Source organism: Conger conger, unplaced genomic scaffold (assembly GCF_963514075.1).
Source record: "Conger conger unplaced genomic scaffold, fConCon1.1 SCAFFOLD_99, whole genome shotgun sequence".
Classification (NCBI taxonomy): Eukaryota; Metazoa; Chordata; class Actinopteri; order Anguilliformes; family Congridae; genus Conger; species Conger conger.
Window position 1 is genome coordinate 1 of NW_026890449.1, and position 72,089 is coordinate 72,089.

The 72,089-nt window shown below is 43.5% G+C and overlaps 3 protein-coding genes across 3 annotated transcripts; all 3 read right to left on the reverse strand.

The window, feature by feature from the left end:
* Positions 1–8,216: 8,216 nt before the first annotated feature.
* LOC133120286 (immunoglobulin kappa light chain-like) lies at positions 8,217–12,059 on the reverse strand (the record flags this gene model as incomplete). The annotated part of the gene is made up of 4 exons (XM_061230276.1): positions 12,055–12,059; positions 10,396–10,403; positions 9,892–10,245; positions 8,217–8,570 (listed from the first exon to the last, which is right to left on the reverse strand). Coding segments are annotated over exons 1-4 (721 nt in total), but the record flags the coding sequence as incomplete, so codon positions are not given.
* A 5,208-nt stretch (positions 12,060–17,267) lies between these two features.
* On the reverse strand, positions 17,268–21,611 carry LOC133120282 (polymeric immunoglobulin receptor-like). Its single transcript, XM_061230272.1, has 3 exons — positions 21,575–21,611; positions 18,893–19,246; positions 17,268–17,647 (listed from the first exon to the last, which is right to left on the reverse strand). Exons 1-3 carry the CDS (start codon positions 21,609–21,611, stop codon positions 17,268–17,270), a joined length of 771 nt encoding a protein of 256 aa, XP_061086256.1.
* Positions 21,612–26,191: 4,580 nt separating this feature from the next.
* LOC133120283 (polymeric immunoglobulin receptor-like) lies at positions 26,192–30,644 on the reverse strand. The gene is made up of 3 exons (XM_061230273.1): positions 30,608–30,644; positions 27,817–28,170; positions 26,192–26,571 (listed from the first exon to the last, which is right to left on the reverse strand). The coding sequence occupies exons 1-3, from the start codon at positions 30,642–30,644 to the stop codon at positions 26,192–26,194; spliced, it is 771 nt and encodes a 256-aa protein (XP_061086257.1).
* Between the last annotated feature and the right edge of the window lie 41,445 nt (positions 30,645–72,089).

The following is a 72,089-nucleotide window of genomic DNA, read 5'->3' on the forward strand; positions in this document are numbered from 1 at the left end:
AAAGTATTTGGGGCAAATATCAATAACTCAACACCCAAAGAACAAAAGAAAACCCTTATACTTGGAATCATTCCCACTTCACTTCAATGTGTTATGTCTATACAGTTGTTACTCATATATTGCAATCATCTGAACCTCCTAAAGTTTTAAATCGATTCCATTGAGAATGATTAGGCAATGGAAACTTCCCCTCAGTCCCTACTGATATGTAACCCCTGCTTTCATATTCCACAGGATCATTTGTGTACCAACTTATCATAAAACTTCAGGGGGCCGGGATTCATTCAAGTAAAGTAACCTGGAAGATGACAGATTGACCTCCTTACTTCTTAATGAACATGCACCATCAAAACTTTAATAGATTTTACACACAAAATTGATTAATTTATAAGATTATGAAGATAATGAGTGTGGATGTTGGTTTAGCCTTTTACATAAAAGAGGGCACCACCTGCAGTTCCGTATGTGCCTGTGTGTGTGTGTGTGTGTGTGTGTGGGTGCGCGTGTGCGTACGTGTGTGTGTGCGTGTGTGTGACAGGACTACAGCGGTCTGACACAGATACGACTTCTGGGAGGAAAAAAAAAAAATGTGCAGAGACTGTGTGAGGAGAGTGAGAGGAGAGTGGTGGAAGCCATGTCAGGGTGCTGTCCTGACCATGAGTTTCTGTAAGGGCGAGGCAAGCAGACAGGTTTGTGAGTTCTGAAACCAAGAACGTCCTCTCTGGCAGGGAGCCAGCCAGTTATCTAAATTGGCTTCAGCCTGGTTCAGTAATAGTCCCTCATACAGCTGTCTCGGCTTGATGAGCAGGGTGCTGAAGCTTCCCCTGGTCCTGCAGGGTTTATTACATTGCATTACATTACATTACATTATTGGCATTTGGCAGATGCTCTTATCCAGAGGGATGTACAGTTTATTAGACTAAGCAGGAGACAATCTTCCCCTGGAGCAATGCACCCCTACAAATGTATCAATGGCACTGAATTTTCCTGCTGTGTAATGGGACAGTAGGAGTCAGCACAGCCTGTAGATGGACCGGAGAATATAGAATTCCCACAGAATATTGGATATTTGGATAAACCAATTTATCTACCATGAATAAATTCCATCCATCCATCATCTTAACCTGCTTATCCTGAACAGGGTCACTGGAGCCTAATACACTGGGCGAAAGGCAGGAATACACCCAGGACAGGCCGCCAGTCCATCGCAGGGCACACATACCATTCACTCACACACTCATACCCACGGGCAATTTAGACTCTCCAATCAGCTAGACCTGCATGTCTTTGGACTGAGGGGGGAAACCGGAGTACCCGGAGGAAACCACGCAAACACGGGGAGAACATGCAAACTCCACACAGAGAGGCCCCAGCCAACCGGGATTCGAACCCAGGACCTCCTTGCTGTGAAGCAGCAGTGCAACCCATTGCACCATCCGTGCCGCCCCTTAAATAAATTCCGCTGAAATAAATAAGTGCAGTACACAATATATTTACAAATCGTTCCTACATTTATAGTGCCTTTATTTACTACACTCATGGCCTTGCTCACAGCATAACTTTGTGCTCTTTTTGAAAGGACGTATAAGTTCAGAGGAATTATGAGCGCACATCCTGCCAAAACCCACAGATTCAGTAAATAGGTCTTGGCCTAAATTAAATGCAAGCCCCTGATTGGGTGAAACTTGCACATGTGTATTGCCGTAACCTTTTGCCTTGACCCAGATTTTTCACCATCAAATTTAGATTCTGACACAAGGTTTATAGCTGACGACAAAAATGTTCTTGGACAGGATGTTGAACCCAGAAGACCTACTTTGTGTAACAGCAAGTCATATTTTATTGCATTATTAGAGGCCCATATTTCTGAGCCAATTATACAAACAAAAAGATCACATATTATTTCATGAGTTACATATACTGGTAGAGTTACCAGAGAGGACTAGTGGAGTCACCATTGAGTACTAGATGATTTTCCAGGGAGTACTATAGGAGTTACCAGAGAAGACTAGAGGAGTTTCCAGAGTGGACTAGAGGTGTTACCAGTTAGTACTAGAGGAGTTACCAGGGAGTAATAGAAGTGTTACCAGGAAGTACAAGAGGAGTTACAAAAGGAGTTTGTAACTCCTAACAGTCCTTAACAGTTTTCAAATTGTCTGAGTTGGCTGAAATAAGAAATATTGGAGCAGACAGAGCTCAGAGCAACACAGTGTTTAATGAACAGGGAGACTGGCATTTTCCCAAACTCCAGTGTTCTTTATGTCAGCCTAGTCCCTGTGAAATTGACTGTTCAGTTAAGAACATTCTAATTACACAGTTCACAATTCAAAAGGGAAACATTTTCCGAACATAGCATAAGCAATAAACCAGAAATAACTTCAGCAATTCTACCCATAATGCAGTTTGCCCATGACAAAGCACCTGTGTCAACATCAAAGCCCTGAGGTTCTGACACTCGATGACATCACAATTACCCCATTAAGGGAACTTCCTTTTTTATCGAAATGGGCCCTGTCTCAAGTCAATGATCATCAATCAATGGTGATTGTATTTAAAGCAAATGGCAAAGTAGACTAAAAATGACATGGATGAACTGTCGTTAAACTGCCCATTTGATTGAACATTTTAGCTCTGTAGATTGTGGTGTGCTGTCCCATCAGTACCCATGCATCCCAGCATCCTGGGGGTGAAGGAAGGCCATGGACCACACCGGTGGCCCCACTCACAGGCAGGCTGGGAGATGCAGCTCATTGGAATTATGCCAGCTGATATCCATTGCCTTCATTGAGCCTTGAAGGGATAATTCACTTTGGTGTAAAACAAATAATTTTGTGAGCTCAGTCCATTTTATTTGCATTGACTGAACACTGGCAGCATGCCGTCTCTGCCAACCGTTAACAATGTCGCTCTATTGCCCGGCTTGTTTTAACATTTTTGAGATGTCGCTGAAATAAATATTTAAAAAGCACACAGTATCTATGGATGGACGATAAAAAAAGAATACCAAGCTCAAATAACGATGATGACGAAAATGCATCAGACATAAAAAAGAATAATAATAACATAATTGGTAGCCTCTTTTGTCGATCTATTACATTCTGTAGTTAGTACAATGATTAATGCGACCCCTCGAAAACAAGAGGATACCTCTCAAGGGGCTTATCCCGTTACAATAAATGTCCTGCATTTTGAGTGAATTGCGACATAAGGGAAATGCAGCGATAGCGATAACGGTCAGTAGGCACAGCTGATGTTCGTAGTGTTTAAGAAAGGGCCTTGTACTGGGCGACTTTTTCTCCAAATGGATGATGTTTTGTTTGAGGGTTTGTTTGTTGTGGCTGTTCTTTCAAAGTTCCGGGATTGTTGTATTTATGACTTCATTTCGGCTGGCCATCACGTGATTGTGGCCACACCCAGCGCTTCATCTCCAGGTCAATCAGGATGTAGGAAATGTGTTTGGTTTGTAGGAGTGTTTGGATGCTAACCTTACCATGGTTTACCAAAAATGCTCCAAAATGTGTACCTCTGTAAAATGTTCTACGCAAAAAGTCTTTTCAAGTTTGAGAGAAACACGTCAAATTGTGGTTTGAGCTGGGTAATTATCAACCTAATGGCCGAAGACTGCTTGTGGACACCACAATAATAATAATAATAATAATAATAATAATAATAATAATAATAATAATAGAAAAACTGCATGTAGTCAGTGATTATTTCAAAAGCACAAACAAAGCTTTGACTCCCTGAAGTACTGCAGGAAACAAGAATGAGAAAGTGAGGAGTGTGAGAGAGAGAGCAAAAGAGAAAGAGAGTGAGCAAGTGAGAGAGAGAGCGAAAGAGAGAGAGAGGGAGAGAGAGAGAGAGAGAGAGAGCAGGTAACATATCAAAGGGGGGCATGCTGTAGACCACAAAGGCAGAGCACATGAGTTTTGTTTTGAGTCAATGGCCCGAGAGTCAGACCAAACCACAGTGATAGCTCCCGCCCCAGCATTCTGCAAACCCCCCCCACCCCCATCGGACCTCAGATTGTGCTCACTAGGCTGCTTTCACATGGTAAGCGGTAACAAACAGGAAACAAAAACATTAGCAGCCTGCCCCCAACCCCCAGTAACCAATGGAACATAAATTACAAGAATAGTACTCTCTTTGCTGCTGTTTGCTGCTGTTTACACACACACACACACACACAGACACACACACATACACACACACACCAGCGCTTTGGATAAAGGCGCTATATAAATTCCAACCATTTACCATTTTACATTTACCTTTTACACACATACGTACACATAGACACATACACACATATACACACATACACACATATACAAATACACATACACACACACATAGACACACACACACACTTCCCCCTCACGCATGCACTCACTCCTGCACACCATAGCAGGCTGATATTAGATGTCAAAAATACAAGGCAACATCGAAAAAGTGTTATTACCACAGTGTAAAATACATAATCATACAATTTATTTACTAATATTTACAGAAAATGTGGTGATTCTTGAACATTTTTTATCTTAATATCATAATTTATCATCACAATAATACAGATGCAATTACATAACTTTCAAATAATATCATTACCATACTGTTCTGCCTCCCAGTGGCAACACTGTGAACTACTCACATTTGGGAAGAAGCTCACATGACATTCAGCGCATACAGAAAGGCAACAAATGTGTTTTAATTACAGGGTGTAATACTGACCTTTGGTCAGTGCGATTTATGCATTAAAAAAGGAAAATCCCATGATTTTGAGTCATTTACAGCCACATACACTCACTGAGCACTGTATTAGGAACACCTACTTATTTGTGTGATTATCTAAACAGCCAATTGTGTGGCAGTAGAGCAATGCATACAATCATGTAGATACAGGTCAGGAGCTTCAGTAAAATCAGTCACTTTCACCATCTGTTATGTTCCTGTGTTCTGTCCTGTGTTAGTTCATCTTTGTTTATCATCATTATTCTTGTAATTTATTATTTTTCATATTTCATATCTGGTGTTCTGTTTATAGTCATTCGTCTTTGCACTCGTCTTCCCCTGTGATGTCTGACTCTGAATGTTTACTCGCCCAGTCACTCCCTTGTCTGAGTGCCCCACTATTCGGGTGTTTAAGGTAGTTCAGTCTTCCTTCCAATCTTGTATTCTTTACTTCCTGCTTTCTCTCCATTTCATGTTTGTACATAGCACTAATATACTAATCCCAACTCACATAGAATTTGTACAGTACTAATTATACTAACACACTAATATGTTTGTCAAACTAACAAACTAGCATTCACTAGTTTTCGGTATTTGTAATTTAAATCACTTAACTAACTTACTAATGCATCTCCAGTTTCAATTCTGTTCTGTAACTTCGCCTCCCTTTTCTATCACTGATTACTTGCTTAGTTTCAGCGAAGTATTCGCACCTGTCTCTCTGTATCTCTGCATCTCCTGATTCTCTGCAATTGTCTACTCTCTAGTCTGGAGCCGTTTGTATTACATGTGTGTCTTTGTGAATCCAGTCCACGTTTTCATTTCCCCCTCATTATTGTCCTATTACCCTTTCATGTGTCTCACCTCATGTTTATTTGTTAGACCGCCCTCACTCCCATGGCCCGCCTAGTTTGTCTCATTCCCCTATGTATTTATACCTGTCCTTTTCAGTTGCACGCTGCTAGTTCGTCTTGTCCTGTCTTGAGCCCAAGCCCTGTATTCCTTCCCCCGGTTCTAGCCTCCTTGTTCCCGAGTCCTTGCCCTTGTTTTTTTCCCAGTATTTCCGGTTCCCCTGCCTGCTTCCCTGGACTCTTCTTTGCTTGTTGGATATTTGTACCTCTACCTTCTTGGACTGACCCCCTGGTTTTTGACCCTGGCCTGTTTTTTGACTCCGCTCTGTCTGCCCCTTTTGAAATTAAATCTGCCATTTTTCTGCACCACTGTCTGCTTTTGGTTCCTCTGTTCACCCCAGCACAACAACATCAGAATGGGGAAAAAATGTGACTTTGACAGTGGAATGATTGTTGGTGCCAGATAGGGTGCTTTGAGTATCTCAGGAACTGCTGATCTGGGAGTTTCACGCACAACAGTCTGTAGAGTTTGCAGAGAATGGTGCGACAAATAAAAAACATCCAGAGAGCAGTAGTTCTGCGGGCAGCAATGCCTTGTTAATGAGGAGTTTAGAGGAGAAGGGCCTGACTGGACAAAGCTGACCGGAAGGTGACAGTAACGCAAATAACCACACATTACAACAGTGGTATGCAGAAGAGCACACGATGCCTCAAACCTATAAGTGGATAGGCTACAGCAGCAGAAGACCGAATCAGTCTAAAAAAGCAGTCTCATAAATACCGAATAAAATGCTCACTGAGTGTATAAGCCAAAGCAAAAGAGAAAATGTTGAAGATTTTGATAGAAAGCTTCACTCATGGTCTTTAAATCTCACACCTGAATAAACCATTTCTCTCTCCACCTCCCTTTTATTCCTCCTCACTTTGGGTTTCTTGGTGGTGAAAGTCAAAGCAGCGTAATTCATCGCTTCATCTTGATGCTAAAAGGAAACATGAGACAACACATACGGTTACTCCTCATTCCGATGATCATTTTACCAGGATATTCAACACAGAAATTGCTTGAGTTTATTCAAAATATGAAATATAATATTTGTACCTGTTCGCCCGATAAAGACACTTGGTTATTTGATGCAGCCCCTGTTTGAGTAAAATTATTAATTAATTAATTTATGATTCATTTATTTAATTTATTTAACCAGGATAGGCTCATTGAGATTAAGAATCACTTTTTCAAGAGCGACCTGGCCAAAACAGGCAGCAGCAAGTCAAAAGTTACTGAAATATATGCTACAACAAATTACAATACATGTAACAACAAATTATGAATAAATATAAACAACTAGAGTCTGAAAATAATTGTTCAACTAATACAACTACTTTAATGATGTGGAATGAAATATGTAAGAAATATTTCCTCTTCTTTTTATTATTATTATTATTATTATTATTATTATTATTATTGCTATTATTGTAGGGGTGGCCTGTAGCATAGTAGTTAAGGTACATGTCCGGGACATGCAAGGTCGGTGGTTTGATCCCCAATGTAGCCACAATAAGATCTGCACAGCCATTGGGCCCTTGAGCAAGGCCCTTAACCCTCTCATAGCTCCAGGGGAGGATTGTCTCCTGCTTATTCTAATCAACTTTACGTCGCTCTGGATAAGAGCATCAGCCAAATGCTATTAATGTCATGCAATTATTATTTTAACTTATGTCATTTTATTAATGAGAATAAGAGCAGTTTGCTTTCATATAGAGCATCATATTCACCACAGTAGGGAGAAAAACTTTTTGGCGGTCAGAAAATTCTGCACTCTCTTCATACCTTTCTCTCAAGAGCTATTGTATTTTCACAATGAGGGACTGTCACATCACAGCTGTCTTACATATCAAGTGGCCATACTTTAGTTCATGCCAGCTGATCTATATTAATAAATTATCAGAAGCTGAAGTCATAAATTCAAGTGAGATTTGGCTTTTACATTACATGTGATACTGTATGACTAGATGTGCACATACCTACAGCACAAGTAGTGTGAGACAGTAATCTGTACTGATGGAGTAGCGTTACTTGTTGTTTAGCAGACCTGTACAGGAACTGCATATAAATATGACTGCATGCTATTCACAAAATGGCCTGACAATATTGTACTCAATTTTCTTCAACTATTTTACACAAACACACATACTGTATTTTCTAAATTCTCTCTTATTGAGTATTTGTAATATTGTCTATGCATCATACTTTTTGATGCAACACAAATTTCATTGTGTATAAGCTGTTAAATAATCCATATTACATGTACCACACATTGATACCTTGGTCTCTTACCTTTGCAGTTCTCACAGTTTTTTCTCCTGCTCAGAGCGAGGACAATATGTAGGATCACACTCAACGCCAAAGCTCCCGCCAAGCAATAAAGAAATGCTTCATTTCCTGACGCTTTAGAAGCAAAATTCTATTTTAGAATTCTTCACAAGTAGCATTAACCTTTCAAGATTGGAGATCACAAATACATGATTAGAATGTCCTTAAGTGAACATTGTAATGTACAGTAGATGCACAATAACTCCTTTGTCTTCAATGTCTTTTAAAAACAAAATTTCACAATGTGCCTGTTTTGTTCCTACCCTTAAAGTCCAGCTTGGTCCCATTCCCAAACAGGATCTCCCCACAGGTGGCCACAGCACAGTAGTAAGTCCCAGCATCAGAGAGGCTGAGGATCCTCTTGGGGAAGTTGTAGACACAGCTCTGTGTGGGAGACACAGTCCCAGAGCTCCTCTGGCACTCATCACTCCTGTGTCCATGGGTGTGAATGATTCCTGGAGGGGACTCTCCTGAGCCCGGTCTGAACCAGTGCACACTGTGTTCTCCTGCACAGGTCTCAGTGTGTACTGTACACTGCAGAGTCACAGAGTCTCCTGGCTGCACTGACTCAGACTCGGGCTGCTGCAGCACTACTGTCCTGCTCTGGGACTCTGGCCCTGTCAAAATTTAGCACTCATTACACTCAATACAGAATTGTCCTTTGGATTCCACTGTGTAACATGTGTTTACATAGAAATACAGTCTGTCTTTGTATTATTGTAGGTTATACAGAGAGCTGAAGATGACTCCACCGATTATAATATAAAGTGCAGCATGTTTTTGCACATATGTGTGATTCAGATCCAGTTTCATGTCTATAAGCAATGTTATGTTAAAACGATTATGGATTAACTACATGCATTTTACAATACTAGAAACTAAAACCATTGTATTCAATACATTTTAAAAATTATATTCAAATGAAGCAATTAATTTTGAATGCTTCAATGTTTCCCACTACAGTAAACATGGTTGATATCTCTAGAAAAGATGACAGGGACACATTGCACACACTGAAACTTAATAAGATAAACAAGAAAGAAATGCAATTTCTTCAATCAGTTTTGAATGCTATCTTTTTTATTCAAAAAATGTAAAAGCGATTACATTTTCTAAAACTTATTTGTAATATACAGCATGCAAACCATCATACATCATCATACAATGTACATCAGAAAATAAGAGTAATCAGTCAACTGATTCTATATTAGTCACAATAATTAATCCCACAAATCTTCAACATCTTCGTCACTAGGGCAATTTCAGTGAATGCATTTTGAGTGATTGATTTCATGGGCAAAGAAACAATGGGCTACAGCTGATGCACCAGCAAAGAACAATGTGGAGATCCAACAGGACCCGCCCGGACCCGGGTAGATTTTATATTTTTACTTTTTTATTTTTATGTTTTCATATTTTCTCATTGTGACGTGTCATGGATTCATAGCTGAATGATAGATGAGTGTTTGAATATTCCAAATCTGCGCTTATCTCATTTTCGACCAAAATCGAATCAAACACAGTGTTTTTAAGTATTCTGTAAAACTGAGAACTGCACAATGTTACCCCCTTGGTCTCACATTAATAACCACACATTACAACAGTGGTATGCAGAAGAGCGTCTCTGAACATACAACCTGTCAATCCTCTAAATGGACAGGCTGCACCAGCAGAAGACGTATTAAGTCTAAAAAAAGTCTAGTCAAGTGCTCACTGAGTATATACACGTAGCCTTTATGATGTACAGCAAATGGCAGCTCTGCTTTTGGCGAAAGCATCACCATAAACATTTCATACTGTAAATATATAATTTATGGCAAGGGACTTCAGAGTGTTTTTGTCAAATTAATTGAATCAATACTTAATGAATACTTAATGTAGAATTACAAATTACAATTTCGACAAGTTAAGCCATGAAAAAAAAAAATTCAAACTTACCCATCACCATTAAAGTAGTTCCTTCTCCAAAGCTGATCTCTTGGTAGTGAATAAAAGTACAGTAGTATGTCGCTGAATCTGATGGCTCTACATGTGAGACAGTCAAGTTAAAGCTTCCCTTTGCTGTCTTAGCTCTCAGACGTGTACTGTTTTTAAACTCATTCAAAAACTCAGCATCTGATTGATAGTTCAGCATCTTTGCGACAGGCTGAGGCTTCTGTCCAAGTGGTTGCTTCATCCAGCTGACTGTAGGCACTCCATCATCCTGATAGAAACACGGGAGAGTCACGGTGTCTCCAAGCTGAGCTGTCACCAAAGCCTTGGGCTGAACTACACTCTGCCCAAGCAGACCACCTGGAATCCAACAGAAAGCAATATTTCAACTTCACTGACAATGGGGGGGAAAAACAAAGCAGAAACACCCACCATTCTCTGTGTACTCTCTGTACACTACTTAAAATGATTGGAAAATGGTCAATAAGTCAGAAAAAAGTATACACTTACACAGTTTACTGAAAAACACAAGAATAACACAGAGGGCTGCCATCACTGTATCTGAGCTCTTCTGTCCTTGAGTCTCTCCTCTGGTTGAGACCCTGTTGTACCCTGCACTGTAAAACTCAAAGTGTACAGAGTAGGAGGACTTGAGCTGATCATTTTCCAGTAGGAGGTCACAAGTCAGGGGCAGATATTATTGGCTGTTCAAACAGGTAATGTATTGGGTGACAAAGTTCCGCACACGAACAGTGCAACAAGAGAAAACGTGATTTCCAGGTTTATTATGGGTATGCGTTATTTACATACTGGAGTCGTGTGCAAGTCTAAATTAGAGGAGGGGGAAATGTGTCTTTCACTGAACCAACAGCTCCACATCCACCAAAGCTGGGCTTCCTCAGACAGCTCATATGAGCCCTGATCAGACATAACCTGTGTGTATGTGTGTGTGTGTGTGTGTGTGTGTGTGTGTGTGTGTGTATATGTGTATGTATGTGTGTGTGTGTGCGTGTGTAAATATATGTGTGTGGGTGTAGTGTGTGTCCCTGTATGTGCATATGAGTATATGTGTGTGTGTGAAAGTTTGTGTGTGGATGTGTGGAGTTATGTGTGGATGTTTATGCATGTGTGTGTGTGTGTGTGTGTGCAAGTTTGTGCATGTGTGTATGTGTGTGTGTGCACATTTTTGTATATGTGCGTGTCTGTGGGTGTGTCTATGTGTGTGTGCACGTTTGTGCCTGTGTGTGTATAAGTGTGTGTGTGTGCACGTTTGTGAATGTGTGTGTGTTATGCAGCACTATGGACACGTGGCACAGATGAGGCAAGAGGTAGTGCAGTTGTAGTGGAAAAAAAACTTTTAATTTTACAACAAAGGTAAAATGTGGAAACAGTTGTGGTTGTGGTAGAAAGGTATACAGAGAGGTGTGCTGCATGCTGGAAGCAGAGCCAGCGTGCTGTCATGCCCATGAGTCTGTTAGGCTTCTCTGCCTGTGAGGGGGAGGCAAGTTCTGAAACTGAGTTCAAGAACTGCCTCTCTGGGAGGCAAACTGGTATTATCTCATACCTCTTTCACACTAAAGCAATGAATGAGGAACCTGTGTTTGCCATCGCTGTGAATGAGGAAACCAGCGTCATTTGACCTGGGAGCACAACCCTAGTCATGACCTGAGATTTATGTGGGTGCATAAGGCACATGACTGGGCTTTGGCATGAACGGGGGGACATGGGTTGGGCTTCTATAATCGGTAAAGTTAATTAGTTGAACTGATCCTCAATCTTCTCATGTTTAACTTGGGCAGAAATGATGTTCTGAAGCCTAAACATAATTTCTTCAGCAGTGACATGTACAGGTAAGATGAGTTCCAGTGCCCATGGGCCCTCCCAAACCAGTGGCCCCTGTCCCCATGGGCCCTCCCAAACCAGGGGCCCCAGTGCTTATGGCCCCTCCCAAACCAGGGGCCCCAGTGCTTATGGCCCCTCCCAAACCAGGGGCCCCGGTGCCCGCGGGCCCTCCCAAACCAGGGGCCCAGGTGGCGCTGCGCCTATATCACCTCCACTGGACATGTATGAAAGTATACTTTGGGCTCCTGGGTCTTGAGTAAATGGTAAGGAGCCCATTCTTTCCCAAGAACACAAGAGTTTAAATGGGACAAACGCATGTTTCGGTACCTCATGTGATCCCTGGGTTTTGTGTCTGAAAGTGGGCTGTCCCGGCTTGAGGAGCAGGGTGCTGAAGTTTCTCCTGGTCCTGCAGGCACTATCCGTGGTTCTGAATGTCCCTGCTGTGGAAAGGAAGAGGAGGAAGCCATATGTGTTGTTGGCACCTCCTTCATCAGATGCCTTTGAAAAACCTACTCATTTAAATAAAGAGTTTGATATGAAATATTGATTCTGTCTCACGGTTGATGGCCGAGGACAAAAAAGGCCTTGTAGAGCATGTTGGCCCTAGTAGACCTACTTTGCTGGAACAGGAAGTGAGGTTTTCCAGGGTATTTAATGTCACATCCTGCTGCAGTTGCCCAGGGGTGAATTTTCTTGCAGTTCTGAATAAGAGTAGATCAGAGTAATGTTGATGATCCTATTCACTATAAAGGATCATGCAGGATGTCATGAGTTTACTGGGAGAGGACTGCAGGTTCCTCTTTCCAAATTCTAAAAGACAAAACTAGGGCCTGGACAACCCTATTACAACCCTATTACAATTGAAATTACATTTTCACAATGGCCGCCATCATTGCGACTTCCTCTTTCATCTCGCTGGCCCTGTTTCAATGAAGCACCAGGTAGACACTAAAATAATAATCTTAATAACAGTCATTATAAAATCCATAAGGATGTCTAAGATTTACGATTGCAGTTGATTGCAGAGAGAGAGAGAGAGAGAGAGAGAGAGAGAGAGAGAGAGAGAGAGAGAGAGAGACAGAGAGAGAGAGAGAGAGAGAGAGAGAGAGAGAGATACATGCTAAGCCACAAAGGAGCAGAACAAGGGTTTTGTTTTGAGTCAATGGCCAGAGAGACCAAACCACGGAGCCAAACATTCTTCCAGCAAGCAGGTCTCAGGATGTTATAAAGTTAGAAACAGCCTATAATTAATACTGACAATGCACTGAAAATGGTTTTATTGTGATATTGAAAATGATATTCATCATTGCAAGCAGTATATCAGAAATCTGAAGGATGCACACAAGCTGAAAACATATGTCTAAAACAGCATAATCAGACCAAAATAGTGTCATTCAGAAAAGTTTTGCACTGCACACGTTTTAGAAGAAAACATGTGAATGATGATGAACACCGAATATTACAGTAAAAAGCCCTCTTTAATTATAGAGGGCAATACCAATCTTTTGTCACTAGAATTTAAGCACAATTTATGCAGTAACAGATTTTTCATTATTTGTATTTTGAAACGTTGTTTGTGCAGTGTTTTAAAGCCGCTCTTTTCTAGACAGTTGAAAAATGGAAAGGTGGTCTGAGGCATGGGGGGGGAGTGCCAGTGTGGTTTCAGTGCTGAGAGAGGGAGGTGTGAACACAGCTCTGTACTGCAGGTCAGTCTTCCTGTGTAGCTCTGGTCTGAGTAAAGCTGAATATATAAGGCTGGGGGTGGAAAATAAGTGAACCACCACCACAACAGAACAGTCTGAAACGGACAAACGCATTGCACTACTGATGAAAAAGAGAGCTGTGTGTAAAAGATTTCTGTCAGTTTCTATGAGCTTTTAAGAAACAAGTTAATTGTTGCCTACAAACTTACCCCAATGGCTGATACACTCTTTCTTGATAGCATAGTCTCTTATAACTGCTTGTGCTGGTGCTTGTTTGAAGTATTTTTGAAGCTGCTATGCTTCAATGTATCAAATTCAATCAAGAGTACACTTGATCTCAACACAGGCAGTGTATCAGCAATAGGTATCTCCATGTGACATTTATTGCCTGCTTTTTTTACTGTCACCATTTTTCTAGGGTGGCCTTTATTCAAAAAGTCCGATTTTCTCTCCAGATCATCCTAAAAACCACAAAAATGTACTGTGTATTTTTGGGAGATTTTCTGAAAATAATATGAATTTAGGTGAAGAGAAGACAGTCAGCAGAAGGACTGAGGAGGATGGGCTCCCCCTTCAGTCTGGATCCATCCAAGCAACCAGAATCAAGTTCCTTGGGATGAACTTCTGTCACCAGGGAGTTTTTTCTTGTCACTGGTGCCCTAAGCTTTTTTAAGAGTTTTTTGAATGTGTGAATTTAAACATTTTGTTGCAGTTTCTATGAGCTAGCTAGAAGCAGGATTTATTTTTAAAATGTGGCACACATCTGGAATCAAAGTTACCCCAATGGCAGACACCCTCTTTCACAATCTCGTATAGCACTGGTATAAGTTAACCTGGAGTGAAAGACCAGTTGGCTCAGCTGAGAACAGTATGTGCTTGTTTATTCAGTCTAATGAGTTTGACTCTGTGACATTTCTTTATGTGTTATAGTTCAATGTATGAAATGCAATCAAGAGTATGTTCAAAAACATGTAGAAATGTAATAACATTTAATTAACATGCAATTGAAATGTTTACCATCTTATTTATGTGTGATGGCCATTATACCAGTCTTATACCAGTAATTTTGCACATGTAGAATAAGAGTCAAAAGATGTTATAATCATGCTCAGCTCTCTAAGGTAAATACTTTACTAAAGTCCATTCTGGGTAAGGGTGTTACTCTCTCTTTGTTCTCTAGATTATAAGACCCTGTGAACACAGGAAGGTATCTGCCACTGAGTCATTCAGTCAGAAAATGCGTCCAGTTCTCCTCAAACACACTGTGCATCATCAATAACTGACAACGCAATAAAGCTGTCGCTGTGCATACAGGAAGTGCTTTGGCTATTGAAGGTACAGAGAGGGCTCTGGCTGCAGGAGGCCTTGTCTTCAGAAAGCATGTTCAGTAAAACATGCAGAAGAGTACACAGATTCACAGTGACCCTGGCTTAGAAGTGGCAGATTTTGCACTGTATGCCAGACGCACCGCTGGTGTGGATGTGCAAAGATACATTATCTCCACATGCCTCTCTGCTGTATGTGGAGTAAATATCCCTGTAAAACTTCAAATGACAGTATTTATACAGAAAGGTGGATTGTGATAGGAATTACGTATGTACCCTGACTGTCTGATCTATGGAAACATCAAACAAAAAGGCATGAACAATATTTACCATAAGAAATAATTCTGCATTAAACTTCATAAAAATATATCGTATTTTATTTGTTTAGAGCATTTTAAAGAGGCGTTTTCATAAAGATTTTCAAAAAAACTTTGCAGTGGAGCCAGAAAAGGACACCCCCCCCCCCCCCCCCCCCCGCATAACTAGGGCAGCTCCGACCAAATAAAGGAAATAGCCCCAAAAACGAATAACCCAACCAAAATGAGTGCTAAAAGGCGAACACTGCAACCCCGGACCGGGGATCCCAAAATAAAAGTACAACCCAGTATAAAAGACTAGGTAAGCAAAATAAAGAGCCGTGAGTCGCAGCTCAGGAAAACGCACAAACAAAAATACATACCGGGGACAACGTCCCTCACCCACAGGCTCACCCGAGCTTGAAAACAAAAGAGAAAAACAAAAGAACCTATAGGAAGGCGTTCGCAGTGTACACAGACTAGCGAGCAGAACACCTTCCTTACCTTATTTCCTTTTAAATGAATGCAAAAACCCAAAACCAGCACAATACCTGACTCATGTAATCACTGAGTCTACCGTGTGCTTTACCAGCTTGGTGACAGAGCGAACAGTGACACCAAAGCGTCGACCGATTGTCCGCGAGTGCTTTATATACAGCTTCAGGAGGTAAGGTACCCTTGGCACTAATGAGGGCCAGGTGAAAATAATAAAGCCTGGTACTACCTCCCAACCCTGACATCCTAATGTTTCACTTTTCCATCTCTGTTTAATATCACATTACGGGCGTTTAGTAGGCTCTTTTACCCAGAGTGACTTACACAATTCTGCAATTTATATTAAATATACACTGAAGTCATTCAAGTTAACAGCCTTCTTGCAAAACATGGCCTGAATGAAAGTCACCTATTCTTCCCTAACCACTGCAATACACTGCCGCCCTAAACTGTGTCAGATTTAGCAACATTGAACGACATTTAAACCTTGTGTTGTCTTAAGGGTGAAAAATGACCCACCACTGTATTTAATAGCAGAGAAAACTCCCTAACTGTTCTTTTTTCAACTTTAAATTTGATGACGTTTGTGATGAGTGACAGATTGTTTCTTCATGCAAAATACATTTGGGGTTGAGGGGTTGAGTGAAAGTGGGCCATTTGTGACCCTAAGGACAAGGGGAGTATGCAGAATCGTAAGACTACACTAAGGTTGAAGTTTTAATTAATTTATTTGAAAAAACATTTAAGAATAAGCACAGCTCCAAGAGACTCTTTTTGTTTTTAAAGGCAAATTTACAGTTTACAGCTCATATCCTGTAATGTGCACCGATGCGAAGGAGGACATGTTTGATAAATTGTGATCATTCTTGTGACAAAGATTAATTTTGATGGAAAGCTTCACTCGTGGTCTTTAAATCTCACACCTGAAAAAAACGTTTCTCTCTCCTCCTCCCTCTTCTTCCTCCTCACTTTGGGTTTCTTGGTGGTGAAAGTCAAAGCAGCGTAATTCATGGCTTCATCTTGGTGCTAAAAGGAAACGCACATATGATTACAGCACATGTGATTACAGTATATTTTCCGGAGAAATGGTCTATTTTACGTTTTGACGCAGTCCCAGTTTGAGTAAAATAAAAAGAAATTCATAACAAAATAATTAATGCAGTGATTTTTCAAATGAGAAATGATGAGGAGTATTATTATTATTATTATTATTATTATTATTATTATATTATTATTCTTTTGTAATATTACTCAATGTTACTCTAATCAAGTCAAAATCTGACATTGGAGTTGATTTAACAGTCCATATTACTGTGCAGAGGTCCCCAAGGCAAATGTTGAACACAGGAATATCATACTGCCTGACCCTACTGTGTTAGCCCCTTGTAATACAATGCAGTATGCACTAAAAAAAGTTCATGGGCATGCAGTTGTACACTGTTTAAGTATGTATGCAGCTTACGTTCTGATCTTAGCTTGGCCTTCTGAAACGGGAGATGATGACACATATTGTCACAACGCCAAAAAGAACCCCCGTCCTCAGGATGGACAGCCAGGAAAGGATGCTCACAACTTCTGGGTAACCTGCCAGCCATTATTTCAGAAATTGAGGGCAGCAAATAAGGATTTGTATTGAGATTACATTGTAACTAAAATTGTTAAACATAAAACAGTTTGTGAAATTTAGTATGACTAAAAATTAAATGTACAAAAACAATGTTTCACGATGTGACTGTGTTGTTCCTACCCTTAAAGTCCAGCTTGGTCCCATTCCCAAACAGGATCTCCCCACAGGTGGCCACAGCACAGTAGTAAGTCCCAGCATCAGAGAGGCTGAGGATCCTCTTGGGGAAGTTGTAGACACAGCTCTGTGTGGGAGACACAGTCCCAGAGCTCCTCTGGCACTCATCACTCCTGTGTCCATGGGTGTGAATGATTCCTGGAGGGGACTCTCCTGATCCCGGTCTGAACCAGTGCACACTGTGTTCTCCTGCACAGGTCTCAGTGTGTACTGTACACTGCAGAGTCACAGAGTCTCCTGGCTGCACTGACTCAGACTCGGGCTGCTGCAGCACTACTGTCCTGCTCTGGGACTCTGGCCCTGTCAAAAGTTAGCACTCATTACACTCAATACAGAATTGTCCTTTGGATTCCACTGTGTAAGGTTTACATATAAATGCAGTATGGCTTTGTATTTTTGTAGTTTATACAGAGAGCTGAAGATGACTCCACCGATTATAATATAAAGTGCAGCATGTTTTTGCACATATGTGTGATTCAGATGCAGTTTGTGCACTAGAAATGATCACGTCGATCAGCAATGTTATGTTAAAACCACTATTGATTAACTACATGCATTTTATTATCCTAGAAACTAAAACCATTGTATTAAATACATTTTTAAAATTTTATTCAAATGAAGCAATTAATTTTTAATGCTTCAATGTTTTCCACTAGAGCAGAAATGGTTAATATCTCTACAAAAGATGACAGGGACACACTGCACACACTGAAACTTAATAAGATAAACAAGAAAAAAATTAAATTTCTTCAATCAGTTTTGAATGCTTTCTTTTTTTATTCAAAAAATGTAAAAGCTATTAACAAAGCTTCAACATCTTCGTCACTAGGGCAATTTCAGTGAATGCATTTTGAGTGATTGATTTCTTGTTCAAAGAAACAATGGGCTACAGCTGATGCACCAGCAAAGAACAATGTGGAGAACCAACACGACCGGACCGGACCCGGGTAGATTTTATATTTCAACTCTTTTCTTTTAATTTTTTCATATTTTCTCATTGTGACGTTTTAGGGATTCATAGCTGAAAGATAGATGAGTGTTTGAATATTCCAAATCTGCGTTTATCTCATTTTTGACCAAAATCGAATCAAACACAGTTTTTGTAAGTATTCTGTAAAACTGAGCACTGCACGATGTTACCCCCTTGGTCTCACATTAATAACCACACATTACAACAGTGGTATGCAGAAGAGCATCTCTGAACACAACATGTCAATCCTCTAAATGGACAGGCTACACTAGCAGAAGACATATTAAGTCTAAAAAAAGTCTAGTCAAGTGCTCACTGAGTATATAAACGTAGCCTTTAAGATGTACAGCAAATGGCAGCTCTGCTTTTGGTGAAAGCATCACCATAAACAGTTCATACTGTAAATGTCATGGCAAGGGACTTCAAAGTGTTTTTCTCGGATAAATTGAATCAATACTTAATTTTCGTAAAAGTATTGGAAAAAAGAAGCAAAACCATTGCTTAAATTTATAATGTAGAATGACAAATTACAATTTAGGCAAGTTAAGCGATGGAAAAATAAAATTCTTACTTACCCGTCACCATTAAGGTACTCCCATCTCCAAAGCTGATCTCATCGTAGAATATAAAAGTGCAGTAGTATGTCGCTGAATCTGATGGCTCTACATGTGAGACAGTCAGGTTAAAGCTTCCGTTTGCTGTCTTAGCACTGAGACGTGTACTGTTTTTAAACTCATTCAAAAACACAGCATCTGATTGATAGTTCAGCATCCTTGCGACAGGCTGAGGCTTCTGTCCAAGTGGTTGCTTTAACCAGCTGATTCTAGACACTCCATCATCCGGATAGAAACACGGGAGAGTCACGGTGTCTCCAAGCTGAGCTGTCACCACAGCGTTGGGCTGAACTACACTCTGCCCAAGCAGACCACCTGGAATCCAACAGAAAGCAATATTTCAACTTCACTGACAATGGGGGAAAAAACAAAGCAAAAACACCCACCAATCTCTGTGTAATCTCTGTACACTACTTAAAATGATTGTAAAATGATTTTGGTCAAAAAGTCAGAAACAAGTAAACACTTACACAGTTTGCTGAAAAACACAAGAATAACACAGAGGGATGCCATCGCTGTATCTGAGCTCTTCTGTCCTTGAGTCTCTCCTCTGGTTGAGACCCTGTTGTACCCTGCACTGTAAAACTCAAAGTGTACAGAGTAGGAGGACTTCAACTGATCATTTTCCAGTAGGAGGTCACAAGTCAGGGGCAGATATTATTGGCTGTTCAAACAGGTAATGTATTGGGTGACAAAGTTCCGCGTATGAACACTCTCAGTGCAACAAGAGAAAATGTTATTTCCAGTTTGATTATAGGTATGTGTTATTTACATACTGGAGTTGTGTGGAAGTCTCAAATTACTTTGAGAATAAACGCACACTGAGCCTCAAAATCTATTGACACTTCAGGGGGTGGAGATTCATTCAGGCAAAGCAACCAGGTGATCTCTTGACCACACTATCTCTTTTCTTTGTGAAAATACACAGTGTGTGTGTGTGTGTGTGTGTGTGTGTGTGTGTGTGTGTGGTGTGTGTGTGGTGTGTGTGTGTGTGTGTGTGTGTGTGGTGTGTGTCTGTGCATGTTTCTCTGCATGTTTCTGTGTATGTGTGTGAATATATGTGTGTGAGTGTGTAGTGTGTGTCTGTGTGTATGTGTGTGTATATGTGTATATCTTTGTGGATGTTTATGCATGTGTGTGTATGTGTGTGTGCAAGTTTGTGCGTCTGTGTGTGTATGTGTGTGTAAATATGTGTGTGGGCTTGTGTGTGTAAGTATATGTGCATGTGTGTGTCTGTGCACGTTTGTGCGTGTGTGTGCGTGTGTGTGAACGTGTGTATTTGTATGTCATGCAGCACTATGGACACATGGCACAGATGAGGCAAGAGGTAGTGCGGTTGTAGTGGGAAAAAAAATGTTTAATTTTACAACAAAGGTAAAAAGTGGAAACAGTTGTGGTAGAAAGGTATACAGAGAGGTGTGCTGCATGGTGGAAGCAGAGCCAGCGTGCTGTCATGCCCATGAGTCTGTTAGGCTTCTCTGTCTGTGAGGGGGAGGCAAGTTCTGAAACTGAGTTCAAGAACTGCCTCTCTGGGAGGCAAACTGGTATCTAATACCTCTTTCACACTAAAGCAATGAATGAGGAGCCTGTGTTTGCCATTGCTGTGAATGAGGAAACCTGTGTCATTTGACCTGGGAGCACAACCCTAGTCATGACCTGAGATTTTTATGGGTGCATAAGGCACATGACTGGGCTTTGGCATGAAAGGGGGGACATGGGTTGGGCTACTATACTCAGTAAAGTTAGTTAGTTGAACTGATCCTCAATCTTCTCGTGTTTAACTTGGGCAGAAATGATGTTCTGAAGCCTAAACATAATTTCTTCAGCAGTGACATGTTCAGTTAAGATGAGTCCCAGTGCCCATGGGCCCTCCCAAGCCAGGGCCCCCTGTCCCCATGGGCCCTCCAAAACCAGGGGCCCCGGTCCCCATGGGCCCTCCCAAACCAGTGGCCCCTGTCCCCATGGGCCCTCCCAAACCAGGGGCCCCGGTGCCCATGGGCCCTCCCAAACCAGGGGCCCCAGTGCTTATGGCCCCTCCCAAACCAGGGGCCCCAGTGCTTATGGCCCCTCCCAAACCAGGGGGCCCAGTGCTTATGGCCCCTCCCAAATCAGGGGCTCCAGTGCTTATGGTCCCTCCCAAACCAGGGGCCCCACTGCCCATGGGCCCTCCCATACCAGGGGCTCCAGTGCTTATGGCCCCTCCCAAACCAGGGGCTCCAGTGCTTATGGCCCCTCCCAAACCAGGGAGCCCAGTGCTTATGACCCCTCCCAAACCAGGGGCCCCAGTGCTTATGGCCCCTCACCGCCACTGGACATGTATGAAAGTTCACTTTGGGCTCCTGGGTCTTGAGTGAATGGTAAGGAGCCCATAGAACACAAGAGTTTAAATGGGACAAACGCATGTTTCGGTACCTCATGTGATCCCTGGCTTTTGTGTCTGAAAGTGGGCTGCCCCGGCTTGAGGAGCAGGGTGCTGAAGTTTCTCCTGGTCCTGCAGGCACTATCCGTGGTTCTGAATTTCCCTGCTGTGGAAAGGAAGAGGAGGAAGCCATATGTGTTGTTGGCACCTCCTTCATCAGATGCCTTTGAAAAACCTACTGATTTAAATAAAGAGTTTGATATGAAATATTGATTCTGTCTCACAGTTGATGGCCGAGGACAAAAAGGCCTTGCAGAGCATGTTGGCCCTAGTAGACCTACTTTGCTGGAACAGGAAGTGAGGTTTTCCAGGGTATTTCATTTCACATCCTGCTGCAGTTGCCCAGGGGTGAATTTTATAGCAGTTCTGTATAAGAGTAGATCAGAGTAATGTTGATGATCCTATTCACTATAAAGGATCATGCAGGATGTCATGAGTTTGCTGGGAGAGGACTGCAGGTTCCTCTTTCCAAATTCTAAAAGACAAAACTAGGGCCTGGGCAACCCTATTACAATTGAAATTACATTTCAATTTCAATGAACAATGAACACTGGAATTAACACTGACATTGAATATACACACAGTTAGCAGTTTGTTCGGCATTTAAGACTTAAGTCTTCTGCTGCTGTAGACTGTCCAGTTATAATGCGTTGTGTGTTCAGAGATAGCACTGTTGTAAAGTGTGGTTATTTTCATTACTGTCATCTTCCTGTCAGCTTGGACCTTCCTGGCCTTTCTCCACTGACCTCTCTCATTAACAATGTGTAAGTTTCAGCCCGCAGAACTGCTGCTCACTGGATGTTTTTTGTTTTTCGCACCATTCAATGCATGCTTTTATGCATTTAGTTGCTGCCACATGATTGGCTGATTAAATATTTGCATTAAAGCGCTGATTTACAGGTCTGCCTAAAGTGATCACTGTGTGTACGTCCCTCATTTGGCAAAAACATTGCTCAGGCTGTAATTTTACACTGAAACCAGGGTGAGGTGTCAGTAGTTTCAGGATTTTGTCCATGACAAAGCACATGTGTCATCATCAGAGACCTGAGGGTCTGACCCTTGATGACATCACAATGGCCGCCATCATGGCGACTTCCTCTTTCATCTCACTCGCCCTGTTTCAATGAAGCACCAGGTAGACACTAAAATAATGATCTTAATAACAATCATTATAAAATCCATAAGGATGTCTAAGATTTACAATTACAGTTGATTGCAGAGAGAGAGAGAGAGAGAGAGAGAGAGAGAGAGAGAGAGAGAGAGAGAGAGAGAGAGAGAGAGAGAGAGAGAGAGAGATGCTAAACCACGGCGCAGCACAAGGGTTTTGTTTTGAGTCAATGGCCAGAGAGACAAGCAAGCAGGTCTCTTAATACTGACAATGCCCTGAAAATGGTTTTATTGTGATATTGAAAATGATATTCATCATTGCAAGCAGTATATCAGAAATATGAAGGAAGCTTAAAACATATGTCTAAAACAGCATAATCAGACCAAAATAGTGTCATTCTGAAAAGTTTTGCACTGCACATGTTTTAGAAGAAAACATGTGAATGATGATGAATACAGAATATTACAGTTAAAAGCCCTCTTTAATTATAGAGGGCAATACCAATCTTTTGTCACTAGAATTTAAGCACAATTTATGCAGTAACAGATTTTTCATTATTTGTATTTTGAAACGTTGTTTGTGCAGTGTTTTAAAGCCGCTCTTTTCTAGACAGTTGAAAAATGGATGGTGGTCTGAGGCATGGGGGGGAGTGCCAGTGTGGTTCCAGTGCTGAGAGAGGGAGGTGTGAACACAGCTCTCTACTGCAGGTCAGTCTTCCTGTGTAGCTCTGGTCTGAGTAAAGCTGAATATATAAGGCTGTGGGTGGAAAATAAGTGAACCTCCCCTGTCACCACAACAGAACAGCCTGAAACGGACAAACGCATTGTGCTACTGATGAAAAAGAGAGCTGTGTGTAAAAGATTTCTGTCAGTTTCTATGAGCTTTTTAGAAACAAGTTAATTTTTGCCTACAAACTTACCCCAATGGCTGACACACTCTTTCTTGATAGCATAGTCTCTTATAACTGCTTGTGCTGGTGCTTGTTTGAAGCATTTTTGAAGCTGTTATGCTTCAATGTATCAAATTCAATAAAGAGTACATCTGATCACAGGGGAGGATGGGCTCCCCCTTCAGTCTGGATCCATCCAAGCAACCAGAATCAAGTTCCTTGGGATGAACTCACTGGTGCCCTAGACTTCCTCTTATGGGGGTTTAGGTCAGAGTCTTTTTAAATGTGTGAATTTAAACATTTTGTTGCAGTTTCTATGAGGTAGCTAGAAGCAGGATTTATTTTTAAAGTGTCACACATATCTGGAATCAAACTTACCTCAATGGCAGACACACTCTTTCACAATCTCATATAGAACTGGTATAAGTTAACCTGGAGTGAAAGACCCGTTGGCTTAGCTGAGTACAGTATGTGCTTGTTTATTCAGTCTAATGACTCTGACTCTGTGACATTTCTTTGTGTGTTATAGTTCAATGTATGAAATGCAATTAAGAGTATGTTCAAAAACAATGTGTTAACACTAAAATCACATGCAATTGAAATGTTTGTCATCTTATTTCTGTGTGATGGCCATTATACCAGTCTTATACCAGTAATTTTGCACATGTAGAGTAAGAGTCAAAAGACGTTATAATCATGCTCAGCTCTCTAAGGTAAATACTTTACTAAAGCCCGTTGCTTCCGCGTGGAAGACTCAGTTTCCTCCACCCCTCGTCAGGGGGCATTTCTTAATGCAAAATACATTCGGGGTTGAGGGGTTGAGTGAAAGGGGGCCATTTTTGCCTTAGGACAAGGGGAGTATGCAGAATCTAAAGACTGCACAATGCTTAAAATGCAAGCACATCAGTTCACAATTTTAGAAGTTTTAATTTGTTTATTTGAAAAAACATTTAAGAATAAGCACCGCTCCAAGAGACTCTTTTAGTTTTTTATGGCAAATTTACAGTTTACAGATACTGCGAAGGAGGACATAAATTGTGATCATTCTTGTGACGAAGATTAATTTTGATGGAAAGCTTCACTCATGGTCTTTAAATGTCACACCTGAATAAACCGTTTCTCTCTCTTCCTCCCTCTTCTTCCTCCTCACTTTGGGTTTCTTGGTGGTGAAAGTCAAAGCAGCGTAATTCATCGCTTCATCTTTATGCTAAAAGGAAACGCATGCGACAACACATACGGTTACTCCTCATTCCGATGATCATTTTAGCAGGATATTTATGCTTTAGTTTATTAAAAATATGTAATATAATATTTGTACCTGTTCGCCCGACAAGGACACTTGGTTGTTTGATGCAGCCCCTGTTTGAGTAAAATTATTAATTAATTTATTAATTATTCATTTATTTAATTTATTCTATATTTAACCAGGATAGGCTCATTGAGATTAAGAATCACTTTTTTCAAGAGCAACCTGGCCAAAATAGGCAGCAGCCAGTCAAAAGTTACTGAAACATTTGCTACAACAAATTACAATGCATGACAACAAATTACAAATAAATATAAACCACTAGAGTCTTAATATAATTGTAACTACTTTAATGATGTGTAATCAAATATGTAAGAAATATTTCCTCTCCTTTTTTTTATTATTATTATTATTATTATTATTATTATTATTATTATTATTATTGTGATTATTGTAGGGGTGGCCTGTAGCATAGTCGTTAAGGTACATGACTGGGACACGCAAGGTCGGTGGTTCGATCCCCGGTGTAGCCACAATAAGATCCTCACTGCCGTTGGGCCCTTGAGCAAGGCCCTTAACTCTGCATTGATCCAGGGAAGGATTGTCTCCTGCTTAGTCTAATCAATGGTACATCGCTCTGGATAAGAGCGTCAGCCAAATTCAATTCATGTAATGCAGTTATTATTTTAACTTACAGTATGTCATTTTATTCATAACAATAAGAGCAATTTGTTTTCATATTGAGCATCATATTCACCACAGTAGGGAGAAAAACTTTTTGGTGGTCAGAATATTCTGCACTCTCTTCATACCTTTCGCTCAAGAGCCATTTTATTTTCACAATGAGGGACTGTCACATCACAGCTGCCTCACATATCAAGTGGCTATACTTTAGTTCAAGCCAGCTGGTATATATTGGGGCCCATATCAGAAGCTGAAGTTTCATAAATTCAAGTGAGATTTGGCTTTTACATTACATGTGATACTGCATGACTAGATGTGCACATACCTACAGCACAAGTAGTGTGAGACAGTAATCTGTACTGATGGAGTAGCTTTACTTGTTGTTTTGCAGAACTGTACAGGAACTGCATATAAATATTACTGCATGCTATTCACAAAATGGCCTGACAATATTGTACTCAATTTTCTTCAACTATTTTACACAAACACTTAAAATACTGTATTTTCTAAATTCTCTCTTATTGAGTATTTGTAATATTGTCTATGCATCATGCATTTTGATGCAACACAAATTTCATTGTGTATAAGCTGTTAAATAATCCATATTACATGTACCACACATTGATACCTTGGTCTCTTACCTTTGCAGCTCTCACCGTTTTTTCTCCTGCTCAGAGCGAGGACAATATGTAGGATCACACTCAACGCCAAAGCTCCCGCCAAGCAATAAAGGAACGCTTCATTTCCTGACGCTTTAGAAGCAAAATTTTATTTTAGAATTCTTCACAAGTAGCATTAACCTTTCAAGATAGGAGATCACAAATACCTGATTAGAATGTCCTTAAGTGAACATTGTAATGTACAGTAGATGCACAATAACTCCTTTGTCTTCAATGTATTTTAAAAACAAAATTTCACAATGTGCCTGTTTTGTTCCTACCCTTAAAGTCCAGCTTGGTCCCGTTCCCAAACAGGATCTCCCCACAGGTGGCCACAGCACAGTAGTAAGTCCCAGCATCAGAGAGGCTGAGGATCCTCTTGGGGAAGTTGTAGACACAGCTCTGTGTGGGAGACACAGTCCCAGAGCTCCTCTGGCACTCATCACTCCTGTGTCCATGGGTGTGAATGATTCCTGGAGGGGACTCTCCTGATCCCGGTCTGAACCAGTGCACACTGTGTTCTCCTGCACAGGTCTCAGTGTGTACTGTACACTGCAGAGTCACAGAGTCTCCTGGCTGCACTGACTCAGACTCGGGCTGCTGCAGCACTACTGTCCTGCTCTGGGACTCTGGCCCTGTCAAAAGTTAGCACTCATTACACTCAATACAGAATTGTCCTTTGGATTCCACTGTGTAAGGTTTACATATCAATGCAGTATGGCTTTGTATTTTTGTAGTTTATACAGAGAGCTGAAGATGACTCCACCGATTATAATATAAAGTGCAGCATGTTGTTGCACATATGTGTGATTCAGATGCAGTTTGTGCACTAGAAATGATCACGTCGATCAGCAATGTTATGTTAAAACCACTATTGATTAACTACATGCATTTTACTATCCTAGAAACTAAAACCATTGTATTAAATACATTTTTAAAATTTTATTCAAATGAAGCAATTAATTTTTAATGCTTCAATGTTTTCCACTAGAGCAGAAATGGTTAATATCTCTACAAAAGATGACAGGGACACACTGCACACACTGAAACTTAATAAGATAAACAAGAAAAAAATTAAATTTCTTCAATCAGTTTTGAATGCTTTCTTTTTTTATTCAAAAAATGTAAAAGCTATTAACAAAGCTTCAACATCTTCGTCACTAGGGCAATTTCAGTGAATGCATTTTGAGTGATTGATTTCTTGTTCAAAGAAACAATGGGCTACAGCTGATGCACCAGCAAAGAACAATGTGGAGAACCAACACGACCGGACCGGACCCGGGTAGATTTTATATTTCAACTCTTTTCTTTTAATTTTTTCATATTTTCTCATTGTGACGTTTTAGGGATTCATAGCTGAAAGATAGATGAGTGTTTGAATATTCCAAATCTGCGTTTATCTCATTTTTGACCAAAATCGAATCAAACACAGTTTTTGTAAGTATTCTGTAAAACTGAGCACTGCACGATGTTACCCCCTTGGTCTCACATTAATAACCACACATTACAACAGTGGTATGCAGAAGAGCATCTCTGAACACAACATGTCAATCCTCTAAATGGACAGGCTACACTAGCAGAAGACATATTAAGTCTAAAAAAAGTCTAGTCAAGTGCTCACTGAGTATATAAACGTAGCCTTTAAGATGTACAGCAAATGGCAGCTCTGCTTTTGGTGAAAGCATCACCATAAACAGTTCATACTGTAAATGTCATGGCAAGGGACTTCAAAGTGTTTTTCTCGGATAAATTGAATCAATACTTAATTTTCGTAAAAGTATTGGAAAAAAGAAGCAAAACCATTGCTTAAATTTATAATGTAGAATGACAAATTACAATTTAGGCAAGTTAAGCGATGGAAAAATAAAATTCTTACTTACCCGTCACCATTAAGGTACTCCCATCTCCAAAGCTGATCTTATCGTAGAATATAAAAGTGCAGTAGTATGTCGCTGAATCTGATGGCTCTACATGTGAGACAGTCAGGTTAAAGCTTCCGTTTGCTGTCTTAGCACTGAGACGTGTACTGTTTTTAAACTCATTCAAAAACACAGCATCTGATTGATAGTTCAGCATCCTTGCGACAGGCTGAGGCTTCTGTCCAAGTGGTTGCTTTAACCAGCTGATTCTAGACACTCCATCATCCGGATAGAAACACGGGAGAGTCACGGTGTCTCCAAGCTGAGCTGTCACCACAGCGTTGGGCTGAACTACACTCTGCCCAAGCAGACCACCTGGAATCCAACAGAAAGCAATATTTCAACTTCACTGACAATGGGGGAAAAAACAAAGCAAAAACACCCACCAATCTCTGTGTAATCTCTGTACACTACTTAAAATGATTGTAAAATGATTTTGGTCAAAAAGTCAGAAACAAGTAAACACTTACACAGTTTGCTGAAAAACACAAGAATAACACAGAGGGATGCCATCGCTGTATCTGAGCTCTTCTGTCCTTGAGTCTCTCCTCTGGTTGAGACCCTGTTGTACCCTGCACTGTAAAACTCAAAGTGTACAGAGTAGGAGGACTTCAACTGATCATTTTCCAGTAGGAGGTCACAAGTCAGGGGCAGATATTATTGGCTGTTCAAACAGGTAATGTATTGGGTGACAAAGTTCCGCGTATGAACACTCTCAGTGCAACAAGAGAAAATGTTATTTCCAGTTTGATTATAGGTATGTGTTATTTACATACTGGAGTTGTGTGGAAGTCTCAAATTACTTTGAGAATAAACGCACACTGAGCCTCAAAATCTATTGACACTTCAGGGGGTGGAGATTCATTCAGGCAAAGCAACCAGGTGATCTCTTGACCACACTATCTCTTTTCTTTGTGAAAATACACAGTGTGTGTGTGTGTGTGTGTGTGTGTGTGTGTGTGTGTGTGTGTGTGTGTGTGTGTGTGTGTGGTGTGTGTGTGTGTGGTGTGTGTGTGTGTGTGTGTGTGCGTGGTGTGTGTCTGTGCATGTTTCTGTGCATGTTTCTGTGTATGTGTGTGAATATATGTGTGTGAGTGTGTAGTGTGTGTCTGTGTGTATGTGTGTGTCTGTGTGTGTGTGTGTGTAAATATGTGTATATCTTTGTGGATGTTTATGCATGTGTGTGTATGTGTGTGTGCAAGTTTGTGCGTCTGTGTGTGTATGTGTGTGTAAATATGTGTGTGGGCTTGTGTGTGTAAGTATATGTGCATGTGTGTGTCTGTGCACGTTTGTGCGTGTGTGTGTGTGTGTGTGCGTGTGTATTTGTATGTCATGCAGCACTATGGACACATGGCACAGATGAGGCAAGAGGTAGTGCGGTTGTAGTGGAAAAAAAATGTTTAATTTTACAACAAAGGTAAAAAGTGGAAACAGTTGTGGTAGAAAGGTATACAGAGAGGTGTGCATGGTGGAAGCAGAGCCAGCGTGCTGTCATGCCCATGAGTCTGTTAGGCTTCTCTGTCTGTGAGGGGGAGGCAAGTTCTGAAACTGAGTTCAAGAACTGCCTCTCTAGGAGGCAAACTGGTATCGAATACCTCTTTCACACTAAAGCAATGAATGAGGAGCCTGTGTTTGCCATTGCTGTGAATGAGGAAACCTGTGTCATTTGACCTGGGAGCACAACCCTAGTCATGACCTGAGATTTATGTGGGTGCATAAGGCACATGACTGGGCTTTGGCATGAAAGGGGGGACATGGGTTGGGCTACTATACTCAGTAAAGTTAGTGAGTTGAACTGATCCTCAATCTTCTCGTGTTTAACTTGGGCAGAAATGATGTTCTGAAGCCTAAACATAATTTCTTCAGCAGTGACATGTTCAGTTAAGATGAGCCCCAGTGCCCATGGGCCCTCCCAAGCCAGGGCCCCCTGTCCCCATGGGCCCTCCCAAACAAGGGGCCCCGGTCCCCATGGGCCCTCCCAAACCAGTGGCCCCTGTCCCCATGGGCCCTCCCAAACCAGGGGCCCCGGTGCCCATGGGCCCTCCCAAACCAGGGGTCCCAGTGCTTATGGCCCCTCCCAAACCAGGGGCCCCAGTGCTTATGGCCCCTCCCAAACCAGGGGGCCCAGTGCTTATGGCCCCTCCCAAATCAGGGGCTCCAGTGCTTATGGCCCCTCCCAAACCTGGGGCCCCACTGCCCATGGGCCCTCCCATACCAGGGGCTCCAGTGCTTATGGCCCCTCTCAAACCAGGGGCTCCAGTGTTTATGGCCCCTCCCAAACCAGGGAGCCCAGTGCTTATGGCCCCTCCCAAACCAGGGGCCCCAGTGCTTATGGCCCCTCCCATACCAGGGGCTCCAGTGCTTATGGCCCCTCCCAAACCAGGGGCCCTGGTTGCGCTGCACCTATATCACCGCCACTGGACATGTATGAAAGTTCACTTTGGGCTCCTGGGTCTTGAGTGAATGGTAAGGAGCCCATAGAACACAAGACTTTAAATGGGACAAACGCATGTTTCGGTACCTCATGTGATCCCTGGCTTTTGTGTCTGAAAGTGGGCTGCCCCGGCTTGAGGAGCAGGGTGCTGAAGTTTCTCCTGGTCCTGCAGGCACTATCCGTGGTTCTGAATTTCCCTGCTGTGGAAAGGAAGAGGAGGAAGCCATATGTGTTGTTGGCACCTCCTTCATCAGATGCCTTTGAAAAACCTACTGATTTAAATAAAGAGTTTGACATGAAATATTGATTCTGTCTCACAGTTGATGGCCGAGGACAAAAAGGCCTTGCAGAGCATGTTGGCCCTAGTAGACCTACTTTGCTGGAACAGGAAGTGAGGTTTTCCAGGGTATTTCATTTCACATCCTGCTGCAGTTGCCCAGGGGTGAATTTTATAGCAGTTCTGTATAAGAGTAGATCAGAGTAATGTTGATGATCCTATTCACTATAAAGGATCATGCAGGATGTCATGAGTTTACTGGGAGAGGACTGCAGGTTCCTCTTTCCAAATTCTAAAAGACAAAACTAGGGCCTGGGCAACCCTATTACAATTGAAATTACATTTCAATTTCAATGAACAATGAACACTGGAATTAACACTGACATTGAATATACACACAGTTAGCAGTTTGTTCGGCATTTAAGACTTAAGTCTTCTGCTGCTGTAGACTGTCCAGTTATAATGCGTTGTGTGTTCAGAGATAGCACTATTGTAAAGTGTGGTTATTTTCATTACTGTCATCTTCCTGTCAGCTTGGACCTTCCTGGCCTTTCTCCACTGACCTCTCTCATTAACAATGTGTAAGTTTCAGCCCGCAGAACTGCTGCTCACTGGATGTTTTTGGTTTTTCGCACCATTCAATGCATGCTTTTATGTATTTAGTTGCTGCCACATGATTGGCTGATTAAATATTTGCATTAAAGCGCTGATTTACAGGTCTGCCTAAAGTGATCACTGTGTGTACGTCCCTCATTTGGCAAAAACATTGCTCAGGCTGTAATTTTACACTGAAACCAGGGTGAGGTGTCAGTAGTTTCAAGATTTTGTCCAAGACAAAGCACATGTGTCATCATCAGAGACCTGAGGGTCTGACCCTTGATGACATCACAATGGCCGCCATCATGGCGACTTCCTCTTTCATCTCACTCGCCCTGTTTCAATGAAGCACCAGGTAGACACTAAAATAATAATCTTAATAACAGTCATTATAAAATCCATAAGGATGTCTAAGATTTACAATTGCAGTTGATTGCAGAGAGAGAGAGGGAGAGAGAGAGAGAGAGAGGGAGAGAGAGAGAGAGAGAGAGAGAGAGAGAGAGAGAGAGAGAGAGAGAGAGAGAGAGAGAGAGAGAGAGAGAGAGAGAGATGCTAAACCACGGCGCAGCACAAGGGTTTTGTTTTGAGTCAATGGCCAGAGAGACAAGCAAGCAGGTCTCAGGATGTTATAAAGTTAGAAACAGTCTATAATTAATACTGACAATGCCCTGAAAATGGTTTTATTGTGATATTGAAAATGATATTCATCATTGCAAGCAGTATATCAGAAATATGAAGGATGCACACAAGCTTAAAACATATGTCTAAAACAGCATAATCAGACCAAAATAGTGTCATTCTGAAAAGTTTTGCACTGCACATGTTTTAGAAGAAAACATGTGAATGATGATGAATACAGAATATTACAGTTAAAAGCCCTCTTTAATTATAGAGGGCAATACCAATCTATTGTCACTAGAATTTAAGCACAATTTATGCAGGAACAGATTTTTCATTATTTGTATTTTGAAATGTTGTTTGTGCAATGTTTTAAAGCCGCTCTTTTCTAGACAGTTGAAAAATGGTGCCAGTGCCAGTGTGGTTTCAGTGCTGAGAGAGGGAGGTGTGAACACAGCTCTGTACTGCAGGTCAGTCTTCCTGTGTAGCTCTGGTCTGAGTAAAGCTGAATATATAAGGCTGTGGGTGGTAAATTCTGTAAGTGCATCATTCTAAGTGCATCATTCTGACCAGGTGTTTAGTATCGCTGTGGGTTTCCTCTAGACGCGGTAAAGTTGATTTTTTAAAATTGCTCATTTGAACAGCAAGGGTTAGGGCTTGAGCCACGTTGTTTATCTATTACCTGTTAATCACTTCTACTGGTTGCATACCCGTAGAGTGATTGAACATTCGTCTTAAGTAACTTAAATAGCTGTGGAATTTATCAGTAGATTAGCTTTGATTTGGTATTGCTTGTGAGCAATTGTAGGCCATTTAAATAGGCGTGTCAGAGCGACGCTAGCGTATATTAGACTGGCGAAAGTTGTCCTTAGTCAGTAAGTGCATCATTCTGACCAGGTGTTTAGTATCGCTGCGGGTTTCCTCTAGACGCGGTAAAGTTGATTTTTTAAAATTGCTCATTTGAACAGCAAGGGTTAGGGCTTGAGCCACGTTGTTTATCTATTACCTGTTAATCACTTCTACTGGTTGCATACCTGTAGAGTGATTGAACATTCGTCTTAAGTAACTTAAATAGCTGTGGAATTTATCAGTAGATTAGCTTTGATTTGGTATTGCTTGTGAGCAATTGTAGGCCATTTAAATAGGCGTGTCAGAGCGAAGCTAGCGTCGCTCCGTCGCAGTTTGTGATGTTATGTTTCACCCCATCCCAGTCTGCTCTCTCCCTCGAAGACCCCCCCTGCGACGTGGGCCTCCACGGCGTCGGAACCCCTCAAACCTCAGCTATCCCCCGCTGACCCCCTGTGAGGACTCTGCTGTCACAGGGGGACTATGGAACTGCCAGTCTGCCACTCGGAAGGCTGACTTCATCCCTGCGTATGCCTCCCTCCAGTCCCTACAATTCCTTGCCCTAACTGAGACCTGGATCACACCTGACAACACCGCCACTCCTGCTGCCCTCTCATCCTCCTTCTCCTTCTCGCACACTCCCCGGCCTTCCGGCCGTGGCGGTGGTACTGGTCTTTTAATTTCCCCCTCGTGGAAATTTTCTGTTCTCCCCCTCTCTGACCTGTCCATATCCACTTTTGAATTCCATTCTGTTGCAGTATCCTACCCTACTAACCTTTTCATTGCAGTTATCTACCGTCCTCCAGGGCCCCTGGGAAACTTCCTTGATGAGCTAGATACCCTTCTCAGCTCCTTCCCTGAGGATGGCACCCCACTGATTCTCCTTGGAGACTTCAACATCCACCTAGAAGCCTCCCAGTCTGCCGCCTTCCTACCGCTAATCCACTCCTTCGGCCTCTCCCTGCAACACTCTCCTCCAACCCACAAGGCGGGCAATGTCCTAGACCTTGTCTTTGTAAGGAACTGCTCATGCTCCGATTTCACGGTTACCCCTCTGCATACATCTGATCACCACTTCATCTCATTCTCCCTCCCTCTTCCTCCCCATCCTCCTCCCCCTCCTCCCACCCACACTTCCTCAGCCCGCCGTAACCTCCGCTCCCTCTCACCCTCTTCCTTTGCCAGCACCGTCACCGCCTCACTCCCCCCTCTCGAATCCTTCTCCAAACTCCCCGCTGACTCTGCATCTGCCACCCTCCTTTCATCTCTCTCCTCCGCCTTTGACTCTCTCTGTCCCCCTGTCTCAAAACCACCTCGCACATCCCCTCCCAGTCCTTGGATATCTGATACCCTCCGTACCTCCAGGGCCAGCCTCCGCGCAGCGGAGAGGAAGTGGGGGAAATCCAGAGACGCTTCCGACCTCATGACTTACCAGTCTCTCCTGGCGGCATTCTCTTCCGATGTCACTGCCGCCAAAGCAAAATACTATCAAACGCAAATTCAGAACTCTGCTTCTAACTCCCGGAAACTTTTCTCCATTTTCTCCTCTCTCCTCAACGCACCGCCTCCTCCTCCTCAGTCCTCCTTCGCTGCTGATGACTTTGCTGATTTCTTCGATGAGAAGGTCACAGTCATCCGCAGATCCTTTACAACCACCACCCCCCTCACTGTGCCCCTCCCCCCCTCTAGGCCCATCTCTTCCTTTTCCACTTTCTCCCCCCTTACGGACTCTGATGTTTCTCAACTCCTGCTCTGCCACCGCCCTACAACCTGTGCCCTTGACCCTATCCCCTCTTCTCTTCTCCAAACTATCACACCTGACATTCTCCCATTTGTCACCTCCCTTGTCAACTCCTCCCTGTCTTCCGGCTGTTTTCCGGCATCCTCCAAGAGGGCCCACATCACTCCGCTGCTAAAAAAGCCTACCCTGGATCCCTCCATCATCCAGAACTACCGCCCGGTATCTCTTCTTCCTTTCCTTTCTAAAACTATAGAACGAGCTGCTTCTACTCAACTTTCTTCTTTCTTTTCTAACAACAACCTGCTAGACCCCCATCAGTCTGGCTTCAGATCGGGCCACTCGACAGAGACTGCGCTCCTCTCCGTCAGTGAGTCACTTCATGCCGCACGAGCAGCCTCCCTCTCCTCTATCCTCATTCTTCTAGATCTCTCTGCTGCCTTCGACACTGTGGATCACTCCATCCTCCTGTCTGCCCTGTCAGCAATGGGCATCTGTGGCACAGCCCTGGACTGGATTGAGTCCTACCTCTCTGGTCGCTCCTTCCAGGTTGCCTGGGCTGGTTCGGTATCGACACCTCGGCCCCTCGCCACAGGGGTTCCCCAGGGCTCAGTCCTTGGCCCGCTTCTTTTTTCTCTCTACACTCGCTCCCTTGGCCCTGTGATCACTGCACATGGGCTATCCTACCACTGCTATGCGGACGATACCCAACTCTTCGTCTCGTTCCCGCCGTCTGATACGCAGGTTTCAGCCCGTATCTCTGCTTGCCTGAGGGACATCCAGAGCTGGATGGACAACCACCATCTAAAGCTCAACCCAGATAAAACTGAAATTATATTCATTCCTGCTAATACCTCTCCCCATCTGGATCTCTCCATTTCTCTCGGGGATACCACACTCACGCCGTCACCCAGTGCAAGGAACCTCGGCGTGGTGATGGACAGCAGACTGTCCCTTTCCGAGAACATTGCGGCGGTGACCCGGTCTTGCAGGTTCTTCCTCTACAACATACGGAGAATCCGCCCCTTTCTCACCCCCTACTCGACCCAGCTCCTGGTCCAAGCGATGGTTCTGTCCCGCCTGGACTACTGCAATTCCCTCTTGGCTGGCCTCCCAGCGTCCGCCATCAGACCCCTCCAACTCATCCAGAATGCAGCAGCTCGTCTGGTCTTCAACCTTCCCAAATACTCACACGTCACCCCCCTGCTTACTTCCCTCCACTGGCTGCCTGTCATGGCTCGCATCAAATTCAAAACATTGGTGCTAGCCTTCCAAGCAGTTAAAGGGTCTTCCCCAGCTTATCTGCAAAAAATCATCAGACCCTACACCCCTGCCAGACCTCTTCGTTCAGCCTCCACAGGCCGCTTGGCACCTCCCCCTCTCAGAACCTCCACCTCACGCTCACGACTACTGTCTGTTCTGGCTCCACGGTGGTGGAACGAACTCCCCGTTGAGGTCAGAACTATAGAATCTCTCCCCACCTTCAAGCGCAAGCTGAAGACGCACCTCTTCAAGCAGCACCTCTCCCCATCCCTCCCTACCTCCCTGTGAACCTTAATTGTTGTCTCTGTGACTTGCTTTGTGTATCGGTATTTTTAGTTGGCTAGGTAAGCAGTGTTTGGATAGTTAACTTTGGTCACTTTTGCTCTTGTTTGTTTGTTTGTTCAAAAAAAAAAAAAAAAAAAAAAAAAAAAAGGAAATGGCCCTTGTCCTTATCTTTGTTGTACAGGTAGCAGTTGAAATTGTACTTACCTCTAGGGTCTTTCAGCGAACTTATCCCTGGTTATGGGTATGCACTTTGTTGTACGTCGCTCTGGATAAGAGCGTCTGACAAATGCCAATAATGTAATGTAATGTAATGGTAAATAAGTGAACCTCCCCTGTCACCACAACAGAACAGTCGGAAACGGACAAACGCATTGTGCTACTGATGAAATAGAGAGCTGTCTGTAAAAGATTTCTGCCAGTTTCTATGAGCTAAGTTAATTTTTGCCTACAAACTTACCCCAATGGCTGACACACTCTTTCTTGATAGCATAGTCTCTTATAACTGCTTGTGCTGGTGCTTGTTTGAAGCATTTTTGAAGCTGTTATGCTTCAATGTATCAAATTCAATAAAGAGTACATCTGATCACAGGCAGTGTATCAGCAATAGGTATGTCCATGTTACATTTACTGCCTGCTTTCTTTACTGTCACCATTTTACTTGGGTGGCCTTTAGTCAAAAAGTTTGATTTTCTCTCCAGATCATCCTAAAAAACCACAAAAATGTATTTTTGGGAGATTTTCTGAAAATAATATGAATTTAGGTCAAGAGAAGACAGTCAGCAGAAGGACTGGGGAGGATGGGCTCCCCCTTCAGTCTGGATCCATCCAAGCAACCAGAATCAAGTTCCTTGGGATCAACTCACTGGTGCCCTAGACTTCCTCTTATGGGGGTTTAGGTCAGAGTTTTTTTAAATGTGTGAATTTAAACATTTTGTTGCAGTTTCTATGAAGTAGCTAGAAGCAGGATTTATTTTTAAAGTGTCACACATATCTGGATCAAAGTTACCTCAATGGCAGACACACTCTTTCACAATCTCATATAGAACTGGTATAAGTTAACCTGGAGTGAAAGACCAGTTGGCTTAGCTGAGTATAGTATGTGCTTGTTTATTCAGTCTAATGACTCTGACTCTGTGACATTTCTTTGTGTGTTATGGTTCAATGTATGAAATGCAATTAAGAGTAAAATGTATTAACACTAAAATCACATTATCTTATTTATGTGTGTTGGCCATTATACCAGTCTTATACCAGTAATTTTGCACATGTAGAGTAAGAGTCAAAAGACATTATAATCATGCTCAGCTCTCTAAGGTAAATACTTTACTAAAGTCCATTCTGGGTAAGGGCATTACTCTCTCTTTGTTCTCTAGATTATAAGCCCCTGTGAACACAGGAAGTTATCTGCCACTGAATCATTCAGTCAGAAAATGCGTCCAGTTCTCCTAAAACACACTGCGCAACATCGATGACTGAGAACACAAGAAAGCTGTCACTGTGCATACAGGAAGTGCTTTGGCTATTGAAGGCACAGGTGGCTGCAGGAGGCCTTGTCTTCAGAAAGCATCAAACAAATATCAAACAAAAAAGCATGAACAATATTTACCATAACAAATAATTCTGCACTAAACTTCATAGAAATATATCATATTTTATTTCTATACAGTATTTTACAGTATCATGAAGATGCTTTGCAGTGGAGCCAAAAAATTATCACCTTTCCAAACCTCAAAAACTACATTCCAAAACATCCTTTCTAATCAATAAATCACTGATGACACATTAGCAATCTGATCTTGTTTTGTAGTCCTAATGTTTCACTTTTCCATCTCTGTTTAATATCACATTACTGGCGTTTTGTAGGCTCTTTTACCCAGAGTGACTTCCACAATTCTACATGTGTACAGTTTCATATTAAATATACACTGAAGTCATTCAAGTTAACAGCCTTCTCAAAGGTACAAACGCAGTACATGACCTGAATGAGAGTCACCTCCTCTTCCCTAACCACTGCAATACACTGCCGCCCTAAACTGTGTCAGATTTGGCAACATTGAACGACATTTAAACCTTGTGTTGTCTTAAGGGTGAAAAATGACCAACCACTATATTTAATAGCAGAGAAAATGTCGGGAGCGGGAAAAGCACCAGCTGACTCCCGCCCCCTCCACGGGTTCCTATTGTTCTTATGCAGAACCTACCCACCACAAGGAGCTCAGGACGAAGCAGGTAAAGGGCAAAAAGCTTTATTTTCGTTATTCAAAAAACACAGAGCACACCACAACCTGCACCAACCCCACCCCCCTTCGACTTCCCCACTACTCCTACAACACTCCCCCCCCTCCCATACCCAGAGCCCGGCACAGGTAGAGAGTAAACCCGTCACACAACACCCAAAGGTAATCACGGCTAAACTCCCCAGTGACCAAACAGAACTCCAGTGTCCCCCACCCAGGGCCCCCCGGCCACCCAGCCCATGCCCAGGAGGGGGGGGAAGAAACCCCACTCAAAGTCAACCAACACAGCCGGGGTCTCACATGCACTCACACCTTTCACTTCCACACACACCGACAACACAACAAATAATCTTTAAAGAAGGGATGTAGTTGGCCCCCACCGCTGTGCTGGGCCTCTACATCCCAAAACAAAAAAAACACCAAAAAAGAAAACCAAACCCCTAACCAATCAGCTGTCTCCCGCTGCGCATTAAAGTCTCTGGGCCGCTGGACTGCGCCCCAAACCACTCTGCTGTCCACTACACGCTGGAACTGCCCCACTGCCCCGCTGTTCCTCCAATGGGGAGTGAGCTTGTGCTGGCTGCGGTCCTGGTCCGCCCGTTGCTTTGCCGCTGGTGGAAGACTCAGTTTCCTCCACCCCTCGTCAGGGGGCGTTTCTTAATGCAAAATACATTCGGGGTTGAGGGGTTGAGTGAAAGTGGGCCATTTTTGCCTTAGGACAAGGGGAGTATGCAGAATCTAAAGACGACATAATGCTTAAAATGCAAGCACATCAGTTCACAATTTTAGAAGTTTTAATTTGTTTATTTGAAAAAACATTTAAGAATAAGCACAGCTCCAAGAGACTCTTTTAGTTTTTTATGGCAAATTTACAGTTTACATATACTGCGAAGGAGGACATAAATTGTGATCATTCTTGTGACGAAGATTAATTTTGATGGAAAGCTTCACACGTGGTCTTTAAATCTCACACCTGAATAAACCGTTTCTCTCTCTTCCTCCCTCTTCTTCCTCCTCACTTTGGGTTTCTTGGTGGTGAAAGTCAAAGCAGCGTAATTCATCGCTTCATCTTGATGCTAAAAGGCAACATGAGACAACACATACGGTTACTCCTCATTCCGATGATCATTTTACCAGGATATTTATGCTTTAGTTTATTAAAAATATGTAATATAATATTTGTACCTGTTCGCCCGACAAGGACACTTGATTATTTGATGCAGCCCCTATTTGAGTAAAATTATTAATTTATTAATTTATTTAACCAGGATAGGCTCATTGGGATTAAGAATTACTTTTTTCAAGAGCAACCTGGCCAAAAAAGGTAGCAGTCAAAAGTTACTGAAACATTTGCTACAACAAATTACAATACATGACAACAAATTACAAATAAATATAAACCATTAGAGTCTTAAAATAATTGCAACTACTTTAATGATGTGTAATCAAATATGTAAGAAATATTTCCTCTCCTTTTTATTATTATTATTATTATTATTATTATTATTATTATTGTGATTATTGTAGGGGTGGCCTGTAGCGTAGTCGTTAAGGTCGATGATTGGGACACGCAAGGTCGGTGGTTCGATCCCCGGTGTAGCCACAATAAGATCCTCACAGCCTTTGGGCCCTTGAGCAAGGCCCTTAACCCTGCATTGATCCAGGGGAGGATTGTCTCCTGCTTAGTCTAATCAATGGTACGTCGCTCTGGATAAGAGCGTCAGCCAAATGCAATTCATGTAATGCAATGATTATTTTTAACTTACAGTAAGAACAGTTTGTTTTCATATTGAGCATCATCTTCACCACAGTAGGGAGAAAAACTTTTTGGTGGTCAGAATATTCTGCACTGTCTTCATACCTTTCGCTCAAGAGCCATTTTATTTTCACAATGAGGGACTGTCACATCACACCTGCCTCACATATCAAGTGGCTATACCTTAGTTCATGCCAGCAGGTATATATTGGGGCCCATATCAGAAGCTGAAGTTTCATAAATTCAAGTGAGATTTGGCTTTTACATTACATGTGATACTGTATGACTAGATGTGCACATACCTACAGCACAAGTAGTGTGAGACAGTAATCTGTACCGATGGAGTAGCTTTACTTGTTGTTTTGCAGAACTGTACAGGAACTGCAGATAAATATTACTGCATGCTATTCACAAAATGGCCTGACAATATTGTACTCAATTTTCTTAAACTATTTTACACAAACACTTAACATACTGTATTTTCTAAATTCTCTCTTATTGAGTACTTGTAATATTGTCTATGCATCATGCATTTTGATGCAACACAAATTTCATTGTGTATAAGCTGTTAAATAATCCATATTACATGTACCACACATTGATACCTTGGTCTCTTACCTTTGCAGTTCTCACAGTTTTTTCTCCTGCTCAGAGCGAGGACAATATGTAGGATAACACTCAACGCCAAAGCTCCCGCCAAGCAATAAAGGAACGCTTCATTTCCTGACGCTTTAGAAGCAAAATTCTATTTTAGAATTCTTCACAAGTAGCATTAACCTTTCAAGATTGGAGATCACAAATACCTGATTAGAATGTCCTTAAGTGAACATTGTAATGTACAGTAGATGCACAATAACTTTGTCTTCAATGTCTTTTAAAAACAAAATTTCACAATGTGCCTGTTGTAGGGGTCCTCGCACGGGACTCCAAATTATGTAGGGTCCTCGCACGGGCCGCCAAATAACGCAGGGATTTTACTCTCTACGAAACCGGGGCGCCAGTTAAACGTTGTGTAGCAGTATAACTGCAAAAAGTAATCAGTCTCATAAAATTACTATTATCAGAAATATCTAACCACAAATTTAGTATTTTAATTAATAATTAAAGTAACCAATATTAATGATTAAACATACCGATAACCTGAAGGTTGGAAGTTCTTCGAAAGACTGCTTTAACTCGGCTCTCATGTCTATGTGATTCCAAAACGGACACCGGGGTTTAATAAAATATATTTATTAAACAAACATACAAACACATAACAGATAAACTAACGGGAAGTTAGTAAGGAAATTTAGTTGGGTAAATTAGTAGGTTACGTTAGGGCGTGTATGTGTGTGTGTGGGCGCGCGCGAGCGCGCGTGTCGCTTGAACAAAGGAAAGGTGGGAGTAGCTAGCTTGAGTAAGCTAGAGTTCTGGATATGGTAATGAGTTAGAGTTAGCTGTGAGATGGGACTACTTGAGTAGTTTTACTCTATATATGCGCAAAAGACGGCGAATCAATTCACGTACATATATATGTAGCTAACCAAACACATTTCAATAGTAGGATGGTAAATATAGAAACACAGATTCACGAAAACAGTTAAGACTAAACTAAACACTGGCTATGCCTGAATGTTTGTTCTCTTACTGAGTCCATACGCATTGGATCCAAAAGACGTGCTGTCCTTATAGGAGCCGCGATGGTGCTGTGAATGCGTGTCCTGGAGAGATGCGCAGGCTGGGGCGTCTTAGCCGCGCGCTATCGTCTGGTCCACTCGGTTGCTGGAAGGATGTTCGCTTGTCCTTTTTCCGGGTGGAAAAGTTTGTTGCTGTTGTTCGATGGTGAGCTTTGCAGGAGTAAACTGATGTAGCGTTCCGCGTACACCAGTTTCCACTCGCTATAGGCCACGAAGTTACCGCGAGGTAACTGGGTGTGTCCGTAGGCCTGGTAGTGCGCTGTGCAGCATTCAGCCTCTGTCCGAGTCTCGGAGCAGATGAGCTGAAGCGAATGCCCAAAAAGGGTGCGTCCAAGAGAAGAAGCAGAAGAGGCAGAAGAAGCAGAAGAGCCAGAAGAGAGATCCCAAGAATGTGTCTTGCTCTTATACGGGACCGTTTATTGCTCCCGCCATTACGGGATTGGCTGAACCAAGTTAGACGTCATTCGTGGTGGACGTCGCAGAATTTTCCTGTGGGAATGTGGAAGTTGTAGTCCCTACACTGTTTTGTTCCTACCCTTGAAGTCCAGCTTGGTCCCGTTCCCAAACAGGATCTCCCCACAGGTGGCCACAGCACAGTAGTAAGTCCCAGCATCAGAGAGGCTGAGGTTCCTCTTGGGGAAGTTGTAGACACAGCTCTGTGTGGGAGACACAGTCCCAGAGCTCCTCTGGCACTCATCACTCCTGTGTCCATGGGTGTGAATGATTCCTGTAGGGGACTCTCCTGAGCCCGGTCTGAACCAGTGCACACTGTGTTCTCCTGCACAGGTCTCAGTGTGTACTGTACACTGCAGAGTCACAGAGTCTCCTGGCTGCACTGACTCAGACTCAGGCTGCTGCAGCACTACTGTCCTGCTCTGGGACTCTGGCCCTGTCAAAAGTTTGCACTCATTACAATCAATAAAGAATTGTCCTTTGGATTCCACTGTGTAAGGTTTACATTTAAATGCAGTCTGGCTGTGTATTATTGTAGGTTATACAGAGAGCTGAAGATGACTCCACCAATTATAATATAAAGTGCAGCATGTTTTTGCACATATCTGTGATTCAGATGCAGTTTGTGCACTAGAAATGATCAAGTCTATAAGCAATGTTATGTGAAAAAGGCTATTGATTAACTACATGCATTTTAGTATACTAGAAACTAAAACCATTGCATTAAATACATTTTTAAAATTATATTCAAATGAAGCAATTCATTTTTAATGCTTCAATGTTTTCCACTAATATCTCTACAAAAGATTACAGGGATACACTGCACACACTGAAACTTAATAAGATAAACAAGAAAGAAATGTAATTTCTTCAATCAGTTTTGAATGCTTTCTTTTTTATTCAAAAAATGTAAAAGCTATTAAATTTTCTAAAACTTCTTTGTAATATACAGCATGCAAACCATCATACATCATCAAACAATGTACATCACAAAATAAGGGTAATCAGTCATCCGATTCTATATTAGTCACAATAATTAATCCCACAAATCTTCAACATCTTCATCACTAGGGCAATTTCAGTGAATGCATTTTGAGTGATTGATTTCATGTTCAAAGAAACAATGGGCTACAGCTGATGCACCAGCAAAGAACAATGAGGAGATCCAACAGGACCCGACCGGACCCGGGTAGATTTTATATTTTCACTTTTTTATTTTTATTTTTCATATTTTCTCATTGTGACGTGTCATGGATTCATAGCTGAACGATAGATGACTATTTCAATTTTCCAAATCTGCGCTTATCTCATTTTTGACCAAAATCGAATCAAACACAGGGTTTTTAAGTATTCTCTAAAACTGAGAACTGCACGATGTTACCCCCTTGGTCTCAAATTAATAACCACACATTACAACAGTGGTATGCAGAAGAGCATCTCTGAACACAACATGTGAAGCCTCTACATGGGCAGGCTACACCAGCAGAAGACGCATTAAGTCTAAAAAAGGTCTAGTCAAGTGCTCACTGAGTATATACACGTAGCCTTTAAGATGTACAGCAAATGGCAGCTCTGCTTTTGGCGAAAGCATCACCATAAACAGTTCATACGCTAAATATCAATTTTTTATCTTTTTATTATATGTCTTTTACTTCAGATAAATTGAACCAATACTTAAGTATTGGAAAAAAGAAGCATAACTTCAATTTATAACGTAGAATGACAAATTACAATTTCGACAAGTTAAGCTATGGAAAAATATAATTCATACTTACCCGTCACCGTTAAGGTACTTCCATTTCCAAAGCTGATCTCATTGAAGAGGTGAATAAAAGCGCAGTAGTATGTTGCTGAATCTGATGGCTCTACATGTGAGACAGTCAGGTTAAAGCTTCCCTTTGCTCTCTTAGCACTGAGACGTGGACTGTTTTTAAACTCATTGAAAAACAGAGCATCTGTTTCATAGTTCACCATCTTTGTGACATGCTGAGGCTTCTGTCCAAGTGGTTGCTTTATCCAGCTGATCAGGGCCGCTCCTCCTATATCAGAACAGAAACACGGGAGAGTCACGGTGTCTCCAAGCTGAGCTGTCACCACAGCGTTGGGCTGAACTACACTCTGCCCAAGCAGACCACCTGGAATCCAACAGAAAGCAATATTTCAACTTCACTGACAATGGGGGGAAAAACAAAGCAGAAACACCCACCATTCTCTGTGTACTCTCTGTACACTACTTAAAATGATTGTAAAATTATTTTTGTCAATAAGTCAGAAACAAGTATACACTTACGCAGTTTGCTGAAAAACATCAGAATAACACAGAGGGCTGCCATCGCTGTATCTGAGCTCTTCTGTCCTTGAGTCTCTCCTCTGGTTGAGACCCTGTTGTACCCTGCACTGTAAAACTAAAAGTGTACAGAGTAGGAGGACTTGAGCTGATCATTTTCCAGTAGGAGGTCACAAGTCAGGGGCAGATATCATTGGCTGTTAAAACATGTTTTGGGTGACAAAGTTTATGTGTGTGTGTGTGTGTGTGTGTGTGTGTGTGTGTGTGTGTGTGTGTGTGTGTGTGTGTGTGTGTGTGTGTGTGTGTGTGTGTGTGTGTGTGTGTGTGTGTGTCTGTGTAGAGGTTCATGAATGTATGTGTATGTGTGTGCACATTTGTGCGTTAGTGCGTGTTTATGGGTGTGTCTATGTGTGTGCATGTTTGTGCATGTGTGTGTGTATGTATGAGTGTGCACATTTGTGCGTGTGTGTGTGCACATTTGTGCATGTGTGTGTGTGTATGTGTGTGTGTGCACATTTGTGCTTGTGTGTGTGTATATGTGTGTGCGTGCACAGTTGTGCATGTGTTTTTGTGTGTGTGTGTGTGTGTGCACGTTTGTGCATGTGTGTGTGTATATGCGTGTGTGTTTGTGTGTGTGTGTGCACGTTTGGGAACGTGTGTGTTTGTATGTCATGCACTATGGGCACGTGGCACAGATGAGGGAAGAGGTAGTGCGGTTGTAGTGGAAAAAAAACGTTTAATTTTACAACAAAGGTAAAAACAGTTGTGGTAGAAAGGTATACAGAGAGATGTGCTGCATGCTGGAAGCAGAGCCAGCATGCTGTCATGCCCATGAGTCTGTTAGTCTTCTCTGTCTGTGAGGGGGAGGCAAGTTCTGAAACTGAGTTCAAGAACTGCCTCTCTGGGAGGCAAACTGGTATTATCTAATACCTCTTTCACACTAAAGCAATGAATGAGGAACCTGTGTTTGCCATCGCTGTGAATGAGGAAACCTGTGTCATTTGACCTGGGAGCACAACCCCAGTCATGATCTGAGATTTATGTGGGTGCATAAGGCACATGACTGGGCTTTGACATGAAAGGGGGGACATGGGTTGGGCTACTATACTCGGTAAAGTTAGTTAGTTGAACCGATCCTCAATCTTCTTGTGTTTAACTTGGGCAGAAATGATGATGAGTCCCAGTGCCCATGGGCCCTCCCAAACCAGGGGCCCCAGTGCCCATGGGCCCTCCCAAACCAGGGGCCCCAGTGCCCATGGGCCCTCCCAAACCAGGGGCCCCAGTGCCCATGGGCCCTCCCAAACCAGGGGCCCCAGTGCCAATGGGCCCTCCAAAACCAGGGGCCCCGATGCCCATGGGCCCTCCCAAACCAGGGGTCCCAGTGCCCACGGGCCCTCCCAAACCGGGGGCCCCAGTGCTTATGGCCCCTCCCAAACCAGGGGCCCTGGTGCTTATGGCCCCTCCCAAACCAGGGGCCCTTGTGGCACTGCACCTGCATCACCGCCACTGGACATGTATGAAAGTTCACTTTGGGCTCCTGGGTCTTGAGTGAATGGTAAGGACCCCATTCTTTCCCAAGAACACAAGACTTTAAATGGGCCAAAGGCATGTTTCGGGCATGTTTCGGTACCTCATGTGATCCCTGGCTTTTGTGTCTGAAAGTGGGCTGTCCCGGCTTGAGGAGCAGGGTGCTGAAGTTTCTCCTGGTCCTGCAGGCACTATCCGTGGTTCTGAATTTCCCTGCTGTGGAAAGGAAGAGGAGGAACCCATATGTGTTGTTGGCACCTCCTTCATCAGATGCCTTTGAAAAACCTACTCATTTAAATAAAGAGTTTGATATGAAATATTCTGTCTCACGGTTGATGGCCAAGGACAAAAAGGCCTTGCAGAGCATGTTGGCCCTAGTAGACCTACTTTGCTGAAACAGGAAGTGAGGTTTTCCAGGGTGTTTAATTTCACATCCTGCTGCAGTTGCCCAGGGGTGAATTTTCATGCAGTTCTGAATAAGGGTACATCGCAGTAATGTTGATAACAGTTTTGATCCTATTCACTATAAATGATCATGCAGGATGTCATGAGTTAGGTTTACCGGGAGAGGACTGCAGGTTCCACTTTCCAAATTCTAAAAGACAAAACTAGGGTCAGGACAACCCTATTACAACCCTATTACAATTTAAATTACATTCCAATGAACCCTGGAATGAACACTGTCATTGAATCTACACACAGCTGGCACTTTATTAGGCATTTTAGACATAAGTCTTCTGCTGTTGTAGCCTGTCCACTTGGAGTTATGATGCGTTGTGTTCTTCTGCATACCACTGTTGTAAAGTGTGGTTTCTGGCCTTTCTCCACTGACCTCTCTCATTAACAAAGTTTCAGCCCGCAGAACTACTGCTCACTGGATGCACCATTCAATGCATGCTTTTATGCATTCAGTTGCTGCCACATGATTGGCTGATTAAATATTTGCATTAACACGCTGGTTTACAGGTCTGCCTAAAGTGATTACTGAGTGAACGTCTCTCATTTGGCAAAAACATTGCTCAGGCTGTAATTTTACACTGAAACCAGGGTGAGCTGTCAGTAGTTTCAGGATTTTGTAATCATAATTCAAAAGCATAGTATTTTCTGAACAAGCATAATCAATGAAACAGAAATAACTTCTACCCATAATGCAGTTTGTCCATGACAAAGCACATGTGTCATCATCAGAGGCCTGAGGGTCTGACACTTGATGACATCACAATGGCCGCCATTATGGGGACTTCCTCTTTCATCTCACTGGCTCTGTCTCAATGAAGCACCAGGAAGACACTAAAATAATAATCTTAATAACAATCATTATAAAATCCATAAGGATGTCTAAGATTTACGATTGCAGTTGAACTAAAAAAAATAAAATAAAAAAAAATTAAAAAAAAAGAGAGAGAGAGAGAGAATTACATTTTAGTCATTTGGAAGAAGCTTTTTTTTTTTTTTTTTCCAGATTTTTCCCTTTTTCTCCCAATTTGGTAGCCAATTGTACCTCGTCTGATTCAATTGGAGGTAGTCATATTAGATGTACCGCCCGTACCCCGTCCCTTGGCGGCCCGAAGGAGAACAACACACCTTCTTCAAGCCGTCTCGTCTCGTGCCCGTTGCCGTGATTCCAAGGCGCCCGAGGTGCTTATTGTGCAGCGATCTAATAACCCTGCCAAGTCCCTCCCTCTGGAGCAGCAAGCCAATTATTGCTGCCCCACGTGAGCCGGCCAAACTTGGCTTTTGGCACGACCGAGAATCGAACCCCGGTCCCCGGTGTGCAACTGCAGCAAACTGCAACCGCAAGTCTGCTGCGTCTTAGCCTGTTGCACCACCAACAGAAGACGCTTTTAATCCAAAGCGACATACAAGTGCATAGGTTATTCCACAAGCTAAAGCATCACATCCATAACTAGTAAAATACACATGAAGTGCTGTTGTAAACAAAACTTCCGGGTACAGCGGTACCCATTGTTCTATGAGTTATTAGCGAGCTTTAAGCTGTATGGGAATTGGATTTTATCCAATCTCGAGACTGAAAAACGATCTACGCAACGCCATCTTGATGGCCAATCAGGGCAAAGATGCGCTTTAGCAACCGAATTTACATACGGTGGCTATATAAGCGACATCGCAGGCCGTCATTCTTTCTTCGAGACAAATTTTCAGCGAAGGAAAGAGACAGGGCCTGTGAAGCTTAAAGCTTGCGAATAACTCATAGAACAATGGGTACCGCTGTACCCGGAAGTTCTATTTCTTTATTAGCTTCACTTTAAGCTCTATGGGAACCCTATAGCCCACGCCCTGTCGTCAACATCAGCCCCCTGATGCAGAACAACAGGCGATGGCAGTGATAGCCAATCAAGAGGGGCTCCCCTCAATAGCCAGCCCTTTTTTACGCATGAAAAAAAGGGGGACTGTATAAACCGAGGAGCCACAACCATCCCCAGCGCTCGGTTCATGTAAACCAGCTACCGAATACCCAAGCCGGGAGATGGCCAATATAAACATGCACGCCTCTAGCCACCGCGTAGAGGCGTTGCACATAATGTGTTTGAGCAGCAGCTACGTCCGATTGGACGCTGAGCTCAGGACTGCATGCGCCACCGACGGTGTCGGTGCATCCATCAGATAGAAACGCACAAAGGCGCATGGCGAACTCCATGACGCCGCTGTACAAATGTCCTGCACACTGACCCCTTTAAAAAGTGCCCGAGAAGCTGCCATGCCTCGAGTAGAGTGGGCGCGAACCTCCGACAGAGGGGGCAAACCCATACACTCATACGCCCAGTTGATTGCGTCAGTAAGCCAATGGGAAAATATCTGTGCCGTAACAGGTTTTCCCTTAGCAGCAGCACCATAACAGACAAACAGCTGATCTGCTTGTCGAATAGGCTGCGAACGTCGTACGTATATCGACAGAGCACGCACTGGGCAAAGTTTATGCAGCATAGCATCCTCCTCATCGTCATGAGGAGGGGGCTTGAAAGCCACCAGGTCCAATACCCGTGAGCGGAAGGACGTGGTGATAACCTTCGGGGTAAACGCAGGGTTCGGTCTCAGCACAACTCTGTCAGATCCTGAAAAGGAGAGACAGTCCGGGTGCACAGACAAGGCGCATAAATCGCTTACTTGCTTAGCAGAAACTAGCGCAGTAAGCAGCGCCACCTTAAGGGACAAAGCTCTCCACTCAACGCTCTCCAGCGGTTCGAAAGGAGGGCTACACAAGGCTTTTAGTACCACCGTTAAGTCCCACTGCGGAACACGGGGTGGGGCCACGGGTTTCAGACGCCGGACGCCCTGGATAAAACGCTTTACCAGGGGGTGGGCAGCCACCGTAGAGCCACCATAGCCAGTATGGCATGCAGAAATTGCGAAGACATACCCCCTTAACGTGGACAAAGATAACCCCTTATCAAGTAGGCTCTGCACAAAGTTGAGCACTACGGATACAGGGCACACCAGGGGGTCCTGAGAGCGTTCGAGACACCAAGTCTCGAAGGCCTCCCATCTGCCTTTATAAGCCATTGTAGTTGAGATAGCGCGAGCATGCTGTATAGTATTTACAGCTGCCTCGCTCAATCCCATGTTCACGAGCCTGCTGCGAACAGGGGCCAAGCCGTGAGGCGCAGCCTGCTTGGGTGGGGATGAAAAATGGTCCCCGCCCCCTGAGACAGGAGGTCCCGGCGCTGGGGAAGTCGCCATGGGACGCCGGTCAGCAGCAGGGCTACATCGGCCATCCACTGTTTGTGCGGCCAATCTGGCGCGATCAAAATCAGGGGTTTCCTCTCCTCTCTCGCTTTGGTTAGTACCTGCGGTACCAGACCAAAGGGAGGGAAGGCATAAAGGAGGCCCTTGGGCCAGCAATGGGCTAGCGCGTCCACTCCCAGTGGGGGCGAGCCGGTTGCTGTCATCGCAAACCATAATGGGCAATGCGCATTCTGTCGGGAGGCGAATAAATCCACTCTCGCTTTCCCAAAGCATGACCACACCTCCGCTACCACGAGTGGGTGAAGACACCACTCTAGGGGGGAGGGACTGCCCCGAGACAAGAGGTCTGCGCCGCAGTTCAGCTGCCCCGGGACGTAGAGCGCCCGTAAGGAGCGAACTCGCGGGTATGCCCAAGTCCAGATCCTCACCACCAGCCGGTGTAGATGTGGACATTTGGTGCCGCCCTGTCGGTTTACGTAAGCGACTGTCGCTTTGTTGTCGCTTCTGATTAGAACGTGTCTGCCCCGAAGGAGGGTTCCACAACCCGCTCGCCATCATTCCATTGCAGACCGCCCCCCACCCCTTGGTGGAGGCATCTGTGTATACAGGGACATGAGTGGAGATAGCGCCCATTGGCACACCGACACTCAGCATTCGCCCATTTCGCCAGTGCGAGAGTGCTCTCACAATCGACTGCGGAATGCGAAACAGCTTTGCGCGGTCTCTCATTGGATCGAAATGCATTCGCTTGAGCCAGAATGTTCAGCCGGAGCCCTAGGTACTGAACACACTGGCTCGGGGTGAAAACACTCTTGTCGCGGTTGATGGTGAAACCCAATCCTTCGATGTGGGTTATCAGCATCTCTGTGTGTTTCGCAGCCAACTCCCTGGAAGGGGCTAACACAAGCCAGTCGTCCAGATACGTTAAAACACGTATGCCCTGTTGTCGCAACGGGGCGATAGCAGCCCGCGCCACCATTTCGAAGGTGCGGGGTGCCAGGGACAGACCGAATGGGAGTTTGGTAAATTCGTACGCTCTTCCCAGAAAAGCGAAACGAAGGTACTGCCAATGGCGCTGTACAATGTTCACATGGAAGTAAGCGTCTTTAAAATCTACGAGCGTGAACCAGTCCCCTTGGCTGATTGAGCTCATTATGCGCTTGTGCGTTAGCATCTGAAAACGTCGTTTCACCAAATGACGGTTCAGAGCTCGCAGGTCCAGTATTGGTCTCACACCGCCGTCTTTCTTTGGAAAGAGGAAATAAAGGGAATAAAACCCTCGCATTTCGTCATGTTTGGGGACTAGGCGGATCGCGCTTTTTGCCAAGAGAGTCTCTATCTCTTGGGAAAGTGCGCTGTTTAGATGCAGGGGCATATTCGTTTCCCTTACTCCTACAAAAGGAGGAGGGGGGACAGCGAACTGTAACGCGTAGCCCGCTCTGATTACAGTACTGAGCCATGGCGTCAGCTTGCACTTCCGAGTCCAAGCACAAAGGTTGAACGCGGACCTGGTTCAAAGCAGTACAGACTGTACCACGGGCTTCTGAATCTGCAGAAGCCCGGCTCTTAAGTGGGGGCGACCTGGTGCGACCTGGTGCTTATCTGTGATAGGCCGACGTAGAGTCCTGGCCGGCTTCGATTCCGAGCCGGCAAGGACTCCAATACTGCCTGAATGTCGGGGAAAAAGGCCCCTTTTGACCGAGAAATCACCAAGCGCTGATGCCAGCTTTGAGGCAGAGGGCAAGGGAAATGTTTGTGTAACAATAGGGGGAGTGTGCTTTGTGACTGTAAGGGCGAAACTCGCTCCCAAGTAGGCGCTAGTAAAGTCAGTGATACAGGAGGGGTGTCCGGTCCACTCGACCGGATCGCCTCTATGACACTCTCCCGCGGAGATTCAGGAACGCTTCTGGGCTTTCGATGGCGGGTGAGCCCTGGGTGCAGCAGGGTTGAACGGCTTCGTCCAAGCCTTGCCGCTAGCAATAGTGGTAGCGTCTCTACGGCCACCGGGCTGCTCCTCAATTGAGCGCCGGGCTACGACACAGGAGTGCGGCGAGTCCACGAACGGCGATCCTGGCGTCTTGCATCTGAAGCAAGAGGCAGGTGCTTCTGCAGAGTGGGTCTCTCCTCATCCAGTCGCTTAAACCTCGCTATCGCTTTGGTCACCGCTGGACCGAAGAGACCGTCGAGAGAGACTGGGGCATCAAGGAGGGGGACCTTGTCCGCTTCAGGGAGTGCCGAGTTCGCTAGCCATAAGTGCCGGAGAGAGGCTACACTCCAGCCCATAATCCGTCCAAAATCCTGTGCCAACACCTGGGTGAGGTGCAGGATTGCGCCCGCGTTCTTCCTCAGCTCGGCAGAAACATCATCTGCGAGGGAGGAAGTAAGGGACTCGATCAAGTTCGTCTGTGCTATCGCTAGGATAGCAAGATTGTTCGTTGCATAGGCGCCTTGGGAACCGCAGATAAACAAACGTTCAGACAAGGCAGCTGATATCTGCCCAGACCGAGTGGGAAGGTTAGGCTTCCTTGCGCTCCACCTTGCTGTGGGGGCGAGGAGATGAGTAGCCAAGGAATCTTCGAGTCACGGAACCCCCTCCGTCTGAAGCTTTTGTCGGCCTGACACCACCTCGAAAGGCGAAAAAGACACTACCGGGGCTTTCGTAGAGAAAGGCTTGTCCCAGGTTAGCTGCACGTAGTGCTGTACAGACGGGCAGACGGGGGTCGGTTGCACACCGTGTCTCGATGTGTCGCGCCTGTACACTGGAGCCACCAGCTGGTTTACAGGCGCTGCAGGAGGAGGGGGCCAGGGGAGCTCCGCTCTGGTCGCCGCCGCTTTCATCACGACCGGAAAGTCTTTCAACAGAGAGGGGTGGTGCTCCAACTCACCCGTCGCCGTTGGGATAGCGACAGAGCCGGAAGGCTCCAAACTGTCGTCTGGAAGCATCTCCTGGTCACTAGAGTGAAGAAGGAGGTCGTCGTCCTCGTCCCCAGAGCTGTTAGCGAGGGTTAGGAGCGCCTCTTCCAGATGGGCCGTGTCAGACGGAACCCTGCCATCGCGCAGGTTCGGTCTGTCCTCCTGAGAGTGCATGGCAAAAGGCTCCGGGAAGTCAGCCCAACTGGCGTCTTCGCGGTGCATGCTTGCCCGGCGCAGTAGCTCCTGCGCCCCGAGTGCAGCGCAGGCGGTGCAGGTCACCTTAGTTAAGGCCGCGAGAGCATGGGTCTCGCCGAGACACATAACGCAAGCAGTGTGAGGGTCCGTACCCTCCACGGCTGCGTCGCACCCTTGGCACTGCTTCATGGCGAATCTTCGAGCTCGACGTCGTCTAGCGAGGGCCTTTGAGTCGGGAAAAAAAGCTCCTTCCTCACAGCGGCGCGTTTCTGCTCGCAGACGAAGAACTTCGGCGTGGTAGAAACGTAAGTCTCCAGCTAGGTTGCTAACCTTGCGCTGAAAATTTGAGAAGAAAGAATGACGGCCTGCGATGTCGCTTATATAGCCACCGTATGTAAATTCGGTTGCAAAAGCGCATCTTTGCCCTGATTGGCCATCAAGATGGCGTTGCGTAGATCGTTTTTCAGTCTCGAGATTGGATAAAATCCAATTCCCATAGAGCTTAAAGTGAAGCTAATAAAGAAATAGAACATACACTCATTGTAAGTGCAATTTTATTGGGATATCGGAAAGGCGGGGGGATCAGGAGGGAGGACTAAGTTACAGTTTGAAACAGTGTGTTTTTAGTCTGCGTTGAAATAGGGGGAGGGGGATTCTGAGAGAGAGAGAGAGAGAGACAGAAAGAGAGAGAGAGATGAAACACCAGGTAGACATGTTATGTACAGCTCTGAGAACCCAAACGCAGACCACAGGATAATTCAAAATCGTGTTTAATAGTCCGAAATCGTAGCCAGGAGATCCAATACAAAGACAAAAACTAAAGGCAAAAGAATAGTCGAAGAACAGGCGAGGGGGTCAAAAATCCAGAAAATCAAAAGGCTAAAGTACAAATGGACGAAGGCAAGAATCAAAACCAGAAAACAAAGCAGAATGTCGAAAAGCAGAAAAGCAGAAAGGCAAACAAAACAAAAGGGCAAGGCAGGCTCGGAAATCAAAAGGCAAAGGGGTGTCTATCAAGAATCTCAAGAGTTAGGCTTACGAAGTATTCGGCACTAAAACTGATCAACGTTCTGACAAAGAACAATGCAGAGACTGAGGTTTAAATACATGAGGGAAGGTGACAATCTAGGCGGGGCTGGGAAAAAGGTGGGCTAAACAAATAGACAACAGGTGGGGAAACATAATAGGGTAATAACATAATAACAGGAAGGAGACGAAAACGTGGACTGGATGCACGCAACAAAACATATAAAACATACGGCTCCGGATTAGGGAGTAGACATTTGCATAGTTTGAAAACGTAGTGATAGTTAGAGACAGGTGCGAACACTTTGCTGAAACTAAACTAGTAATCAGGGATAGCATAGGGAGGAGGAGTTACAAAACAGTGCAGAAATACTAAGAGATTGCGTTAGTGAGTTAGTTACGTGAATATTTCTAAACTACCCCATAAAAGTGATTGTTAGTTAGTTAGTTAGACAGACAGTAAGTGTATTAATCGGATTAGTACTGTACAAAACCTAGATTAGTAGTAGTTAGTAAGAATCGTGCTTTACAACATTTAACTACCAAGAAAAAGCAGGAAGTAAGAATCGTGAGTTTTAGAAGGAATGCTGAAAACCCGAAAACTACCGTAACCACCCGAATAGTGGGACACGCAGACAGGGGAGTGACTAGACTGGTAAACATTCAGACGTAGACATAACAGGGGATGACAAATGAGAACACTAACCAGTTTCAAAAATGAATAAATAACAAGAATAAACATGAATACACACAGGACAAATACAGGAACATTACAAGACATTAAAATAACCATCTTAATAACAATCATTCTAAAATCCATAAGGATGTCTAAGATTTATTATTGCAGTAAAAAAAATGCATGTAATTACTGTTCATCTGAAAAGAGCATGCATAGTTCTGTGTGAAAGACTGTAGGAGATGAGAGATGGAGAAAGAGAGAGGGCAGAAAGAAGAGGGAGAGACTTTTGATGTTCCTTTATTGAAACACACAACCATCCAAAATTGCCTTGAAAACCACCTCAAAACCAAACAAAAAGAAACAAAGAAACCAAAAATAAAGAGAGGAAGTGAGAAAGAGAGAGAGAGCAGAAAGAAGAGAGAAAGAAAGATAGAGAGAGGTGCATGCTATGGAAACCACAAAGGCGGAGCACAAGGGTTTTGTTTTGTTTTGAGTCAATGGCCAGAGAGACCAAACCACAGAGCCAAGCATTCTTCCAGCAAGCAGGTCTCAGGATTTTATGAAAATTTTGAAAATTATATTCATCATTGCAAGCAGTATATCAGAAATCTGCACACAAGCTTAAAACATTTGTCTAAAACAGCATAGTCAGACAAAAATAGTGACATTCTGAAAAGTTTTACATTGCACACATTTTAGAAGAAAACATGTGAATGGTGATGAATACAGAATATTAAAGTTAAAAGCCCTCTTTAATTATAGAGGGCAATACCAATCTATTGTCACTAGAATTTAAGCACAATTTATGCAGGAACAGATTTTTCATTATTTGTATTTTGAAATGTTGTTTGTGCAGTTTTTTAAAGCTGCTCTTTTCTAGACAGTTGAAAAATGGAAAGGTGGTCTGAGGCATGGGGGGGGAGTGCCAGTGTGGTTTCAGTGCTGAGAGAGGGAAGTGTGAACATGGCTCTGCTGCAGGTCAATCTTCCTGTTTAGCTGTGGTCTGAGTAAAGTTGAATATATAAGGCTGTGGGTGGAAAATAAGTGAACCTCCCCTGTCACCACAACAGAACAGTCTGAAACTGACAAACGCATTGTGCTACTGATGAAAAAGAGAGCTGTGTGTAAAAGATTTCTGTCAGTTTCTATGAGCTTTTTAGAAACAAGTTCATTTATGCCTACACCCTTACCCCAATGGCTGACACACTCTTTCTTGATAGCATAGTCTCTTATAACTGCTTGTGCTGGTGCTTTTTTGAAGCATTTTTGAAGCTGTTATGCTTCAATTCAATCAAGAGTACACTTGATCTCAACACAGGCAATGTATCAGCAATAGGTATGTCCATGTAACATTTACTACCTGCTTTTTTTACTGTCACCATTTTTCAAGGGTGGCATTTAGTCAAATAGTCAGATTCTCTCTCCAGATCATCCATAAAACCATAAAAATGTACTGTGTATTCTTGGGTGATTTTCTGAAAATAATATGAATTTAGGTCAAGAGAAGACAGTCAGCAGAAGCACTGAGGAGGATGGGCTCCCCCTTCAGTCTGGATCCATCCAAGCAACCAGAATCAAGTTCCTTGGGATGAACTTCTGTCAGCAGGGAGTTTTTTTCTTGCCACTAGTGCCCTTGGCTTCCTCTTATGGGGGTTTAGGTCAGAGTTTTTATAAATGTGTGAATTTAAACATTTTGTTGCAGTTTCTATGAGCTAGCTAGAAGCAGGATTTATTTTTAAAGTGTCGCACACATCTGGAATCAAAGTTACCCCAATGGCAGACACACTCTTTCACAATCTCGTATAGCACTGATATAAGTTATCCTAGAGTGAAAGACCAGTTGGCTTAGCTGAGAACAGTATGTGCTTGTTTATTCAGTCTAATGAGTTTGACTCTGTGACATTTCTTTATGTGTTATAGTTCAATGTATGAAATGCAATCAAGAGTATGTTCAAAAACATGTAGAAATGTATTAACACTAAAATAACATGCAATTGAAATGTTTGCCATCTTATTTATGCGTGATGGCCATTATACCAGTCTTATACCAGTAATTTTGCACATATAGATATAGAGTAAGACTCAAAGGATGTTATAATCATGCTCAGCTCTCTAAGGTAAATACGTTACTAAAGTCCATTCTGGGTAAGGGCATTACTCTCTCTTTGTTCTCTAGATTATAAGACCCGGTGAACACAGGAAGGTATCTGCCACTGAGTCATTCAGTCAGAAAATGCGTCCAGTTCTCTGTGCAGCATCGATAACTGAGAGCACAAGAAAGCTGTCGCTGTGCATACAGGAAGTGCTTTGGCTATTGAAGGTACAGAGAGGGCTCTGGCTGCAGGAGGCCTTGTCTTCAGAAAGCATGTTCAGTAAAACCTGCAGAAGAGTACACAGATTCACAGTGACCCTGGCTTAGAAGTGGCAGATTTTGTACTGTATGCCAGACGTGCTGGTGTGGATGTGCAAAGATACATTATCTCCACATGCCTCTCTGCTGTATGTGGAGTAAATATCCCTGTAAAACTTAAAATTACAGTATTTATACAGTAAGGTGGATTGTGATAGGAATTACGTATGTACCCTGACTGTCTGATCTATGGAAACATCAAACAAAAAAGCATGAACTATATTTACCATAAGAAATAAATCTGCATTAAACTTCATAAAAATATATCGTATTTTATTTGTTTAGAGCATTTTACAGAGGCATTTTCATAAAGATTCTTGGCAGTGGAGCCAGAAAAAGACCACCCCCACCAACAAAAACCTTCCCAGCAGGAATAAAAACACTCAAGTAGTACATGGCTGGGCATTGGCATGAAAGGGGGGACATGGGTTGGGCTACTATACCCGGTAAAGTTAGTTAGTTGAACCGATCCTCAATCTTTGAATGTTTGCACACCACTGTATTTCATGTCTATGATATTATATGAAAAGAGGTCAGGGCAGAATTTGACCTTTCATAAAGAGTTGTGAAATGACACTACTGTCCCCAGCAGAAACTAGGCCTATTAACCCTAAAATAAATGGCTCTAGAACAGAATGTATTTTTATCATCGACTCTTTCCAAACCTCAAAAACTACATTCCTTTCTAATCAGTGAATCACTGATGACACATTAGCAGTCTGATCTTGTTTTGTCGTCCTAATGTTTCACTTTTCCATCTCTGTTTAAGATCACATTACTGGCGTTTAGTAGGCTCTTTTACCCAGAGTGACTTCCACAATTCTACATGTGTACAGTTTCATATTAAATATACACTGAAGTCATTCACGTTAACAGCCTTCTCAAAGGTACAAACGCAGTACATGACCTGAATGAGACTCGCCTCCTCTTCCCTAACCACTGCACTACACTGCTGCCCTAAACTGTGTAAGATTTAGCAACATTGAACGACATTTAAACCTTGTGTTGTCTTAAGGGTGAAAAATGACCAACCACTATGTTTAATAGCAAATAAAACTCCCTAACTGTTCTTTTTTCAACTTTAAATTTGATGACAAAGTTTGTGATGAGTGACAGATTTTTTCTTCATGCAAAATACAGTTGGGGTTGAGGGGTCGAGTGAAAGTGGGCCATTTTTTACCCTTAGGCAAGGGGAGTATGCGGAATCTTAAGACTACGCAATGTTTAAAATGTAAGCACATCATTGTACAATTTTTGAAGTTTTAATTTGTTTCTTTGAAAAAACATTTAAGAATAAGCACAGCTCCAAGAGACTCTTTTTGTTTTTAAAGGAAAATTTACTGTTTACAGCTCATATACTGTAATGTGCACCGATGTGAAGGAGGACATGTTTGATAAATTGTGATCATCCTTGTGATGAAGATGAATTTTGATGGAAAGCTTCACTCGTGGTCTTTAAACGTCACACATGAATAAACCGTTTCTCTCTCCTCCTCCCTCTTCTTCCTCCTCACTTTGGGTTTCTTGGTGGTGAAAGTCAAAGCAGCGTAATTCATGGCTTCATCTTGATGCTAAAAGGAAACGCACTTATGATTTCAGCACATATGATTACAGTATATTCACAGGAGAAATTTTTTATTTTAGGTTTTGATGCAGCCCCTGTTTGAGTAAAATAAAAAGTAAAAATACAAAAGAATTAATGCAGTGATTTTTTAAATGAGAAATGATGATGATGAGTATTATTATTATTATTATTAGTTTTATTATTTTCCTTTTGTAATTGTTACTGTAATTGTTACTCAAATCAAGTCAAAATCTGAGAATGGAGTTGATTTAACAGTCCATACTACTGTGCAGAGGTCGCCAAGGCAAATGTTGAACACAGGAATATCATACAGCCTGACCATACTGTGTTAGCCCCTTGTAATACAATGCAGTATGCACTAAAAACAGTTCATGGGCTTGCAGTTGTACACTGTTTAAGTATGTATGCAGCTTACGTTCTGATCTTAGCTTGGCCTTCTGAAACGGTAGATGATGACACATATCATCACAACGCCAAAAAGAACCCCGGTCCTCAGGATGGACAGCCAGGAAAGGATGGTCACACCTCCTGGGTGAAATAGCATTAACCAATGCATATGCACTTTTTGAAGTAGGATTACTGTAAAAACTGTATACTGGATTTAAATACTGTAGATTTAAAGCTGGGCGGCACGGATGGTGCCGTGGGCAGCACTGCCACCTCACAGCAAGGATGTCTTGGGTTCGAATCCCGGTTGGTCGGGCCTCTCTGTGTGGAGTTTACATGTTCTCCCCGTGTTTGTGTGGGTTTGCTCTGGGTACTCCGGTTTCCTCCCACAGTCCAAAGACATGCAGGTCAAGCTGATGGGAGAGTCTAAATTGCCCGTAGGTATGAGTGTGTGAGTGAATGGTGTATGTGCCCTGCAATGGACTCGCGACCTGTCCAGTGTGTATTGCTGCCTTTCGCCCAATGTATGCTGGGATAGGCTCCAGCCCCCCTGCAACCCTGTTCAGGATAAGCGGGTTAGGATAATGAATGAATGAATGAATTAATATTTAAGGCTTACCCTCAACATCCAGCTTGGTCCCGTTCCCAAACAGGATCTCCCCACAGGTGGCCACAGCACAGTAGTAAGTCCCAGCATCAGAGAGGCTGAGGTTCCTCTTGGGGAAGTTGTAGACACAGCTCTGTGTGGGAGACACAGTCCCAGAGCTCCTCTGGCACTCATCACTCCTGTGTCCATGGGTGTGAATGATTCCTGGAGGGGACTCTCCTGAGCCCGGTCTGAACCAGTGCACTCTGTGTTCTCCTGCACAGGTCTCATTGTGTACTGTACACTGCAGAGTCACAGAGTCTCCTGGCTGCACTGAATCAGACTTGGGCTGCTGCAGCACTACTGTCCTGCTCTTGGACTCTGGCCCTGTCAAAAGTTAGCACTCATTACATTCCATACAGAATTGTCCTTTGGATTTCACTGTGTAAGGTTTACATATAAATGCAGTATGGCTTTGTATTATTGCAGGTTATACAGAGAGCTGAAGATGACTGCACCTATTATAATATAAAGTGCAGCATGTTTTTGCACATATGTGTGATTCAGATGCAGTTTGTGCACTACAAATTTTACTATACTAGAAACTAAAACCATTGTATTAAATACATTTTAAAAATTATATTCAAATGTGTTGTGTTCTGAATACTCGCCAGTAGGTGGCGAGAACGCAATATGCATCGTAAATATGTAATGCGCAGAAGGAGAGTGAGAGTTGGAGAATAGATAAAATGGAGAATGAATTACCCGTGTAAATTAACCGTGTCTGCATACTACGAAGCATGGCTCTTTCTACACCTTTTTTTACACCGTTTTTGCAATGCCCTGGAGAACCTGCTCTGCCTTTCGATACATGGATGAAAATGTTCAACAACTACTTGCTAGTGGTAACAACTAATACAAAGGCATGGCCGGACATTCGTAAACGTGCACTTCTTCTACACTGCCTTGGGACAGCGGGACAGAGAATCTTTTACACACTGCCTGATCAAGGTGAGACATTGGAACAGGCTGTTGCTAGAAACATACTTTATTCCACGTCGGAACATAGTGGCTGAGCGCCATGCTTTCCGAAAACGTGCACAAGCTCCACATGAATCAGCGCTACAGTACATTGCAGCTACATATGAGTTTGCATCCAACTTCGATGAAATGCTGCGTGATAAGTTAGTGGAAAACGTAAACAATCCTCGCATACGTGAGCGACTTCTTTTTGAAACAGACTTAACCTTGCAGAGAGCCATCACATTAGCTACACAGATAGAAGCTGCTAGTGAGCAAGCTAGGTTCATTGCTAGCGATCGCTCAGCGCCTGTGCAAGCTGTGTCTGCTGCAACATCTACACGCCGCAACCCGCTTTTTTCGTCTGCACCGTCTTCATTACCGTCTACCGCTCCTTCTCGTCATACATCCAGCCGAACCTGCTACCGCTACGGAACTGAAAGACATCTTGCAAATGACCCATCCTGCCCTGCTGCCTCAGCTAAGTGTAAGAACTGTAATAAGATTGGACACTTTGCCAGAGTGTGCCGTTCAACACAGACTCTCTCTGTACGCGAAATTGACATGCCAGAGGTTCAGATTCTTTACTTACATGATTACAATGCGTCTGATAAAATTCGATGCACAGTTAACATTAAGGCTGCAACTGCTACTACAGTGCCAGTGGAGCTGACTGTGGACTCAGGCTCCTCAGTGTCTATTCTGTCCAAATGCCTTAAAAGGTGGAGAACTACTACCTCCAACAGCTAAGTTAGTGACCTACTCCCATGCTCCTATTCCAGTTATTGGCTGTTTACCTGTTACTGTGTTCTGGAATAATGCTACGTGCAAAACATCCTTCTTCATTGTGGAGTCTGGGACTCCTTTGCTTGGCATGGACTTGACCAATGGCCTGAGTCTGTGCATTAAAGGCTCTACTTTCCAACCTGCCACCCTGATGACCTCTGCTTCTGTGATGGCCACTGCTCCTCTGTCTGCGGCCACTCTTGGCTGCGCAAAAGGGTTTGTGCATGAAGTGAAAGTATCACAGACTGTCACACCTGTACGTCAGAAATTACGTCGCTTGCCCCTATCTGTGTGGAATGCTGTGAGTAGTGAAATCCAGCGTCTGATTGAGAGAGTAGATGCTTCTCCCTGGGTCTCCCCGATAGTGGTTGCACAAAAGAAATCAGGTAAGATTCAAATGTGTGTGGACCTGCGTGAGCCCAACAAGGCTGTGATTGTGGACTCCTTTCCTCTTCCACACATAGACAAAATGCTGGGCCTGCTGCACTTAGCTACAGTGTTCTCCACCATTGACTTGGAAAGTGCCTACTTCCAGTTGCCATTGCACGAGGAAAGCCGTGACATGACCGCCTTCATTACTCACAAAGGACTTTTCAGATTTTGCCGCGTCCCATATGGACTGGCCTCTGCACCCTCTGCCTTTCAGAAGATGCTGGCCACCATTCTTAAAGGCCTGCCTGACGTTGCTAATTACTTGGATGATGTGATTCTGTGGGGTCATACACCAGCCAGTCATGATGAGACACTGGAAGCTGTGCTACAACAGATTAAAGATGCCGGGCTACAACTGAATACATCAAAGTGCCACTTCAACAGGTCAAGTCTGCGTGTCCTTGGACATACAGTGACTGCTCAAGGCATTCAGCCAGACGAGGACCACATCAAGGCTGTTCTACATGCCCCAGCTCCTACTGATGCAGGCAAGTTAAGGTCATTTTTGGGACTTTTATCATGGTACAACAAGTTTATTCCCAACTTTGCTACTGCTGTGGAGCCACTGCATAACTGCATTCGTCAGGACAGTGGGTCTCATTCATGAAACGTGAGCAGAACGAATTTGTGTGTAAAATGTGAGTAGAGGGAAATTTACGGGTTTTTCGCTTTCATAAATATTTTAGTAGCTCCGATCTTTTTGCTACTAACAAAATCTACACCTGCTGCTGACCACGCGTAGTGCTTGTGTAAATTCAAGAATGCACCTAAATAATGCTTGTCATTATTGGAAATTTACATTTTAATTCATATTGCGCTCTGTTATGTAAACAATACGCAGATGCCTTTGAAATACGTGATATGAACCTGACAAACAATGAAAAATATAACACATTTAGTTAAATTAGTTGGCAATTAGCAGGTTTAAGATCCAGATTAGGTTCATGATTGTGAATTATCTATGTAAATCGACTCAATAGATTACACATTCTTTGTGATGCATTTGCTTACATAAACCAGAAAAACTTTCATTCCGTTAATGTGCAACTGATCTGTGATGCAAAGTGTATGTTGTTAAACGTTGTGGCACGGTGGCCTGGTGGGACGCATGATGCATTTATCCTGCATAATAGCGCAGTTGGCACGCGTTTGGAGGATGGAGCTGTGAGGAACGGCTGGCTCATTGGTAAGAATATAGCCTGCCTATACAGTTGCATGTGTGTTTTATATATGGACTTACCCTTCTATATCCATAGGGGATAGGGGTTACCCACTGACGCCGTGGCTTATGACCCCACTGACCAACCCGCAGACACCACAGGAGCTGGCATACAATGAGGCACACGCTGCTATTCAGGCCGTTGTGGAGCGCACAAACAGGGTCTTGAAGGCAAGATGGATCTGCCTGGACAATAAAGGTGGTACCCTTCCTTATGCACCTGGGATGGTGTGCAAAGTAATATTAGCCTGCTGTGTTCTGCACAATGTGGCCATTAAACAGGGCCTTCCCCTGCCTGAAGTCCCAAATGCAGAGGAACGACTGCCTCCGGAACCAGCTCTTGGGCCTCGAAATGCGGCTGCTATACAGACACGCCAGCGACTTGTAGAGCAATTTTAAGGTAAGTGTTGCTAAGACTGAATAAACTGTGCACATTTTAGGCCGACAAGCTTTGCAAAAAGTTAGTTTCATTTGTATTTTGTTTTATATTTATATACAACATCCTGTTTCAGTAGGCTACCTCAGTTCATTTTCATGTCATGCTCTTTAAAATGTATACAAATAGGCTATATTTAATTATCAGAGTAAAAGAGAGTAGCTTGATTATCTTGTAGTAAATAAGTGTTTTCCCAGGATAAACACAGACATCACACAATACTGACAACATAACACTTTATTGTTGAGGACGCAAAAGTGCCTTGCAGATTTCCTTCAAGCTGGTGTTAATTTCTTAACGAGGGACGTGTTGATTTGGTTGACTGCTGTAAGTAGACTTTCTTGATTCCTCAGGACCTCATCCGTAAGGACAGCCTCATCCGTAAGGACAGCTCGATCACCTCTTCGGCCTCGGTACCTGGGTGCAGCAGGAGCAGCAGCAGCAGGTTGTGGAGACACATCATGGGAGGAGCATTCGCCAGCTAGAAATATGAGACAACGTTTGTTTTTTTTTGTTTTATGTGTGGCTCTTTTTTCATTTGAAAGAAACATTAAATAAATCTTATTTGAAAAATGTTTAATTTACGTTGGCTGCAGACTGACTTATTTGGAGCTGTGCAGTATAAAACAGAGCTTTAGGCTAAGATTCAAATAATTTGAAGAATTGAATGTTATCCGTATCCTTTCTTGAAATGGCTCAACATTCCGACACTGATATCCATTACGCACCATTACGCACAATATAACATTACTGGTTTCCCGTTTCCACTTCATTCAATCCGAAGAGAAACCCCCACAAATGTTCTGTTTGTTTGGTGGGACTGTACGACCTAGGTTAAACTATACTAACCACTAAGCTATCAGTGATGGTTTTCAAAATGTATTATGATATAACAATTATCACCTTACCATCTGGGTTTGATGTTGTCTCCAGTGGAGGCATGTCGGTGTCTCCGTCAGGTATAATTCCTGACAGAGAGGTCTCCCCAATAATGCCAGCGATGCGCTCGTCAGCAGGTGATATTTGTGCCTGTGAGCCTCCTCCTCCTGTGGCTGATGCATGTTTTTTTTGTGCGCTTATGTGTTTCTTTGTCTCCAGTTTCATGTCAAACCATTTACTTTAACCTCGGATATGGTTCTATTGTCTACAGAGGCAACATTAACAGCATCTGTCACCTCCTTCCAGGCCTTCGCTTTGCCTGTCCCTGTCACAACACCACTACTGATAGAAGAAAATGAAATATTTTTTCTTGACTCCACTTCACCCAAGATGATTTCGATCTCCGCTTCGGAAAAGTTTTTTTTTCTTTCCCTTTCCTTGTTTGCGCCATGATGACTGCTAATACCTCTCCCCATCTCGATCTCTCCATTTCTCTCGGGGATACCACACTCACGCCGTCACCCAGTGCAAGGAACCTTGGCGTGGTGATGGACAGCAGACTGTCCCTTTCCGAGAACATTGCGGCGGTGACCCGGTCTTGCAGGTTCTTCCTCTACAACATACGGAGAATCCGCCCCTTTCTCACCCCCTACTCGACCCAGCTCCTGGTCCAAGCGATGGTTCTGTCCCGCCTGGACTACTGCAATTCCCTCTTGGCTGGCCTCCCAGCGTCCGCCATCAGACCCCTCCAACTCATCCAGAATGCAGCAGCTCGTCTGGTCTTCAACCTTCCCAAATACTCACACGTCACCCCTCTGCTTACTTCCCTCCACTGGCTGCCTGTCATGGCTCGCATCAAATTCAAAACATTGGTGCTAGCCTTCCAAGCAGTTAAAGGGTCTTCCCCAGCTTATCTGCAAAAAATCATCAGACCCTACACCCCTGCCAGACCTCTTCGTTCAGCCTCCACAGGCCGCTTGGCACCTCCCCCTCTCAGAACCTCCACCTCACGCTCACGACTACTGTCTGTTCTGGCTCCACGGTGGTGGAACGAACTCCCCGTTGAGGTCAGAACTATAGAATCTCTCCCCACCTTCAAGCGCAAGCTGAAGACGCACCTCTTCAAGCAGCACCTCTCCCCATCCCTCCCTACCTCCCTGTGAACCTTAATTGTTGTCTCTGTGACTTGCTTTGTGTATCGGTATTTTTAGTTGGCTAGGTAAGCAGTGTTTGGATAGTTAACTTTGGTGACTTTTGCTCTGTTTGTTTGTTTGTTCAAAAAAAAAAAAAAAAAAAAAAAAAAAATGGCCCTTGTCCTTACCTTTGTTGTACAGGTAGCAGTTGAAATTGTACTTACCTCTAGGGTCTTTCAGCGAACTTATCCCTGGTTATGGTTATGCACTTTGTTGTACGTCGCTCTGGATAAGAGCGTCTGCCAAATGCCAATAATGTAATGTAATGTAATGTAATGTAATGACTGACAGGTCGACTGGATGCGTCTACACCTCCTTATATGGTAATTATTGTCTATTCATGGGCGGGGATTTATGCTAATTGCTGATTACCGGGAGCGCGCTTTCACTTTACGATGGATTGGCATTCATGATCATACACACGTGTTTACGATCAGATCTGAGTTTCCCGCGGCGTTCATGAATCCGGAGTAGGTTTTTAGTAGCGTGGACGTTTACTACTTGATTTACTAACGTTTCATGAATGAGACCCAGTGAGTTTAGCTGGTCAGAGAATGCACAGCGCAGCTTCCAGACTGTTCAACCCTGACCTCCCTACTATTGTCTCCACTGATGCCTCTGACTACGGCCTTGGTGCTGTTCTCCGTCAGATCCAGTCTGACCACACTGAGCGCACTGTTGCATTTGCTTCCAGGACTCTGACTCCTGCTGAACGCAAATACTCAACAGTTGAGAAAGAAGCCCTTGGATGCGTTTGGGCTGTAGAGAAATGGAGAACCTACTTGTGGGGACGGCGATTTACCCTGTGTACAGATCACCAGGCACTGACCGCTCTCCTGACTACCAAAGGAGCTGACTGTGCTGGCATGCGTATTGCACGCTGGGCAGCACGCCTGCTGTGCTTCTGTTATGATGTTGCATACCTGCCTGGTTCAAAGAACAATACTGCTGACTGCCTCTCCCGTCTGCCTCTGCCTGCTGCTGCTGATGAACCAGAGGCTGAACCTGAGTTTGTGGCCATGCTGTCGGCTGATCACCTGTCTGCTGTCTCCACTGGTGAGTTTGCTGCTGCGTCTACCTCCTGCCCTGAGCTCTGTGCGTTGCGTGCACAGATTGCTGATCTGTGGCCTCCCTCTCCTGCCGCTTTAAGTTCAATCATACGTCCATACTACAAGCTCCGCCATGAACTGTCTGTGCAAAACACTTTCCGAGGCTTACGGCTCATTGCTCCTGTCACCCTGCGTCACACCCTGGTGGGCCTGGCTCACGAAGGCCACCAAGGTATTGTGAGAACCAAGCAACGCTTCCGTGAAATCTACTGGTGGCCAGGTATGGATGAATTTGTCAACACTCAGATTAAGAACTGCTATCTATGTCAGTCTTCAGATAAGTCTGCTGCGCCCTCTGCTGCACCATTACAACCAGTACATTTTCCAGCAGAGCCGTGGGAGAAGCTAGGCGTTGACGTGGTTGATCCGTTTGAGACTGCTACTCCGGACTGCCGTTTTGCCCTCACACTGACTGACTACCACACCAAGTAGCCAAGTAGAATGCTGCAGCCCGCCTGATCACCAGTCAGCCCAGGTCGGCTCATGTCACCCCGCTTCTCATTGGCCTCCACTGGCTTCCTATTGCCGCACGCATCCGATTCAAGGCCCTAGTGTTGGCATTTCAGGCTGCTAAGGGGACTGCCCCACATTACATACAATCCCTGATCACTCCCTACTCCCCAGCTAGACCACTCCGGTCTGCCAGCTCTGGTCGCCTTACGGTTCCCTCTCTACGGGCACCTGGCGGTCGAGCTGCACGTTCACGCCTGTTTTCCGTTCTGGTTCCGCAGTGGTGGAATGACTTGCCTACCACTGTCAGGACAGCAGAATCCCTCCCCCTATTTCGACGCAGACTCAAAACACACCTCTTCAAACTCTACCTTAGTCCCCCCTCCTGATTTACCCCGCCCCCCCCTTCTGATACCCCTATCCCTGTCTAACCCCCCCCTCAAAAAAAAAAAAAAAATTGCACTTATGATGACGACTATATGTTTAGAACAGCAGTCCAGGTGTATTTTTCTAGTTCTGGATGTGATGCTTTGACTTGTGGTAGAACCTATGCACTTGTAAGTCGCTTTGGATTAAAAGCGTCTGCCAAATGACTAAAATGTAAATGTAAATGTAGCCTGAGGTTGCTTTGACGCCTTCTGCGACCTCAGCCAACATCATTACTTTTCTGGCTTCAGTGTTCAGCAGATTAGGTAACCCGAGAACCATTGTATCAGACAATGGGCCTCAATTCCCGTCGAAAGAGTTTGCTGCATTCTTGAAAGAGCGTGACATTAAGCACATACGTGCAGCAGTTTACCACCCTGCAGCAAAAAGAGCAGTTGAACGCTTTCACCGTGTCCTGAGAGCATCCATACAGTCCGCTATCCTACAACAGAAGCGATGGAAAGCTACAGTTACAGACTCCTTACAGGTGTACCGTGCCACTCCACATGCAACCACTGGACTCTCTCCATTTGAGTTACTGCATGGAAGAAAAATGCGCACACACCTCCATGTCCTTGCCCCACCACTGACAAGCATTGATACGGATGTGCTTCGTCAGAGAGTATCATCCCGACAAGTTAAAATGAAGTCATACACTGACTCCCATCGTGGAGCACACAGTATAGTTTTCAAAGAAGGGGACAGAGTGCGTGTCCGGAAGCCCTTTCATGTTCCAAAGGCGCATCCACGCTACTCCAAGCCACTGGTGATAAGGAGGCAAGTTGGTCAGAGCACTTTTCTTCTGTCAGATGGTAGGAAATGGCATGCATCACGGCTGGCTAGATACCATGCTTCTGCTTCACCTGAGACGTTTGCTCGCTCTCCACACGATGCAGTGAGTGACGACTCCACAGTTTCCGAGTCTGACCTCCCGGGGGCCATGGACTCTCATACGGCCCCTGCTCGTGTCAGACGGCCTCCGAGCTGGCTTGAGGACGATGTGACTTCAGCACACACTTACACACCTAAACGTTCATATAGCCTGTTCGAATGTTCCTTGGCTATGGATATCATTCTATATATACCGATACAAATTCTGAGACTTATGATATGGATACTACTGAGCCTTCTGCTGATGTTTCACCACTATTTTCAGTCTTGTTATGATACTGAAGAGAGTTCTATTTCATGCTCTATTTTCTACTTCTTGATATTCCTAGTAATAACTGGTTGATACTTTGAAACAGGGTGGCCTGTAGCGTAGTGGTTAAGATAAATGACTGGGGCACGCAAGGACGGTGGTTCTAATCCCGGTGTTGTCACAATAAAATCTGCACAGCCGTTGGGCCCTTGAGCAAGGCCCTTAACCCTGCATTGCTCCAGGGGAGGATTGTCTCCGGCTTAGTCTAATCAACTGTACGTCGCTCTGGATAAGAGCGTCTGCCAAATGCCAATAATGTAAAAAAACATGCATGTGAGATGTTTAAGGTCATGCATTTTGCTCTGTATTACTACTAATATTCTGAGTGCTAAGGTTATGCACTATTCTCTACTAATCATTCTTATTGCTGGTGATATACACTGTTGTTAACCCCATGCTAGTTACTGGTAATATTGTTTACGTAAGGGGGGAATGTTGTGTTCTGAATACTCGCCAGTAGGTGGCGAGAACGCAATATGCATAGTAAATATGTAATGTCCAGAAGGAGAGTGAGAGTTGGAGAAGAGATAAAATGGAGAATGAATTACCCATGTGAATTAACCGTGTCTGTTTATTCATTCATTTATGTATCTACAGTAGCCTAACTTTAGTTCAGTCTTTACACATGCAAACATAACAAAATTAAGCAATTAATTTTTAATGCTTCAATGTTTTCCACTAGAGCAGAAATGGTTAATATCTCTACAAAAGATGACAGGGACACACTGCAACTTAATAAGATAAACAAGACAGTTTGAATGCTTTCTTTTTTATTTAAAAAATGTAAAAATTTCTAATTTTCTCAAACTTCTTTGTAATATACATCATGCAAATCATCATACATCATTATTCAATGTACATCACAAAATTAGAGTAATCAGTCGTCCAATTATATTTTAGTCACAATAATTAATCCCACAAATCTTCAACATCTTCATCACTAGGGCAATTTCAGTGAATGCATATTGAGTGATTGATTTCATGTGCAAAGAAACAAAGGGCTGCAGCTGATGCAGCAGCAAAGAACAATGTGGAGAACCAAACGGAAATACGAGCGGACTCGACGAGATTTTATATTTATATATTTATTTCATATTTTCTCATTGTGACGTTTCATGGATTTATTGCTGAACGATAACATGTCAATCCTCCAAATGGACAGGCTACACCAGCAGAAGAAGTATTAAGTCTAAAAAAAGTCTATTCAAGTGCTCACTGACTATATACACGTAGCCTTTATGATGTTCAGCAAATGGCAGCTCTGCTTTTGGTGAAAGCATCACCCTAAAGAGTTCATACTGTAAAAATCTATTTTATGGCAAGACTTTAAAGTGTTTTTGTCAGATTAATTGAATCAATACTTAAATATAGGAAAAAAGAAGCATAACTTCATTTTATAATGTAGAATGACAAATTAAAATTTCAACAAGTTAGGCTATGGAAAAATAAAATATGTTTCATACTTACCCGTCACCATTAAGGTACTTCCATTTCCAAAGCTGATCTCATTGAAGAGGTGAATAAAAGCGCAGTAGTATGTTGCTGAATCTGATGGCTCTACATGTGAGACAGTCAGGTTAAAGGTTCCCTTTGCTTTCTTAGCTCTGAGACGTGTACTGTTTTTAAACTCATTGAAAAACACAGCATCTGATTGATAGTTCACCATCTTTGCGACATCCTGAGGCTTCTGTCCAAGTGGATGCTTTATCCATCTGATCGTGGCCGCTCCTTCCATATCAGAACAGAAACACGGGAGAGTCACGGTGTCTCCAAGCTGAGCTGTCACCAGAGCGTTGGGCTGAACTGCAATTTGCCCAAGCAGACCACCTGGAATCCAACAGAAAGAAATATATCAACTTCACTGACAATGGGGGCAAATAACAAAGCAAAAACATCCACCATTCTCTGTGTACTCTCTGTACCCTACTTAAAATGATTGTATAATGATTTTGGTCATTAAGTCAGAAACAAGTATACACTTACAGAGTTTGCTGAAAAACACAAGAATAACACAGAGGGCTGCCATCGCTGTATCTGAGCTTGTCTGTCCTTGAGTCTCTCCTCTGGTTGAGACCCTGTCGTACCCTGCACTGTAAAACTCAAAGTGTACAGAGTAGGAGGACTTGAGCTGATCATTTTCAAGTAGGAGGTCACAAGTCAGGGGCAGATATTATTGGCTGTTCAAACAGGTAATTTATTGGGTGACAAAGTTCTGCGTACAAACATTCTCAGTGCAACAAGAGAAAACGCTATTTCCAGTTTGATTATTGTGATTATTTGTGAAAATACACAGTTAATACTTTACGATAATACTATAAATTAAAATTAACATGGTAATGAGAGTGGCTGTTGGTTCAGCCTTTTAACTGTAAAAAGGGCATCATCAGCTCCAGTGTGGTTGGATTAGAGGAGGGAGAAGTGTGTCTTTCACTGAAGCAACAGCTCCACATCCACCAAAGCTGGGCTTCCTCAGGCAGCTCATATGAGCCCTGATCAGACATAACCTGTGTGTATATGTGTGTGTGTGTGTGCGTGTGTGCACGTTTGTGCATGTGTGTGTGTGTGTGTGTGTGTGTGTGGGCACATTTGTGCGTGTGTGTGTATGTGTGTGTGCATATTTGTGCGTGTGTGTGTATGTGTGTGTGTGTGTGCACGTTTTTGCATGTGTGTGTGTATGTGTGTGTCTGCACGTTTGTGCGTGTGTGTGTGTGTCATGCAGCTCTATGGACACGTGGCCCAGATGAGACAAGAGGTAGTGGCACTTATGATGACGACTATATGTTTAGAACAGCATTCCATGTGTATTTTCCTCGTTATGGATGTGATGCTTTGACTTGTGGTAGAACCTATGCACTTGTAAGTCGCTTTGGATTAAAAGCATCTGCCAAATGACAAAAATGTAAAATGTAAAATGTAGTGCGGTTGTAGTGAAAAAAAAACCATTTCATTTTACAACAAAGGTAAAAAGTGGAAACAGTTGTGGTAGAAAGGTATACAGAGAGGTGTGCTGCATGGTGGAAGCAGAGCCAGCTGTTAGGCTTCTCTGTCTGTGAGGGGGAGGCAAGTTCTGAAACTGAGTTCAAGAACTGCCTCTCTGGGAGGCAAACTGGTATTATCTAATACCTCTTTCACACTAAAGCAATGAATGAGGAACCTGCTATTGCTGTGAATGAGGAAACCTTTGTCATTTGACCTGGGAGCACAACCCTAGTCATGACCTGAGATTTATGTGGTTGCATAAGGCACATGACTGGGCTTTGGCATGAAAGGGGGGACATGGGTTGGGCTACTATACTCGGTAAAGTTAGTTAGCTGAACCGATCCTCAATCTTGAAACAGTGTGTTTTTAGTCTGCGTCGAAATACAGGGAGGGATTCTGAGAGAGAGAGAGAGAGAGAGAGAGAGAGAGAGAGAGAGAGAGAGAGAGAGAGAGAGAGAGAGAGGAGAGAGAGAGAGAGAGAGAGAGAGAGAGAGAGAGAGAGAGAGAGAGATGCATGCTATGGAAACCACAAAGGTGGAGCACAAGGGTTTTGTTTTGAGTCAATGGCCAGAGAGACAAAACCACAGAGCCAAGCATTCTTCCAGCAAGCAGGTCTCAGG

Excerpts from the sequence above, each read along its gene's own strand:
- LOC133120282 (XM_061230272.1), bottom strand. The coding sequence starts at position 21,611 with ATGCTCTGCAAGGCCTTTTTGTCCTCGGCCATCAACT. Across the intron at positions 19,247-21,574 it reads TTTGTCCTCGGCCATCAACT|GTGGTCTGCTTGGGCAGAGT; the intron begins GTGAGACAGAAT and ends GTTGGATTCCAG. Across the intron at positions 17,648-18,892 it reads GAGTACCTTAATGGTGACGG|GGCCAGAGTCCCAGAGCAGG; the intron begins GTAAGTAAGAAT and ends AACTTTTGACAG.
- LOC133120283 (XM_061230273.1), bottom strand. The coding sequence starts at position 30,644 with ATGCTCTGCAAGGCCTTTTTGTCCTCGGCCATCAACT. Across the intron at positions 28,171-30,607 it reads TTTGTCCTCGGCCATCAACT|GTGGTCTGCTTGGGCAGAGT; the intron begins GTGAGACAGAAT and ends GTTGGATTCCAG. Across the intron at positions 26,572-27,816 it reads GAGTACCTTAATGGTGACGG|GGCCAGAGTCCCAGAGCAGG; the intron begins GTAAGTAAGAAT and ends AACTTTTGACAG.